At 46.5% G+C, this 72,089-nt stretch overlaps 3 protein-coding genes across 3 annotated transcripts; 2 read left to right on the top strand and 1 right to left on the bottom strand.

Moving 5' to 3' along the window:
• Positions 1-9,848: 9,848 nt before the first annotated feature.
• Positions 9,849-10,826, bottom strand: LOC119185953 (sulfotransferase ssu-1). The gene has a single exon (XM_037434758.2). The coding sequence runs from the start codon at positions 10,824-10,826 to the stop codon at positions 9,849-9,851; it is 978 nt and encodes a 325-aa protein (XP_037290655.2).
• Positions 10,827-24,560: 13,734 nt separating this feature from the next.
• Positions 24,561-41,309, top strand: LOC142804094 (sulfotransferase 2A1-like). Its single transcript, XM_075890666.1, has 3 exons — positions 24,561-24,660; positions 30,879-31,223; positions 40,529-41,309. Exons 2-3 carry the CDS (start codon positions 30,889-30,891, stop codon positions 41,154-41,156), a joined length of 963 nt encoding a protein of 320 aa, XP_075746781.1. The 5' UTR covers positions 24,561-24,660; positions 30,879-30,888; the 3' UTR covers positions 41,157-41,309.
• Positions 41,310-42,670: 1,361 nt separating this feature from the next.
• Positions 42,671-51,128, top strand: LOC119187161 (3-alpha-hydroxysteroid sulfotransferase). Its single transcript, XM_075888590.1, has 2 exons — positions 42,671-42,881; positions 50,014-51,128. The coding sequence occupies exon 2, from the start codon at positions 50,048-50,050 to the stop codon at positions 51,005-51,007; it is 960 nt and encodes a 319-aa protein (XP_075744705.1). The 5' UTR covers positions 42,671-42,881; positions 50,014-50,047; the 3' UTR covers positions 51,008-51,128.
• Positions 51,129-72,089: the final 20,961 nt, after the last annotated feature.

Consider the following 72,089-nt stretch of genomic DNA (forward strand, 5'->3'; position numbering starts at 1 on the left):
GTGCAGTTGGTACAAGTTACAAAGCTTGTAGCATGGGGAAACTTAAACAGCTCTTTCAAACGCATAAATTGGTCGAACGTGGGAGAAAAGAGAAGGCGCCAACTACGAAACAAGTAATTCGGGATTTTTGGAATTATCAACAGTGCCAGCTTTCACCGATGAAAGGTATATGTACATGTGCACTCAGGCTTGAAGATAACGTGAAATAGCCATTTAAAGTCTTTCAAAACAAGTCGCGCAGGTCAAGAGCATCAAAAAACGACAGAAATGTAAAGCTGCTGTTAGGAAGGTAATAGCCCACAATTCACAAAATTTAAGACTTTCCAAGTGTTACTTCTATAGTGAGGTTTCTTCATCGGTTACAAAGATCTTCGCGGTTAACTGTCGCCACCTATTCAATACAAGTGGCTGCTATTGCACATATTTGAGTTTCAGTCAATCACTTACATGGTGCAGCGGGTTGCACACTGGGAACAGCCATTCTTGTAAGCCTTGTGTGCCCAGGGTCCATGAAACTTTGAGCAGTAAAATGGTCGCTACAAACCATGTACGTTGCATACTATAGGCTGGCCGGCTTACTCAGGAGACCATCGCGTCCAGCATACTGCATCCATGCTTTCATCCTGCATTGGCAATGAACTATCAGCTGAAAGGGGAAGTGATTGAATAGTGATTTTTTTATTGTTACCCTCACTGAGCAAGTACGAACAGTAAGCCTAAAGACATGCGAACCATACAAAAGCTTTAACACACCTGCCGCCCCGTGGTATGCGGAAGAAACTCGTACCAGGCTTCTTGTGGGTTCTGCCATTGTTGAAGCACCACGATACACAGCAGTAGCTGCCGTAGCTTGGACCGCCGGACGGCATGGCATCAGGGCGGTATGAAAATGTTAGTAAGTGGATGCTTCGCTGTCAAATTACGAAAAAGATATGTGCACGTCATAAGTGTACCAACAAACCCCTTTGAATGATTAGCTAATCGATGCACAATACAAAACCAGTGAGACCTCTCTGACCCATAAAACTCTGACTTACAAAGATATACGTCAAGACCACGTACAAAGATCTTCAGAAGTTTCCAGGCCGCTATCCCTTGTAATGCAATAGTATCGCGGCCTGGGAACTTTAGAACACCTTCGTACGTACGCAGTATCAGCAGTACATGGGGAAGAAAAATCGTAGTTGAAATTTGTGCGGTAAAATTATATTGGAAACGTCAATAAAATTTGTGAGCAGCTTGCACTAGTGGCACAAGGCTAGCGAAGAAACGAAGATGATGGCCACTTAGCTAGTCCAGATTTGCCTCCGGCACACCAAGAATTATTCGTGTTCCGAGCCTTCGGGAAACGCGTCGTGAAGCATGCGAGGCCCAGCGATCGCTTCTCAATATTTTGCACCGTGCCACCGAGCCTATGACCTAGCTGCCTAGCTATGCTCAGCGCACAGACGCTCGCGTCCGTGGCAGACGCAGCACGCGTCGCCTCGGCTTGACGCCGTGCCGCCTTTGCTATACTGCATACGTTGCACAATGTTCCCGTCTAGCCGCCGCATAGAGCCACAAACTTTCTTTTTAGCGAACCTCCCAGTCCTTACAAGCTTTAGAAAAAGGTTACAACTGCGTGAATGAGGCGCCACGTAAGAAACAAACTCGCACACACGAAGCGCAACGTGTGTGTGCATCTTTCTATATATGTTGCATGGTGTCTTATTCGCGCAGGTGTAATCGTTTTCTGAAAAAAATTACCCAACAAGACCAACAACATGTCATTCAACAAGCTTCGCTTGAAAACGTGCCTCACCTGTTATCTCACGCACAAAAACGCCGACGCAGCCGACGTTGACGAAAGCGCCGAAAGCTTCTTGCTGTCAGTCATGCATTGGCTTGTCGCTGGGTAGATGGCGTTTATGACAGTACGGCTGAAGAAAAATAATCGCGTAAGGTGTGTTGAATAAATTGTTTTTATGTATAAAGAACATACCAAGTTTGGGCGTATAATTATTATTTTGTGAAAACAATTTCGTTGCATTGATTATAACTGTTTTTTTTGCGCTTGCGCCCTCTGACGTTTGTTGAGAGCACTAGTTGGTTACGTAGTCGTGACGCACTTCCTGAGGCCAGGTTTCGCGGAGTGTCCTCATTGTCTTCTTCTTTCTCTATGGTATAAGTCTGTCTGGTCATTGTCGCAGAGGAATTCTGTATAATGTTCCGACTTGCGAAGCCAAAAAGTTCATTGAACGGGACCTGTAGTACGTGTAGCTTGGCGTGCTGCAAACCCAAAGAGTCATATTTGTGTTCATAGAGTTAAGCCGGGCACTCAAAGGACGAGGGCATTACAGGCAGAACAGACAGAAGCGGTGAATGTTGTCACGCGCTAAGAGCTCGAATGAACGTACAGAGGGACGCGACTGTCCAAAATCTCAGAGACAAAAAAGGACGTCTCCGCTGGCACGGGTTGCTCATCTTCGTTTTCCTTGTTCACCGGCAAAGAACTGACCCACTGTTCACTGGCACAGGACACCAGGTGGCATTACTCCTTCTCCCAAGAGAGCATCGACCCGATGCTCAAACAAAAGTGTGCACAGCAATGGGTCGAAGTAGGTAACATAAAGAAACATTAAACAAATTAGTGCACGAGAGAAAATGCCTCCTGGGCCCGGCAATCGGAAATAAACCGCATTCACTGTTCACATAAAGAGTTCACTGGCACAAGAAGAAAATTCGCATCACCGCGTAAAGTATGGTTTTAGGCGGACTACGTGTACAGTCTCTGGGTGTGGTAACCTGCGCTGGGATGATGGCGAGGCTCCGTCTGGAACCACTTCGTAGTTCACGTCGCTCACACGTCTGAGTACTTTGTAAGGTCCAAAGTACTTCCTCAAGAGTTTCTCACTGAGACCTCGCCGCCTAATGGGTGTCCGAACCCAAACTTGGTCACCAGGTTCATAATTAACTTCTCGATGGTGGGTGTTGTACCGCCGTGCATCTGCGCACTGTTGAGTTCGGATGTGCACATGGGCCAGTTGACGTGCTTCCTCAGCGTGCTGAATGTACTCATTGATGTCGGGGGCTAATTGGTCGAGCTTGTCGATGTCCTCATATGAAATCATGGCGTCCAGCATAGTTCTAACATCTCGGCCATAAACAAGCCGGAATGGTGTGAAGCGTGTAGTTTTCTGTATTGCAGTGTTATACGCAAATGTTACGTACGGCAGGATGTCGTCCCACGTTTTGTGCTGCACATCCACGTACATAGAGATCATGTCAGCTAGCGTTTCGTTTAACCTTTCTGTTAAACCGTTACTCTGAGGGTGATACGCAGTGGTCTTTCGATGGGTTGTGTAACTAAACCTGAAGATATCATTCCAGAGTTTCGCTGTGAATGATGTCCCTCGATCAGTGATGACATGTGATGGGGCACCATGCCGTAGCACAATTTGATGCATAAAAAAACTGGCAACTTCAGATGCGGTCCCTCGTGGCAACGCCTTCGTCTCAGCGTAACGCGTCAAATAAACGGTTGCGACAATAATTCATTTGTTGCCAGAAGAAGACAAAGGAAACGGGCCTAGGAGGTGCATCCCCACTTGCACAAACGGTGTACGTGGTGGATCGATCGGTTGTAGATAGCCTGCAGGCTTTAAATGTGGTGTCTTGCGACACTGGCATTCACGGCATCCCTTCACGTAGCGTTTGACACAGGCAGACATTTTAGGCCAGTAGTATAGTTGTCGCACCCGATCCATAGTTGTCGAGTAGCCCAGATGGCCAGATGTGGGCTCGTCGTGGCAAGCTAATAACACGTCATCGCGGAGGGCTTCTGGCACGACGAGAAGATGAGATCTGTCACCAGCACAGGCGTTCCTTTTGTGTAAGACGCCATTTCCTAGGCAAAATGATGGCAACGTTCGCGACATCAGACGAGGAATGGGCGCACTGCCACCTTCTAAATGATCTATAATCATTCTTAGATTGGCGTCATTTTGTTGATGCGACATCAGATCCGGTCCGCTGACAGTTGCCACGGAGGCGCCGTCCCCTTCTGCGCTAGTACTGGCGGATTGAAGAGGTGCTCGTGATAGCGTGTCGGCGTCTTCGTGCTTTTTGCCTGACTTGTACACGATGGTGACATCAAATTTCTGAAGGCGCAGACTCCATCGTGCTAATCTTCCTGAAGGGTCTCGTAGATTGGTCAACCAGCACAAAGCAAGATGGTCAGTCACCACTTTAAATGGTCTTCCATATGAGATACGGCCTAAGCTTTGTAATTGCCCAAATGACCGCGAGACATTCTTTCTCTGATGTGGAATAGTTAGATTCTGCGCGAGACAGTGTGCGACTTGCGTAGGCTATCACCCGTTCAATGCCATCTTGTCTTTGTACCAAAATAGCTCCAAGACCAATATTGCTGGCATCAGTGCGTACTTCAGTGTCAGCATCTTCATCGAAGTGGCCGAGCACGGGAGGGGAAGGGAGCCGGTGCTGTAGTTCCGCAAAGGCAGTCTGCTGTTCGTCAGCCCAGACAAATGGTGTGTCATCACGCGTGAGGCGTAATAGTGGCTCCGCAATGTTAGAGAAATTTTCAATAAAGCGCCGGTCATAAGCGCACAGACCCAGAAATCGTCGAAGACTTTTCTTGTCAGTTGGAGGTGGAAAAGCAGTGACGGCAGCAGTTTTGTCAGGATCAGGCCGAACACCAACGGCGCTCAGGACGTGACCAAGAAACTTTAATTCTTCGTAACCGAAATGACATTTCTCAGGCTTGAGTGTGAGATCGGCCGATCTAATGGCTTCGAGCACATTCCGAAGGCAACGAAGATGCTCGTCAAACGTTTCTGAAAATACGACATCATTGAGGTAGACGAGACAGCTTTTCCACTTGAGGTCTGCCAGGACGGTGTCCATCATTCGCTGGAATGTGGCTGGAGCGGAACAAAGGCCGAAAGGGAGCACTTTGAATTCATAAAAGCAATCCGGCGTTACAAAAGCGATCTTTTCGCAGTCACGTTCATCAACCTCTATTTGCCAATAACCGCTCTTCAAGTCGACGCACGAAAAATACTTCGCGCGTCACAGCTTGTCCAGAGAATCATTGACTCTGGGCAACGGGTACACGTCTTTCTTTGTGACATTGTTCAACTTTCTGTAGTCGACACAAAAGCGAAGCGTGCCATCTTTCTTTTTCACAAGAACGACTGGTGATGACCAAGGGCTGCTTGAAGGCTGTATCACGCCATCCTTAAGCATTTCCTTAACCTGCGTTTGAATCGCGTGCCGTTCGGTTGGCGAAACACGGTAAGGCTGCTGCCGTATGGGATGCGCGTCGTCGTAGGTGATAATACGGTGTTTCGTTATCGGTGTTTGACGTATCTTTGAAGAACGTGCAAAGCTTGTGTGGAACTCCAGCAACAGCTCGCTCAAACACTGCTTGTTCGCTTCAGAAAGCGTTGGATTGATGTCGACGCTGCGAAAAGGCGCTTCAGCAGTGCCGATGGCCTCGGAAGCAAAACACTCTGTGACATTGGCGATTGGGTCGGCGTAGGTGATGACAGTTCCAGGAAAAAGGTGCCGGTGCTCGTAGCTGAAGTTTGTGACAAAAACGTTGCAGTGATCATCACGAAGGTCGACAAGGCTTCTCGCTACGCAGACACCCTGAGAGAGCAACAGCGAGTGATTGCTTTCTACGACTGCTTCACCATGCATCACTCCGTCCCACGCTACCTGAACCACAACAGTCGCACGGGGTGGTAACGTGGCAGCGTCGTCGACGACGTGAAGAGACACTCGGGAGTGGCTGGGGTCGGCGTAAACTGTTGTGGCGTTTGTGGTCGCGAAAGTGACTAGACGTCGTCGAATGTCAATTATAGCCCCATGCTCTCTGATAAAATCCACACCAATGATAAGGTCTCGATAATACTGCCGGAGAACGCTCAAACTGGCAACAAATGTAAAACCGCGGACTTGCAGTCTTGCCGTGCACATACCGAGTGGCGTGACGATATGCCCGCCAGCTGTACGAATTGGCGTTCGATTCCAAGGCGTCGTTACTTTTTGAGAAGAGCGGCCAGCTTTTCGCTAATTATGGAATAGTCCGCATCAGTGCCCACTAAAGCGCTGACTTCGCGACCATCTAGCAGAACAGGAATATCTAAGGAAACTCTTCCGCAATCAGCCGGTGGTGTCGTTGTCGATATATCGTCGGTATCTTCAGTCGACGTTGATAGGGGGTCTTGAGCATGACCATCCTGAGCGGCTTTGCCCCTGAAGGTCGCTGAGGCTAGTTTTCCCGACGCGGGCTAGGTGACCGGCCTGGCGCCACGCCCGCATAGGTGCGATGATTTCGCGGGAACCGCCGCGGTGATGGAGAGCGTGAGTAGTGCCGAGATGTCGATCTGCACTGCTGAGCAACGTAGTCAGTGATTTCCGGAGGCCGCTGGCCGAACCTAGGAGGTGGGGAGTTGGCCGAAAAACCACGAAGTCCCAGCTCTCGATAAGTGCACTGTCGGTAGATGTGCCCAGGTTCACTACAGTGATAGCAAAGGGAACGTCGATCGGGGGCCCGCCACACGTCTGATTTTCGCGGAATCGGTCGGCGGTCACTGAGGTAGGGCCTGCTTGGACTGCCTGAAGCATGGCTGGGGCTGTGGTATAAGGCGGAGTGAAATGTGGTGCAGGTTGGCGCAGAGTTTGATCTGCCGGAAGCATGGCAGGGGCCGTGGTGGGAAGCGGAGGCAAAGGTGGTGCAGGCTGGAGCAGAGTTTGCGCATACGACATGCGAGGGAAGTCATTTAGGGGCCGCGGCTCTGTCTGACAGAACAGTTCTCGTAGTGCCTGCTGAACTTCATCTCGGACGATGCCAGACAGAGAACTGACAGTGGACGCCGAGGGTACACATAACTTCTGCAGTTCTTCGCGAATTACAGAGCGTATGAGCTCTCGGAAGAAGTCGACGTGGGCCCCAAAACTACCCATGTAGTCCGTAGCAGAAGCAAAGTTGACTTGGACTTGTCGCTCGTACGTCTGGGTCCGTTGCCGAAGCATGCTTTCAATCAGGACGGCTTCAGCAAGAAACTCTGACGTAGTCTTGGGGGGGCTTCGTAAAAGACCACCGAACAACTGCTCCTTCACTCCACGCATCAGGTATCGCACCTTCTTCTCTTCCGGCATGGGACGGTCGGCTCATCGAAAAAAACGCGTCATGTCCTCAACATATATTGCTACGCCTTCATTTGGCATTTGCATACGGCACTGGAGTTCACGTTCAGCTCGCTCTCGGCGATCGGGACTTGCATACGTTTCGAGAAGCCGGCGTTTGAAGTCCATCCGTGACGTGAACACACCTGCCCGGTTTTCGTACCAAACACGTGCCCCGTCATTCAAACTGAAGTAGACATGTCGTAGCTTGTCTGTGTCATCCCACATGTTATGAGCGGCAACGAAGTCATAGTGAACTAGCCAATCTTCAACATCCTCATGGAAAAAGGACCATGAAAGGGATTCCGCGTTCGTGGTTTGAACAGCGTATATTGCAATGGCGTTGCGCCTTTTATACCGGCTGTGTTGGAGCCGCTTGGGACGGCGCTGCCTGCAATAGTTGGGGCCGTCATCTCTTCTGAGAGAAATCCGAACTCGGGGTCCAGTCCACGGATCCTGCGGCTAGCACGGTTAACAGGCGTAACCACCGGTATGGGGCTGGAGCTTCTTGTGCTGGGAGGGGTTCGGTGCATAGGGTACCCAGCACCTCCACCAGTTGTCACGCGCTAAGAGCTCGAACGAACGTACAAAGGGACGCGACTGTCCAAAATTTCAGAGACAAAAAAGGACGCATCGCTGGCACGGGTTGCTCGTCTTCGTCTTTCTCGTTCACCCGCACAGAACTGACCCACTGTTCACTGGCACAGAACATCAGGTGGCAATATACACGGAAACATGGTGGAGACTCAGGCATGCGCAAATGTGTAGGCATCGAATAGCGAGAATTTTTTTTCTGCATGAGAATAATGATGGTGCGCTGACACATTTCTGGCCTAGCTCACGTATTGGAGCCGATTCTACGATGAACCGCGTAGTTACATCTTTGCACATCGTTTAAAGTTAGCACCTGCGTGTGTCCTCCCTGTCCCGTCCTCAAAATTTCAGTGCCTCGCTTAACCTTACGGGCATGTTAATACAACAAAGCGAACTATTAGTCCATGTTAAGTATTTGTGTTGATTGTGTAGACGAGGAAAATTCGCAGTTTCATTGCAAGAGCGAAGCAATCGATACGACAACGATAAATTTGAATCTTATTTGTGTATTACTTTTTTACTGTTGTCTTAGTGTTTGTGCTTGATTTTCGATTACGTGCGAACCAGGGCAGGTGTTAACCTGTCTGGGTAAGCTTCAGAAAATAAAAGCGGAAAGGAAAGCCACCTCCGTAGTGAGTGATGCGGTGTCTGTGCCGTCTATAAAATAACAGCATGCTGACTTATAGAAGCATCTCTGTATTCTAAGCGACCAGAATATGCTGGGTCTTCGAGAAACAGATGTACAGTAAGTCTATCTGTAACTTGGTCAGTACCACGTAGGATATGAGCCATTTTGTCGGCAAAAACGAGACGAGTGGAAATGCAATTGGTTCAAGTGCGTCATCTTGGCCTTAGACTGCCTAGGACGTCACCATTGGGTTTAGAACTGAAGAAAAAAAACACGCTTTCACCCATGACGCCAAGAACCTTAATTACGGAAGTTCCTTTCAAGAGGCACGCGTCTGACACATAGGCAGGTGGATGTCTAGGTGCTGAAAAAATTCATAGTCATCGCATACTATGAATATTTCTCTACACGAATATATGGTTCAAGTGCGTCATCTTGGCCTTAAACTGCCTAGGACGTCACCATTGGGTTTAGAACTGAAGAAAAAAAACACGCTTTCACCCATGACGCCAAGAACCTTAATTACGGAAGTTCCTTTCAAGAGGCACGCGTCTGACACATAGGCAGGTGGATGTCTAGGTGCTGAAAAAATTCATAGTCATCGCATACTATGAATATTTCTCTACACGAATATAAACTCACAGACCAGACTACAAAGCTCACTTTACTCTGTGGGAAGCCCACACGCTTTCTGTGCATCACTCCCTCTCATATAAAAAAAAACAACCATAAATCATCGGAAGAAACCAACTGCGTCGACCAAGGCGGTGTCGTAGTGACGTGGCCAGGCCACCAACCCGAAAGTCACGAGTTTGATCCCAGCCGCAGCCGTCACATTTCGATGGAGGTGAAATACTAGAGGTCTGTGTACTCTGCGATGTCAGCGCACATTAAAGAACCACATATGAGTCCTGCAGCCGTCCACTATGGTGTGCCCTAATATTGTATTGTGATTTCGGCATGTAAAGCTTCACACAATATTATTATAAAATTCGTAATAAACGCTTAGTGGTGTGTTCTTTACTGTGACACAATTCCAAAAACAAATGAGTTAAGAAGTGAACTGCTCAAGCCCGCTGCTCTCGGTTTATTTTTCAGAGGTGCATAGGACAAGATTGATCACTTCATCTGTAAATTCAGCTCGTCCAGCAATTTAAAAAAACTGAGCGTTTCAACACAAGACTACGGTATGCCAGTGATGCGAGATTGCAGTGACAGATTTAATTAGTTTTGCGTACCAAAATAAAAACTCTCTTCTGTGGCATGTATTATATACTTTCATGAAACCTCGACTATGCGATATTTTTTTTTTAATTTGCATTCGCTGTACAATATCTAGGCATTTTTGTAACTGTTTTCACTATTAGAACTTCTCCCGCCCCGAATCAGCTCATCACGAGCGCCTTGCCTGTAATCTGGCAGAGGCTCTACATTACTGCTCACCTCGCATGGCATTCTTTGTTTCTCCCACAATGTTGGTCCATAAACACATAACGTCAGAACCTTTTGTTCTCTCGGTAATTCTGACGTTCATCTTTTGCAACTGCCATTTCGTGAAATGCTCTTTCCAGCCACCTACAATACCCTTCCGAACAAACGAATACTTGCTTCTGTCTCCCTGGTATCCAACTTTGGCATAAACTTCTCGACCTTTGAAGAGGCCATTCATCGCTGGATTTTCTTCACCCTTAAGGTCCAAAACAAGCACCTTTTTCATGTGTTCCACCGTCGACCTCTCCATCAATGTACGTAGAAGGCAGTCGTTCGTTTCCAGTGCCCTGCCATATCGTTCGTCCAAAAAATATGCAAGCTTTAGCACAACCGAGCGTGTGTCCTCCTTGATTTGCTCGTAAGTGACGAAGAGTACGTTGGGCTCATCTTTCAGCGCGTAACCAGCCAAGAGGTGATCAAAGTAGTCACCGTACCCAAAGTCGCCCCTCAAGAACGAGTCGAGAAACTCGTCGAAGGTCCCGTCTTGGAAGCGGAACGGACTCAGATTCGAGACGTGGTGGTAAAAGGAGACGCAGCAGTCCCAGGGATTGCGCGCCACGTACACGTACTTGGCGTCCGCGTCGAGGTGTTTCTTCCGCGGTGGGTCCAGGTGCGTCAACATCGCTCTGTAGGGAAGCGTCCGTTCGCCGTTGTCGGGTTTCCAGCCCTCGATGCCGGCATATTCGACAGATCGGCCACTGCTCGAAAACTCTTGGTAGTTCCTGATGGGCCGCCCTTCGTTTAAAACTAGGAGCGTCAGATACTGCATCCAATGTGTGCCACACTTTGGATAAGACATCTGGAGGATGTCGCCTTTCACTGGCGTGAAATGCAGGGCTTTTCTTAAGATATCCGGTTGGACTATAGCGGAGCGTCGGACGCCGTCGATGACTTGGTAATACGGTGATCTGGGAATCATGGCTGCCGGCATTATATATAAGTAGCAGGCTCCTATGCAACCAGAGTTTCCAATGGCAGTGCACTCTTTGCACTGCAGCCTACGAGCTCGCAGTTACACGGCAGCTCATGAAGACACGCTGATGACTAAAGGCAAGCGTACTGAGTGAAAACAAACCCATTCATACACCCTCTCAGCGGAGTTCATATATTCAAACCTGTTCGACACGTGGCGAGCTCCTAGCTCATCTGCGCGAGCGTCAGTCATTGTTTTTGGTGCTCCTATCACTGTTATCAAGCGTTTAACGGCGACCTGTCACACAAAGATGTCTCCCTTTTTCAGTGCACTGGTTGAGTTCGGCCACGTGCGAACGCACAGCTAAACAATTACATGTGCGCGATTTTTTCAGAGTGGTCAGCTTGCTGCAGCCATTCCCACACCTTTATCTTCATGGCCGGCGTACCACAACTACTAATCTCCGGCAGCATTAATGTCGTGGCCACTTTTCAGTGCCCCATTAGGCATAATTGCTGGTGGGATTTATCTTTCTACGTGTCTATCCGCAGCATCTGGCACTTGCGGGTCTAGACATCGGTTACCTAAACAACGTTAGGTATCTCCACGCTTGAAAGCTCCGGCAAAGTAATGAAACCACAAAACACAGTTTTTCAATACTTCGTTTCAGGTCTATCCCAAAATAACAACGTTCGACTACCAATAGATCCAACAGCACGATGCACTAGCATTGTAATAAGGCTTGATAACAATGATAGTTGAAAAAAGCATAGAATTTCTTGGAAATCCTGCAAGGCTAATGCTAATACGTGAATTTTAGTGTAAAAAAAGTTCGAAGGAGCAAAAGATGTTTTGCTTACACCTATATAGCCAAAAATTTTGGAATACGTGATATAACTGAGTAACAAAAACTTGAGAGAAAACGCCACTATGCTTCTTCTAGCCGCAATAAGCCAAATAAAGCAGTACAGTTCTTCAAACAGTACCGGCTGTGAATACTACATATTTATATATATATATATATATATATATATATATATATATATATATATATATATATATATATATATATATATATATATATATATATATATATATATATATATATATATATATATATATATATATATTTGAGATAGTTTTCAATGCGCTAAAAAGGTCTAGCGTGAGCAAAGGAATAGAAGTTGTAAAAAAACTTTGCGTACTTTTGCTCAGAAGACATGAAATACGAGGAGGAAGGTTAAAAGCGGCTGTGTGAAGAAACAATGGCACTTCGTCTAATTTTCCTGTCTTGGCAAGCTATGCTCTTACGTGACGCAAAATGCTAGACGCAAGTTATACATTCGTTTTTTTTTACTTCGCATGCTCGGTAAAGAAACCTACTCCCACCATGGTAAAACCGGCTAACACAGGCTCGAGAAGCTGTTTCAACGCGACTGTTGCAAAGATATATAAGTGGCAGGCACAAAAATTGAAAAAGAAGAAAGCACAGCCACTATAAGTCACGTTCAACGTGTGGCAGTTTATGCCTTCATAGTGCCAGAACCTGCTCAAAAATTTAGAGACGTGCTGCAGGATTATACGCAAGATGCCGCCGTCATCGGAAAGAATTCTGTTTAAAAACCAAAGTAATTCAACGTGACAAATCCTCTCTCTCCAAAGGTACACGCCAGGTGGCAAACGTCTCCAGATTGTGAGCATGCCCCGAATGCACACAGTGCATATTATCCCAACTGTGTAAACAGCCCACAGATGTTGACTGCTCCCACTTTCCCCTTAATAATAACGAATCACTCTTCTTCGACAATATAGTCGGTATTCGCTGCCAACATGATTTAAACTTCTGGGCCACCCAGCCGTCCCTAAACATTGAACTCTAAATGTTTGTACACAAAGTTCTAGTTAATAGGCTTTCGCGCTTCATTCTTTGCCTCTTCCTTTTGTAGTCAACGTTGATCACCTTGAACTTCTTTCCTTTGCTGACAAAGCAGGAGTGTGCAATGTTTTATCTCGCTGTGTTATCTTTTTCTTTGGCTAGGGGCAATGTTCTCTTTTAGCGGCTCGTGTGATAGGATATGCACGTGCCTACGAAAAATCATCGTTCAAGAACTCCATACAAACGGCCCATCGACAATGCATGCAGTCGTGGCCGATTGTGATGACGAAGACCAAAACTGGCACTCTGACAGACGCGCATGCTAGGCAAGCGAGGAAGAAGAAGCAGAATAAGAACAGCTGGCCCAGGATCGGCCACTAACAATAGGAGAACAACAACAACAACAACATCGGGTGTTGTCTCTTGTTCTTTGTCTCGCTCATCACAATATATATATTACACAGAGCCCCTGGTAGGTGCCAGCATCATGTCATTTTATTGAAGCATATTCATAGCGTCTCATTTCGCGCCACACGTAATAAACACAGTGGTCTTTCGGATTGCGTAATTCTCCGTTTTTCAAAGAAAGAAACGATCTACGTAATATGTACGTATTCATGCTGCACCTGAAACATACGCAACAATCTCTTTTTGAATGACAATGTTCATAAGCATGAACGCAGCCATCAGATCAAACTGGGTGGGCGTTGAGCAAGGGCTTAAACTTTCATCGGGTGGTTGGATAGTTCGAAAGACAGACCAACAGATCGACAGACAGGCGCACCGAAATTTATGTGTTGAATTATCTCAAGAACTTACTATCGTCCTTGAAATAGGCTCACGGAACCACGTCCATCGCACGCTTTCCTGTCTCCGTTTTCACACACGCACAAATGCAGCACGTCCACCTGTTCTTCGCATGCACAGTGCGTCGCCCCGCATGCTGCACAAAGGCACTGCGTGCAGTCTCAATGAAGATGTCTTAGTGTACACTATGTCCTAGTAGTAGTAGTAGTAGTAGTAGTAGTAGTAGTAGTAGTAGTAGTAGTAGTAGTAGTAGTAGTAGTAGTAGTAGTAGTAGTAGTAGTAGTAGTAGTAGTAGTAGTAGTAGTAGTAGTAGTAGTAGTAGTAGTAGTAGTAGTAGTAGTAGTAGTAGTAGTAGTAGTAGTAGTAGTAGTAGTAGTAGTAGTAGTAGTAGTAGTAGTAGTAGTAGTAGTAGTAGTAGTAGTAGTAGTAGTAGTAGTAGTAGTAGTAGTAGTAGTAGTAGTAGTAGTAGTAGTAGTAGTAGTAGTAGTAGTAGTAGTAGTAGTAGTAGTAGTAGTAGTAGTAGTAGTAGTAGTAGTAGTAGTAGTAGTAGTAGTAGTAGTAGTAGTAGTAGTAGTAGTAGTAGTAGTAGTAGTAGTAGTAGTAGTAGTAGTAGTAGTAGTAGTAGTAGTAGTAGTAGTAGTAGTAGTAGTAGTAGTAGTAGTAGTAGTAGTAGTAGTAGTAGTAGTAGTAGTAGTAGTAGTAGTAGTAGTAGTAGTAGTAGTAGTAGTAGTAGTAGTAGTAGTAGTAGTAGTAGTAGTAGTAGTAGTAGTAGTAGTAGTAGTAGTAGTAGTAGTAGTAGTAGTAGTAGTAGTAGTAGTAGTAGTAGTAGTAGTAGTAGTAGTAGTAGTAGTAGTAGTAGTAGTAGTAGTAGTAGTAGTAGTAGTAGTAGTAGTAGTAGTAGTAGTAGTAGTAGTAGTAGTAGTAGTAGTAGTAGTAGTAGTAGTAGTAGTAGTAGTAGTAGTAGTAGTAGTAGTAGTAGTAGTAGTAGTAGTAGTAGTAGTAGTAGTAGTAGTAGTAGTAGTAGTAGTAGTAGTAGTAGTAGTAGTAGTAGTAGTAGTAGTAGTAGTAGTAGTAGTAGTAGTAGTAGTAGTTGTTGTTGTTGTTGTTGTTGTTGTTGTTGTTGTTGTTGTTGTTGTTGTTGTTGTTGTTGTTGTTGTTGTAGCAGTGGTAGTAATAGTAGTAGTAGTAGTAGCATAGGCGTCACCATATTACATTAGCAGAGGGGTAGTCAATAAAGGAGTATAACAATATTATGTCAGCGTTAATGACTATCAATATAAAATTCCGGCAAAACACTGAATTGTTCTTTTAGTTCTTTTAATTACATATTTACAGTCGAACTCAATATTAGTTGCAACACGCTGGCAGTGCTTGAAAAGCCGAATATTCACACCCACAAACTTTGAGTTTGTTAAGTATACTATTAATCAGCAGTTTATTTCACCATTTCTTTTTTGTAGGTAGTTACCACTGTTGGAGCCATTCGGTTACAGACAGCGTGTTGCAACCCATATTGTGCGCGAGTGTTCAATCAGTGCAATAAACCAAGGTAAGGCCCATGAAGACAAGAATATTATAACAATATGCAAAACAAGAATATCATAACAATATGTTTAGTTCAGTTTCTGGGTGTTCAGATATAATGTGGAAAAGGCTAAATTCTCTCTTAAATCGCAATGTGTCCACGGGTTCAGTACATAGCATGAATCTTAACGGCGAGGTCATATCAGGAAAACCCTTGGCCGACACTTTCAATAAATATTTTGTAAATGTCGCAGAAAAATGTGATGTGAGTAGTAACCTTGGAAGTGTCCCATTTATCGACAGTACCATTTTTCTTGATCCGACAAGTGAGAATGAAGTGAAAGAATTAGTCTTGAATTTGAAAAACAGTACAGCACTTGATATTGACGGGATACAAGTTCAACCTATAAAGCATGTCATTATATTCCTTCTTCCTTATATAACGCATATATTCAATTTGTGCCTTGGCCGGGCTGTTTTTCCCACTAAAATGCAAGTTGCACGCGTTACCGTCCTCTTCAAGAAAGGCGATAGAAATAACATGTCGAATTACCGGCCTGTGTCCATTCTGCCAGTCCTATCGAAGGCATTAGAAAAACTAATATTAAAAAGGCTGACTAATTTTGAAAGGAAGTTTCAGTTGCTTCATGACTCGCAGTATGGTTTCCGCAAAGGCTTCAGTACAGAATATGCTCTCATGGCACAGAAAGAGTACATTTATCAGCAATTTGAACAGGGAAACGTTGTGTTGGGGTTGTTCGTAGATTTTACGAAAGCTTTTGACCACATTAATTACAAATTACTTATAGAAAAACTGGAACGGTACGGTATTCGGGGAACGGCGGGATCATTAATACAGTCTTATTTGCAACACCGTAATCAGATTGTTAGCCTGGGTGGTTGCAATTCCGATTCTTTGTCAATCGTTGCAGGAGTTCCACAGGGAAGTATTTTGGGACCTTTCCTCTTCAATATTTACATTAATGATATCGTGAACATCTCCTCTGACGTAAAATTTATAATATATGCAGATGATACGAATATATTTTTAACAGGAAAATCAGTGAACGAATTATTAACACATGCAAATCTACTGCTCATTAGATTAGAAAAATGGACAAGAGAAAACGGTCTAAAAATAAATGTTGCAAAGACTAAGGCTATGGTATTTCATGCTAAAAATAAAGCGGAAATTGTAAAACAAACGATCCTTTTAAATTCCACCCCTGTCGAGATAGTTCCTTCTCTTAAAATATTAGGAGTAATATTTCAAGAAACATTATCATGGGATCACCACATACACTTCTTAGCTACGAAGGTCTCTCAGGTAGTCGGTCTTGTGTACCGAAACAAGCACTTGCTTCCTCGGAATATTTTGTTGTTAATTTACAATACCTTATTTTTATCAAGAATCAATTACTGCCATCTAGTTTGGGCTCTAACTTCTAAATAAAACATAAACAAACTTCATATGTTGCAAAAAAGGTTTGTGCGGGCGGTAGAGAACGTGCCACGTACTTATCATACTCGTTCCTTATTTGAAAAATACAACCTGATGCCAGTAATAAAAATGTATGATTTTCTTCTGTCCAAGAAATATAAGCAAGACATAAAAAACTCTAATCCGTTTCTAAAGCAGTTGGCAGATTTAATACTTAACCAGCCTAAGTATAATACCCGGAAAAATGAAGTGTGGACTGTTCGAACCTTTAGAACCACATACGGTCTTCAATCGTTGGGAAATAAACTTCCAAGGTTACTAAATGAACTTAGGGATAACGAAATTGACTTAGAAAAAATCACCTTTAAACAACTGCGGAGTCATTTCCTCCAGATGTCATGATCACTCGTTTCTGTTACTTGTAATTTTCTAAAGAATGTATTTTTGTATTTTGTTTTTGTTGACGTGTATTTTGTATACTGCTTTGTGTTTTTTACGATATGTTTTTTGGTGTCTTGTTTGTTTTTTCTGTTTTAGGAAACGAGTATGCACTTGTGGTGTTGCCAAAGCAATAAATTAGGCATATTTCTTTTATGATGCTTTTTCTGTGTTTTGCAAGGCAAATCCGCTTGTATTTTCACATTGCGAAATTATTTGTTTATAGCATTATATGTACCAATATGTTACACCTGTACAGTGTTGATTGCTCATTTTGTCGTATACATGTTTGTATGCTTCGCTCGGATGTATTACGCAAATGCTTCCTTTTTTTTAAGGCAAATACGCCAACATTTTTTGCATCTTTTGAAATAGATTTTTTGTCGTTGTTGTTTAAGCATTACACGTTTCGTTTTATCACACATGTACAGTGATGATTTCTTTCTTGTCATAGACCTGTTTTATTTTACGCGTATGATCCCGAATGTTTTTATGAAAGTGTTACCGCTGCTGCGATGTGTTCGGGGAGGGGGAAGGGGGGCCTGCGGCCTTGTCAAGCTGGCATCACGCCAGCTTTTTCTGCAGGTCTCCTGCATCATGTATCCTTGATGCGAAATAAAGTCATTATTATAAAGCGTCGCGTTCTCTCTCACGTTTACCAATAAATTGCAAGCGTGCAAACTCGGAATCTAGTGGCGGATTAACGACACCACGTGAAGTGGTTAGCTAATCGAATGTACTCGCGCTCTTATGCCTAGTTCACACTGAAACATCCGCTTTTTAGAGCGACCGAAATTCCCCTGCCACCGAAACGCAGCGTCGTTCGCACTAGACACGCCCCGCGCCGCCGAATACGCCATCTGCTACGGGGCGAACGCGGGATGGATGCCCTGTCACCCGGTTGTTGTCGCGGCTCGCAAACGCCACTACGCCATCCGGCGGTGTATACTTCGATGATTCTCGTACGCAAGAAGCAAGAACAGACAGTACTGCTTACTTTGCTGGCAAGTGGCTGTCTTGTAATGCACGAAGAGCAGAAAATCCACCGACGCCAGCACCGTTTGGTGGGTTCGTTTCGCTCTCTAAGACCGCAACAAACTCGGTCACGCCAAGAGCAAGCTGGGTCAGCTTTTTCACGAAATACGGAGGCGAAGTAGGCACAGAGTAGGTTAAACTTCCGTTGGTTTCAACATTCAGTTACGTGCACTGCGGCATAACAAGTAAGTAGGGCTTGGCCGCCATTTATGAAAATTCCTTGACTAGTGCTCCTATTGGTCCGTGGGGACCGATTCGGCGGCAGACGCCGCAAAAATCGGTCCGAGAGCGATCGGCGCGGAGAGGGCCCTTTCGGCGGATCTCGCCGCCGCCAAACCGGATTCGGAGCACTTTCGGCAGCCGGAATGCTCATTGTGAGCGCGGCCTTACAGCTTCACTCTCTGACTACTTTCATGCCGTGGAACTCCCTGAATTTTATAAAACTTCATTCAACAACGTTGCTTAGCTCCAGATCACCGCGCAACAACACACTTAAGGCCTTCCTCCTAGTCAAGAAAAAGAATTCCATACTAAAGGCAGCTCTTTTTTTTTTTGCTTCCAACATCGGAATTAGTAGTACGCTACAGATGCTGCAGTCGTGCCAAGTAGGGAGAAAACACATAATGGCACGATTCCGGCTGAAAGTATGATCGTCAAGTTACGAAGTGCCTTCGCAAATGGTTTCTTACGTAGTAGTATCTAGATACCCCCGTGTACCTTCGCTGGCACCCAGCCCTGGGTTTCCATCGATATGCAACAATGCCGTCCAGTAGGTTTCAGCCGTTTATTGGCTTACCGCCAAACATTCCTCACCCACGTGCAGCCTTACGTCATACCGGAGGCACATACAATTATGTATTTCCAATATTTCAATTTATTCACTGATTTACTTATTTCTTAATAAAGATCCAACAGGATGGTACCACTACTGAGGAATTGTTCTCATGATATAAAACAGAGGTAAGTTCGTTTTATTTTGGCAGGCAAATTGTTAGTACCTAAGTCGCGAATGTTAAAATGCAGAATAGTAAGCGATGGTGCCGGAAAGGCCTTTTTGGGACAGCTATGAAAAATAAGGAATCTTTAGTGCGTGCAAGAGCGCCAACCAAAAAATACACATGGCCAATGCCACGAGATACAACTTGCAGGAGTGTATGCCAGTGAATAAATACAGAATATAACATTATATGCAGAGGATAAAATTTGTTCTGTTGCACTGAACTAGAAAGCAGTAGGAGGTGCGGAGCAGTGATTCGCCTGTCCTTCGGCTACAAACTCAAGGAGCGTGAGTGAAGGGCCATTTTTTAAGGCAATAAAATTGACGTTACGCGAAGCATGCGGACGAAAGATGACCGTGCTGCAACTTTTTTATTGAGCGATACGTCATGAAATGACGCCAAATATATGTACAAATCTCGCACGCACAGACGCATGTTGAAGATTTGCAGATATTCATATAATCAGTTATTTGCACATGTGCAACGGTGCCAGCGGAAGCATGCGTAATAGCAACACCACAAGCTGATATGAAGCACTGATGCTCGCGAGGACGCTGGTCCTGGACACTGCTTCACAAATCAACTTCAGCGCATGACACCTAACCTAAATTGACGGTAACCCGACGTGACAGTTGTATGAAAGGAGTACCCATGTAATGTGTATAAAATTGGGTACGCAGTACTGCAACCGCAATTGACGTTTCACGAAAATGAGCGTCTATTTGAAAAGTGATTCCACAACCTGGCGTAGCTCTGTGGTAGAATGATTCGTTGCCACGCAGAATGCTTGGGTTTGATTCCGGCTGGCACCCCGACATTTATTCTTTGCATTCGTCGTGTCGGCGCTACCGATGTCGGGTATTACTTGACGCTCGCGCGTTGAAATTGCCCATGTGTGTTCTCGTTGTTCTTGGGTAGATACCAAGTGCCAATCGCCTGTGGCACATACCTGCATACTAACGGCACATACTCGATCGCGGGTATGTGCCACTGTCTGGCGGGAAGTGTTTGACGACGTACTCGACAGTATTGTGACATTTTCCATGTCTTGACCAGCGCTTCATATTCGTCAAACCATTTGACCCTCCCATGCTAATTTTGGTTTACGCCAACTTAAGGGGGTGACCACGAAAGCACGGTAACGCAAGCGGCAAGATAGATAGATAGATAGATAGATAGATAGATAGATAGATAGATAGATAGATAGATAGATAGATAGATAGATAGATAGATAGATAGATAGATAGATAGATAGATAGATAGATAGATATATAGATAGCTAGATAGATAGATAGATAGATAGATAGATAGATAGATAGATAGATAGATAGATAGATAGATAGATAGATAGATAGATAGATAGATAGATAGATAGATAGATAGATAGATAGATAGATAGATAGATAGATAGATAGATAGATAGATAGATAGATAGATAGATAGATAGATAGATAGATAGATAGATAGATAGATAGATAGATAGATAGATAGATAGATAGATAGATAGATAGATAGATAGATAGATAGATACGCCCAAAGTTGCCGACATTCGCTAAGATATGCTTCCCGTTCAATACGTGAGCTCAATCTGCGCTCGGGATGACAAACAAGCAGAGTAGAAATACACGGGACGAACGCAGCTTCTGCAGAGCCGCAGACGAATGAGCGTACCTTCAGTGGCGTGAACGTGCTCTGGCGTTTCAAACGTTCAGCCTTCGCAACAAGGAAAACTGTGATGTAGTGGTGCCCTTTTCCCTCCTTTCACTCCTACTCTCTCGCATTCTTCCTGCCTCTCATTTCAAGGACGCTTTGGTAGTTTCACCCTGTAGCGCCACCTATAGCATGCGCAGCTTGTTTTGTTTCCCTTAGATTTTCTCTTTTTTTTTTATCCTCTCCTTTCTTGTTCTTTTTTTTCAGTTTGGTTGGGGTTTTTCTTGTTTTATTTTCCTATTTCTACTTCTCTCCCCATTTTCGGCGTTCTCTATTTCTCTTTATAGTTCTCGCTTGGATCTCCATTTTCAATTTTATTTTACGTGGTTTGTGTTACCGTGTTGCTCTAGCCACAGTAGTAAATTCTTCACACTGTCACTTCACCCGCCGTCGCAGACTAATAGACGAAGGAGAACCTAAAATTCATTTCGCTGCCAACACCACAAAATTTTATTGAATGTAGACGATGACGGCCTGACTGTTTCTGCGCTTCTTGACACTGCTTTCAATTTTGCAGCGAAAGCTTTTAGATGTCAAATCTCTGGTCACGCGCGGTGCCGTAGTTGTCCGCCGCCGCTGGTGTCCATAACGACATCACACAAAATTGAAAAAAAAGAACCTAGTCCCAACGACACAGTGGGTTTCGAACCCGAGTCCGCCGGTTGCCGCCCAGTATTCCACCACTGAGCCACGCCGGTGCTTGAGAGTTGTTCGCAAACTTGCCTTAGGCAGGTTTGATATCAATATAAAAGTGTTTTAAAACTGCAAAAGAACAGCCAGTCGTCACACAATCCGAATAGCATAACGAGTGGGTCGTCCAGTGCGCCAACCCTTTAAAAAACTTGGTCTTCATCACCTATCAATTTTGGCGCACACCCACTTCAGGCATAATTCCTCATCGTCGCCAGCCACTGCATGAACAATTGGCACACAATTCCTTGCAAGTGTTTAGCGGATACCACGCTTCTCAGAAGAACGACAGCAGATAGCTTAGCGAATGCCTGCCTACTACCCAAAAATTATTATTATTAATGTCGTAGTTGGTACCCAGCAAGCGTGCTTGTAACAGTTACCCAATGAGTGTTTACAAAAGACTCTGAAAGGCCACTCCTCTAACTTTCGCTGTGATTGTGCCGCGTTTTCCGCGCATGCAGGCCTGACGTTTTTTTAAGTGGCGAGTGCTTGACTTCGTTACCCGCGCAAGACATTGCTGACTCCGAATGCTCCTGGTATTGTTCGTGTCACTGACAGAAGAAGTCCTGCCATCATAGGAATGTGCACAGCGTGCGTCACCATGGCCGATCACGACATATCTGATTTTGGTCTCATATCTGTTTTTGGCTTCCGCCTCGGTGCATCAGTGGCTAGGGTGCTCCGCTGCTGACCCGAAGGTGGCGGGCTCGATCCTTGTCGTAGCGGTCGGATTTCGACGGAAACGAATTGGTAGAGGTCCCTGTGTTGCGGATGTCAGTCAACGTAAACAACACCCGATGATCAAATTTTTCAAAGGCCTCTACTGCGGCGTCTCTCATAGTTAAATCTTGGTTTTGGGTCCGTACCACCCCACAAAATTAATTAAATAAAAAGGGCTTTTCTCAGTGTTTTCGCGTGCTCAATTTGTTATTCGCATGTTTACCTGCGTTCCGCCAAGTGATGACGGTGGCCTGGGACCGAATACTACAGCATGCTTTTAAGTGTTACGCAGTCACAAATACCTACGCGTTCGAATGATCTAATTAAAGCACACCGCTTTGCTCTATGCACGTTACCAAAACCAAAACAGGCAAGCAAATATTGGATCAACTACGTATAGCGTACCACTTTGTGTGTAATGGGATCAGAGTTGATACACCCAGATGCATAACAGTCATGAAAACCGTCTGTTCTGCGCCCAAAACAATGCATATAAACCACCATCAGGGCAGACAGGAAAGCAGAGGCCGCGATGTAGTACATGAAGAAATTTGGCATATTCTGTGCAAATGCTCGCAGAGACAGTCACTCTGTAATATACTAGATGAACTGGACAACTAGAATCTTTTGGAAGAAAGAATCCTGCGCTACCGACAGGACATCATGTCGCAGAAGAAGGCTTTGAAAGTGCTCCTGCGTTCAGCCGACTTCAGAACGCCCTGCATGTGAGCACACGTGTATTTTTACCTAATTTATTCTATATCTCTCGATCCTCTTTCCGACCCTTATTTCTCCACCCCTGTGTGGAGTATCAAACCAATTCTTCTAGGTTAAACTCCGTGTCTCTTCCTTTTATTTATTTCTCTCTCTCTTGGTAACATCATGGACGCTGTATTTGCAGACGCACATAGATACAGACACCTGCACGCCTACACAGCCGCGGTGAGATATTATCATGAAAACTGTGGCTGCCGTCATTACAGCACACGAAAAATCCACAGAGAAAGTGTATTTCGCATTAACCACAGTGAAAACGTGACAGGACATATTGCCTTATCATTTGTCGACGGTGATACAAAATTTCACCTACGGTCGAATCCCCCTAAAGACACTCAAAATTATGAAATTTTGTAGTAATGAAGATGAGAAAGTGTTTTCTTCTTTATATCCGCTCACACACTGTCGGACAGCAGAAATAAGGGGGCCGACCATCTTGCTCGAGGACTTATACAGATCAAGCCTCGTCGCCGCAGGGAATGCCTAGCACTCTGTGTTCAACACCTCGAAACAGATGTTTAATAGTGTCTCTGTGCCGATTCAGCTCTCGGTAATAATGTCACTGTTGAAAATACTTGAAACAAACTGTTATAAATCTAAACGCAGCCTCAATTTATTGATTAATTTTGTGGTTGATAACTACGCACACCGTCATGTTCTTCGTAATTAAATCGCCATTGTGCCACACACACAAAAAGCCGGAATGTAACTATAGGCATCCAAAGCCCACAGCACTGGTGCCCTGGTTTATCGCGAGTAATATTTGTTAGTAACTATATACGGCTGCTGTTACATGACGACGATACTGAATGACGAGCAAGGCCATGCGCGGCCGCTGCCGTTCATTAGGGTGTTTGAACAGATTTACTATAGTCATCTAATGAAACCCGAATAGCGGAAAACCTTTGCGATCGTGTAGTGTGCGCCGTGCGCTTATCACCATGAACAGACGCGCATATATGCGCGTAACTTTCGATTAAGATGCGCGCGCCTGTCAATGGTGATAGCTGGATGGTGTGTATCGCGAAGCCTTGCCGCTGTTCGGCTTTCATTTGACGCCGACATTACACAACTATATGTAAACGCGGCGCCTGCGCTTAGGTGTTTATAAATATTGCAACAAACTCTTCTATTAACTGACTGCAATGTCTTATACGCAATTGTAATGAGTGCGACAGGTATACAGCACCGAAGAACGCATACCAAGTTCTGCATCATAGAAAACTACCTTGTCGTACCTTCGGTGGTCCTACAAACGGCGAAGCGTAGGAAAAGTCTCCGTGAGACCTATCTGTGCCTGAGATAAGACGCTAATATAGTATACTTGTAACGTCAACAGATTATGGCATAACTACCTTTGGACGCGCGCCATATTTGTCTGTTTTTTGTTATCAGAGTACGCAGTTCATTCATAAAACGACACGGCTAGTTCACTTATGTTTGCTTTCGTGCGTTGCCTGCTTAGAACTTGTAACTCCTTCACGCATGTCATCTACGATAACAGAAGTTGCTGCGCCTGCACTCTTGCAAGCGCGGAAGGCGGAGTTAGGCTACACTTACTGATAAAAATAGCTGTCAGAGGGAGGTTGTAAGAGAAGATAATGTGTATCTTGTGTTATCAAGAGCCGCTGGCTACGAGCGCTCGTAATTGTTTAGCGGCCTAACTGCCTTGTACACCAGCGGGCCGAAATCACCTGTGGTGCTTCCTTCTAGGCACAGAAGCCTTCGAAATAGCGCGCGTATGTAAACTGTAGTTGGAGCATCAAGTGGGATCCCAGTCGACACAACCCTTAACAAAGACACACCACGAAAGCTGAACAGGTGAGCGTTAAATTGTGCAATTCAAAGACATTTTACGTTCTTCGTTATTTTTCCTTCCCGCATCGTAGCTTTCCTTCGCTTTGCTGCGGTCGCTTTGTTCGCGTGGGCTCAGGAGTTGTGAAGTTCCGCTGGCGCGACACATGCTTCAGCAGATTTATTCCGCATGAGCGACAACGAATGCGTTCATGCCCGTGTCCGCAAAAAGCCAAGCTGGTCATGTAACAACCCTGAAATCAAAGGTCTGAAGAACTTCATGAAACTATAGTTTGTTTTGGGGGCCCCACCTTGATGGTACAGTAGTTGCGGTGCTCAGCTGCTGATCCGAAGTCGAGGTCTGGATCTGGACCTCGGTGGTCGCATTCCGGGGGAAACGAAATGATCGAGGCCCATGCACTGCCCAATGTCAGTGCCTGACCCTGCAAACTTATCAACGATTAATGGCTGAAGATTGCGAAGCCTTTGCCTACTGCTCGCCTCATAATCATATCATGGTTCTGGCACTTTCCTGTTTTTTTCGAAATTCTTTCTTTAAACTTTGCAGTGTGTCAAAAAATGCACGTGCCAGTTCGCTTCATGTGTGAACTGTAACCATGAATTACAGAACGGTCCGTGAATTCAGCTGTCGACATCAGGCTTGCTGCCAAGCTCGATGTCTGTGGCACGGAAGTTGTGGAGACGGCTTAATGTAGGTCTTCGCAAGCCCACATTAGGAGTGTCAGTCACATCGCGGGTTTTGGCGGGAACCCACTGACACTATTATTAGGTGTGTTTGTGGCGTTATTTAATGGCTCCGATCTATCAACTGTTTACTGTCTCTGCAAGATCATGTCCGACGGCGCGAACTCTTCGTATTAATGAACACACCCGCCGCAGTTGCGTCATGTCGTTCTGTGTAAAGGACGCATAGTCGCTACCACGTCACGCCGGCCACACTTCGAGATCAAGAAATTTAAAAAGTACCAATGAGGTTATTTGGGAACCCATTAGGAGCCATATCCGGCCATCTGCCACGGTGGCCTAGTAGCTAAGGCACTCGGCTGCTTGGCTGACCTGCAGGTCGCGGGATCGAATCCCGGTCATGGCAGCTCCATTTTTGATGGAGGCGAAAATGCACGAGGCCCATGTGCTTAGACTTAGGTGCCCGTTAAAGATCCCCAGGTGGTCGAAATTTCCGGAGCACTCCATGATGGCGTCTCTCGTATCAGAATAGGTGGACGTTAAACCTAAACAAGTACTATTAGCCACAGCACGCCAAAGATAATTTACATTCCTACACAGCCCAGTGTTTAATGCATAATCATATTCTGTTTTTGGTAACTAATTCATTTTTTAGCATGAGAATGGTGAAGCAGCTCGTAAATAATTAAGCATTTTAAATTGATTGAAGCCACGTTTTTACGAGTTATCCTTCGGGTTTTAAGGAAATAAACCCACAGGGTTCGTTATGAATTCTCCAAGTTGACTCGATAATGCCCCGCCGTGGTGGTATAGTGGCTAAGGTACTCGGCTGCTGACCCGCAGGTCGCGGGTTCGAATCCCGGCTGCGGCGGCTGCATTTCCGCTGGAGGCCCAAATGTTGTCGGCCCGTGTGCTCAGATTTGGGTGCACGTAAAAGAACCCCAGGTGGTCAAAATTTCCATAGTCCTCCACTACGGCGTCTCTCATAATCGTATGGTAGTTTTGGGACGTTAAACCGCGCATATCAATCAAGTTGACTCGACAAAATACATCTATCTTAATATTCTTTTCTTTCGTTCAGCCCCAACCCTCCGAAAGCTTTCTGCGCTTCCCGTGATTTCGCACTGCCTCTGTTATCGGCCCACTTTTTACCAAGAGATGATATTATGTGATGACGTCATCATGTTATGATGAACTTTTGCACCATGCGTGCTGGCGCTGCCGACGTAAACTTTTTCGTTTCATCAGCCATCCAAGGCTCTAAAACGTAGCCGAGGAAGAATTTTCTAAGACATACGCACAAGCCCCGATTTGTCGTATACAGCGTGGAACGCTTCACTGTGAAGATAGTTAATCTGTTTGTCAGTTAGTATGATAGATTTGAAGCTGATAAATGACTGACCTGCAACACGCATGGAAAAGGTTTCATACATTTCGCGGGCACGGCTGCGTCTGCTGGAAGTTCGTGATGCAGCCACAATCGGCACATTGTATTGCGAAAATACTTCCCGCCTTTTCTCTAATGTTGTCAGAATTTGAACACAAGCGATCGTTTATACAGCGACCATAGTGTATTCCACATAGATGCAGTGAGAGGATAATTCCTCATTTTTTTAGCGTATTGAATTGAAGACTAAACTGCCATACAAACAGCAGATAGAAACAGCGGAGCCAGCTGAGCATTGCTTGTGCACAAGTGTCATGCAAGGCGAGTGTGATCATGACAATAATTAGTGATAATTTACCAGGCAAAGCCACGATAGAATTGATATCAACTGTGGATCAATTTCGACAGCATGGGGAGCACCAGAACGTGTGCCTATATTTAAGTAAGCTGGTGTTTTTGCACTGTTGTGCATAATATCGAAACGCGGCCGGTTATCAAAAGTTCAAAATTATCAAAAGTATCAACGCGGGTGCCAAAGCCCGCGTTGTCCTCAAGCTTAGCAGGTCGACGCCGAAAGTGGCAATGAGTTGTGTTTCAGTGCACCGCAACGCCATAACGAGCTGTGAACAAAGCCGCCTTTATTTTTTCTCGGCCACAAAGTTGACCTGAAACAAAAAAAGCACTGTGACATCATCGTATATTTTGACGCTCTTTGACACCGACATATATCTTCTATACCACAACAATTTTCTGGCTGCGTATATATGGCTCGTACTCTGGCTTCGTTACAACCCGCGGCGCCACAATGCCCCAACTAAAACTTGACTGAGCAAAAGCTTCATAGGACAAAAGGTGCGCACTCTTCCATCGGTACTAACAATGCAGGAACATTGTATAGTGTTCCATACACAGCCAATGAAGCAGAAATTAGCAAAGGTGAAGTAGTTCGGTATTGCCCCACTGCGGTGGTCTAATGGCTAAGGTACTCGGCTGATGACCCGCAGGTTGCAAGATTGAATACCGGCTGCGGCGGCTGCATTTCCGATGAAGGCGAAACTGATGGCCCGTGTGGTCAGATTTGGGTGCACGTTAAAGAACCCCAAGTGCTTGAAATTTCCGGCGCCCTTCAATACGGCGCCTCTGATAATCATATCATGGTTTCGGGACGTTAAACCCCACAAATCAAGTATTTCGGTATTCGACGTTGTTATGGCATTTACATACTAACTGATAGGTTCTGATAATGTTTTTTTTTCATTTTTATGCCTCGTACTAGTGTCTTACAACATATTTCACAATTAGAAAGTGTTTGACGGCATAGCGCATCGATTTCACTAGGTGCAACTTCACGAATTTTTATTGATACTTTTAGTCTCTACGCAAATTCCGCGGCATATAGCAAGAGAAGTTATAAAATTTCTTCAATAGAGTGGGACGTTTCAACATTGTTTGCTAGGCAGACATTGTAGGAATCCAATTTAGTTAGGTTACCCGTCATTATTTATTGAAGCGGATTAAAACAATACCAAATAGTAGCTCTTTTACATTACGAGTAATCCTAAGTACAAGGATTGCAGCGGTTTAGCACTATTAAGTTTATTATTAGAATAATATTAATAATAATCATATTTTTATTAAGTATCATGAGTCACGGCTATTCTGTTCATATGCTATTCAGTGCTCTCAGTTATTATTGACTGTCACATTGTTAAAAACAAAACACAGAACAGAAAGAAAAGTTCTGAACAGTGTAAACGACCTGTGATTTGCTCTTCTCATAATTCACAAAAATTACGTCGTATTTTCTAGCTTCTTTCGATTCTCTTTTTGAAGTTGCGAAGCTATTCTGTCACTTTAAGTCACGTGGCTTTGTGTTCTGAGAGTGAGCGTCGAGTTTATTGAAAAAAAGCACTTGCCACAAATGAGCTGTCAACAGCACATGAGCAAATTTAGATATTCGCGCTTCCTTGAATCACTCAGGGACCTACTTGACAGATTGTCATGCAGTAGGTATTAGTGTGCATGCTACGTGGTAATAACAGAAGAACGCAGCACGACAAAAAACACCGTATGAAGTCTGATTAACTTCTTTTTTATTTGTTGTATTTAACTACACCCTTTGTACATGCGCGTATGCACCGGGTGCATACGCGCATATGCCAGCATTTGCTGTATCCTCAAAAATTCGTGGCACAGGCTTTTCAAGAACATGCGAACAGGACGGGTGCCGAATTTCCAAGTGATTCGTTTCTACAAGGCATGCGCAATTAAGAAGGTTCAAGGTAAGATAAGATAACGAGATAAGCGCAGTCGACACCAAACACCGAAAAATGCGCCTGTTCATGAAACTGGTCGTACCAATCAGACTACACCCGTAACGCCACCCGGTATAGTAGTAGCTGCTCACATAAAAGAGGCAAGTATGGCTTCAGGCTGGCACGAACATCGTTTCTAAGTAGTTGTGCATCAGTACATGATTAGCTAATACCGCAAACTTCTGTAGTTTTACCCGACTGTTGTGGGAACTAAAGAAACCCTGCTGGCGTAAATAATTAATGATGTCTAGGGTTTTCCGTCCCAAAAGCCCGATGTAATCATGAGAGACATCGCAATGGATGGCTCCGGAAATTTCAGCCATCTAGTGTTATTCAACGTGTACTGACAATGCAGAGCACATACGGGCCTCTACCATTCACATCCACCGAAATAGGACCGCCGCAGCAACCTTCACGGTGGTCTTGTTATCATGCTCCACTGCTGAGCTGCGGGTCGTGGAATCGAATCCCTGCCGCGGCAGCCATAGATTCGACGTAGGCGAACGTGCTTGACGTCCGTTTGCTTTGATTTACATGCTCGTTAAAACACCCCATATGGTCAAAATTTCTGGAGCCCTCTATTACGGTGTGTCTTAAAATCATATCACGGTTTTGTGACTTTTAACCACAGCAATTATAAATATTATGAGCACCGCAGTTGGGAAGAAATACGCGAACTTTGGGTCAGAAGTGAACGCACTGCATCCACTGATTTACTGTGGCTGAAGCAGTAAATAAAAACATCACAATTTCTTCCCATGACGTACTACGGTGTTGCTTGTGATCGCTGAATTGAAACAGCTTGATGTTCGGCACAGAAAACAATAACTCGTACATTATACTAACTCTCAAAATGAGTACGACTTCGTCAACAGCGCAATTTTAAAAGGAACAAGACTGCAAGCATGTGCGCTTCACAGAGTTGTCCGCGGCGAGATTTTACTTCCCAAGACCACAATACGATTACGAGGGGCGCCGTGATTGGGAGGTTATGGAAATTTCGGCCTTCTGGTAGTCTTGAACATGCACTGACATCTAACAGTATGCCGACCTCTTGCATTTCGCCTCATCTTCACAAAAATTAAAAAATGAAGACGTACGGTCTCATTCGCAATTGTCCATACCACAGCTCGAAGGAGCGAGTCCTGTTCTTTGATTTCTTTTCTGTCGAGTGTACCGTCTAATGGACAGCTGGAGTATCACTCCGGCCTGATTAAGTGCCTTGTCGTGGACCAATCTTTTACACTCTACGCCATTTTCTTGCAGAGGTTCTATAACTGTTCAACTGACCAGCAAAAATGACTTTCGCAGGAAGCTCGGGCGCAACAGAGAGTTGCTCCACTCCGCAGATAACAAGCACTCAGTGTTTCAGCAGCGTGCACGTATACGCAAACAAGAGAAAAATAGTCGTGCGCAGAAAGCGACGCTGAGGATGGAAACATTGAATAGTGAGGATAACGTTGACAAAGAAAACAAACAATTTCTTTCTATTGCCGTTAACGTAACACAAAACTTGCGCAGGAGCTCTAGCACACTATGCTAACGAAAAACCGTTTCCACGCGTATAATTCAACATCTCAACTACTTACATAGGAGGGCGTAAAATGGGTAGTAACTACAACGTAGCTCAAGTGCAAATTTCCGTTTAGTTTTTTTAGTATTATGCATTTTTATAGGTAGAGTACGGGTAACAGCCACTTACACCACAGGGATAAATTTGAATGTTAATTTCCTGTATTTTGTGTCCCAGAAGTTCTTATGAATAATAATACTCGTTAAACTAACGCTGTTTTTAAGCTTCAGCGGTCATGCACAAACGATGCAACTGTTTCTCTCAGGCTTGCTGCAATGACTACAGCTCGGAGACCCTACACGCAAATTATCGACGGCGTAGTGCGCAGCCCCTGGGTTGACCCGGATGTGTATCGGAAGAGCGCCTCGTTCCAAGCCTCTACGGGAGACCTGGTGCAGAGCTCGTACCCAAAGAGTGGTACGCACTGGGTTCAGTACATCACGCAGCTGATCCTCAGGAATGGCGATCCGATCGATACCTACGAAGAGTTCACCAGCAACACCCGCATCATCGAGTACATGGGGGACCGCGAGTGGACGCCAACGCTGCCAGTGCGAACGCTGCTGACGCATCAGCCTCTTCACCGGGAAACCATGAACGATGATGCTAAGTATGTGTATGTTATAGACACGTTGATTCATTTATTTCTTTATTTATTTATTAACTTACTGACTAATTGAATAATTGATTTTGGAGGACTACAAAGAATGATATAGTTAGAAGAAAGGAACAGCATCCTTCAAATGAAGCACACTCCAGATGAATGACCGTAGGGAAGAGAGAGTGCAGCCCCCAGAGGATATGCTGAGTGACAGAGAGGCATCCAAGTTTAAGGTGATCATTCAGGCATGTTTATTGTACTATCAACGTCATATAAAAACCGAACACTGTCAGGCATTCGCAGTTCTGTAGTGCACCCCATCCAGTTATTGCCATGGACATACGCACGCATCCGGTTGGGTAGGACTTTACGCACATATGCGTTCTTCTTCATGTTTACAACTAGACGGCGAGCACTATATACTACTGCAACTGCCTGCCGCTATTTGGTTTTTGTTTGACGCCGAATGTACTGTACATCCAAGAGCACTTACTGTTTCCTTGCGTTTCTCTGTGATAGAACTGCGATCAGCAGCGTAGCGGCATCTGTCTCACAGAATAGTCAATAGTTCATTTCCGAGAGCCCTGTATTGGCGATGCTGTTCAATCATGTCTTTTTACCCTTAGCATGAAAACTCGTTAACATTCCTGACAAATTATTTGCGTACGAAAACTACGTGGTTATATGGCTGGTACATTATAATTTGCATTGCTAGAAGGTCGCACTTGGGATCATTCTGGACACGTATCTCCAGTGAGCAGACTTCGGTTTTGCGCTCTCAACCACCAAGACAACATAAATTGGCACCCACCATTTCTCACGGGGGGAACTAGAGCAAATACGTCAGGAAACGTAGCGCAATTCGGCATAGTCTGGCATTGTTTCATTGCGATTTCGTAGTCGTTGTTATTATTATTATTTATTTAATGAAGGAGAAGCGAAGGTAAAGTCGCCCTTTCCGAACGCCGCTTATATGTATATACACACCGCCCACGTTCGAGGGAGACGCGTCGAGGCACGAGACGAGCCATGTCCAGTGGGGCCGAAGCCGCACATGGGCAGTGACGCCGAGGCTTCACATCGTGCGATAAAGCAATGCTCTGCATTCAAGAATGTACTGCCCATTACAAACTGAAGGGGCCTGCACCGCATCGTACAAATGCCCATAAAATCCTCTTTTTTGTCTTTTTCTTCGCAGCCGTTTCGAAAGGTGCCAGGACAACCGGTGTTGCCATATCGTAAGCCTCGAAAATCAAGAGGCGTTTTGTGACTTGTCCACTAAATACAGAGGGGAAGGGGGGGGGGCATGTGCCGTGGTATGGTGAAAGTCAGATTGAACTTGAATGATTAAACGCCAGTAAGTGCCTCTGAGATCCGCGTGCTTGGTTTCTTGGTAGAACACTCGTGTTCTGCAGCACGAAGGGTTTCCACTCTGCGTGCCACAAGGGCGCGAGCGTTCTGCACCTGAACCGTGGCCAATACTGGTTGCTCCTGTGCCCGCATCATCAGTTCATTAGTTTATTGAAATATATGCCACAGCAACGCTAGCTATTGAGCTCTTCACCTTGAACATGCCACCGGTTACCGCCTATACTTCATTTTTGCTACCTCATGCGTGAAGTTGGCTTTGAATTTTAGGCATATAACAGTAATATAAATGACATTTTGCTTTACATCACACATTGTGGAGCCGAAAGATTGCTCCTCTGAGGTATCTATATTGTGAGACGACGTCAGGTACGAAGGAGCGACCGTTTTATTGTCAACCCAGACGCGCGAGCCAGCAACCGAACAAGCAGCGAGCGGCTACGATGATGATGATCACGGTGCTTTGTATGCGCAGGTGAAAGTGAAAATGATGAGCAACACAATCAGCGCTCACACTATTTCCCCCCTACACGAAAGCGGTCTGCAAGACGTTCATTTAGTAAGTGTATGAGCGCCGGATGTAAGGTTTCAGGCGAGACACATGGACGATCTCGGTCCCGCGACGACGGCGATCAGAAGCCGAAGTAACCGGAGCGACGCGATAATTTACGGCCGATGTTCGTTCAAGCACGGTGTAAGGACCCAGGTATCTGTGAATGAATTTTTCACAGAGGCCGGGTGTGCGAACAGGTGTCCAGAGGAGCACTTCGTCGCCTGGGTAGAATGACACAACTCGACGTGTCGCATCACAACGAACTTTTCGCTGGGCCTGAATGGTAGAGGTGTTGGCGCGGGCGATTGTGCGGCAGTGGTTGACACGGGCAGCGAATTCTTCCGGAAGGGACGCAGATGGGACAGAAGGCGTGGACAAAAAGCTGGTGTCTAGAACAAAAGATGGTGCACGGCCATACACAAGAAAAAACGGGCTGTAACTTGTAGTGCGTTGTAGGGCAGTGTTATAGGCAAACGTGACGAAAGGTAGTATTGTGTCCCAGTTCTTGTGATCGGGTTGGACATACATAGAGATCATGTCTGACAAAGTTCTATGAAAACGCTCAGTAAGACCATTTGTTTGCGGATGATATGCCGAGGTGGTCTTATGGATTGTGTCAGAGGCCTGTAAAACTTCAGCGAGCACACGAGAAAGAAATGTCTTGCCACGGTCACTCAGGAGAACACGAGGGGCGCCGTGGCGCAGGATAATGGCACGCAGAACAAAGTCGGCTACTTCGCTGGCAGCTCCAGTAGGAAGAGCTGCCGTCTCAGCGTAGCGAGTAAGATGGTCTACGGCAGTAACAATCCAGCGGTGACCGGCGGCGGTAAGCGGAAGGGGTCCGTATAAGTCTATGCCGACGAACTCGAAGGGAGCGGATGGGCACGGGAGAGGTTGTAGAGGGCCGGCGGGAAGAGATGTCGAACGTTTTCGGTGCTGACATGATGAACAGGAAGTGACGTACCTGGAAACACTAGTGGAGAGGCCAGGCCAGAAGCAGCGAGTCTTAATGCGATCGTAGGTTTTATGAAAACCCAAGTGGCCAGCCGTCGGGTCGTCATGAAAGGCTTCTAAGACTTGGAGTCGAAGTGAGCGAGGTATGACCGGGACCCATCGGCTACCGAGAGGATGGTAAGTTTGTCGAAGTAGCGTTCCGTCATGAAGTTTGAAACGCGTGAGTTGTCGTCGCAAGCGGCTGTTGGGAGCACGAGATGAGCCGGTGAGCCGATCGATGATTGTACGGCAGTATGTGTCTGCACGTTGGAGCGAGGTGAGGTCTGCGGATTGAAGGAAGTCATCCGGTGCAGTGGGCTCGATGGGACTAAGACTGGTCGTCTGCTTGGTCTCTTGGCTGGGAGGTGCTGCGCAGCAGGTAGATGCGTCATGATTTTGCAACAGCGGACAGCGTGACAAAGCGTCGGCATCTTGGTGTTTGCGACCCGACCGGTATGTGACACTGTAGTCATACTCCTGCAGTCGGAGCACCCAACGACCGAGGCGTCCTGACAAGTTTTTTAATGATGACAACCAACAGAGCGCATGATGATCCGTGACGATCGTGAAGCGGCGGCCATACAAATAGGGGCGAAATTTTTGCACGGACCATACGATAGCGAGACATTCCTGTTCAGTGATGCTGTAATTGCGTTCCGCTGGGGAGAGAGTACGGCTCGCGTAAGCCACGACTTGCTCTTGTGAAGCCTGGTCACGCTGCAGCAGGACAGCGCCGATTCCGTGCCCACTTGCGTCAGTGTGTAATATAGTAGGGGCTGTGGGATCAAAATGGCGAAGAACTGGCCCTGACGTGAGGCATCGCTTCAGGGTCTGGAAAGCAGCTTCACAGTCATCTGTCCAAAGAAATGATGCACTTGTGGTCAGGAGTTTGTGAAGAGGAGCCGCGATAGTGGCAAAATCACGGACAAAACGGCGGAAGTAAGAGGCTAAGCCGAGGAAGCTGCGAAGGTCTTTGAGCGTGGTGGGCTTAGGAAAGTGCAGCACAGCGGCCACTTTGTCGGGATCAGGTTCGATGCCAAGCTTGCTGACAACGTGGCCTAACACTTTGATGCTGCGGCTCGCAAACCGACACTTCTTGGTATTTAGCTGGAGACCGGCTTTGGCTAGACATGTGAGCACCTCGTCTAGACGTTCTAGGTGTTGCGAGAAGCTGGATGAAAAGATGACGATGTCGTCCAGGTAACAAAGACAGGTCTTCCATTTTAGGCCACGCAGCACCGTATCGATCATCCGCTCAAATGTGGCTGGGGCATTGCAGAGCCCAAAAGGCATCACATTGAATTCGAAGAGACCATCAGGAGTAGCAAACGCTGTCTTCTCTTTATCAGACTCATGCATCGGGATCTGCCAATACCCAGATCGTAGGTCGAGACTTGAGAAATATTCTGCACCCTGTAAGGTGTCAAGTGCATCGTCAATTCGAGGCATAGGATATACATCCTTGCGCGTAATTTTGTTTAGTGCCCTGTAATCAACGCAAAATCGCACTGATCCGTCCCTTTTCTTAACTAGGACAACAGGAGAAGACCAAGGGCTTGTGGAAGGCCTGATAACGTTGCGTGCGAGCATGTCATTGACTTGTTCCTCGATGACCTTGCGTTCTGAAGACGACACGCGGTAAGGGCGACGGCGGATAATACGAGAACCGTCTGTGGCGATGTGATGAGAGGTCACCGTAGTTTGACCTAAGCCGTCCGAACAAACGTCAAAACAAGTCTTGTGTTTTGTTAAAAGGGCCATTAAGTCATTAGTTTGCGTTGGAGTGAGATATGGACTCAAAGTGGCTTTAAGCGCATTAGATGAGCCTCCTGGTGGCGTACACTTAGCGACTGACGGCGGAGACGATACAGTGACGACACATACCGGTGCTATGTCGATAAGGCTGGCAACAGTGGACCCCTCTGGCAGTAGTTGTGGCTCTGTTGTCGTGTTGTAGGCGGTGATACTGGCATGACCACGCGAAAACCGCACTAGACAACATGCGATGGCGATTCCTCGGAAAATGCAGCGCTGATCGGGGACAACCACTGCGTCACCGTCAATGGTATCGCTGGATCTAATGGTGAGGATACGTTCTTGGGCCGGGGGCAGTACAAAGTCTGCAGCTGCAACAAGGTGAGGCGACGAAAAATCGTAAGCACTAGAATTTTCAGTGTCCGTAATGCGAATAACGGGCGGACCACACGAAATGACAGCGGAAGCGGCTGACAGGAAGTCCCAGCCCAATATAATCGGATGAGCACATGAAGAAAGCACAGCCAATTGTATATGGTGACGAATTCCGTCGATCAGAACACGAACAGTGCATTGTCCAATAGGGTAAATTCTATTTTCATTAGCACCACATAACACCGGACCAACATATGGAGTTTGCACTTTTCGTAGACGATGACATAGTTCGCGATCAATGACCGAAATGGCTGCTCCAGTGTCCACGAGTGCGTCAACCGAAATGCCTTCTACACAAACAGTTAGTAAATTTGCAGGGCGCGCAGGAGGAATTGGGACACTTCGACGACAGGCAGTTTCTCCTCCAAAAACTGCAGCTGCTAGTTTTCCGAGTGGCTGTCGAGGGGCATCCGGGCAGAACGTAAAGGCGAAGTAGTACGGCGGAAGGGCGATGGTGAACGACGGCGGGGTGAGCGGGAAGAACGAGGTTCACCGTGGGACAAAGGAGGCGAAGGCGAACGTCGTGACGAGGGAATGTAGGTTCCTGGAACGTAGGGGTCAGACCTCGCAGCCCGGTCACTCTCGTACGAAGAATAACCTCGTCGTTCATCTTGCTGGCGCCGACGGCAAAAGCGGGAGATATGTCCTCTTATGCCACAGTAGTAACAGACGGGGCGCGTAGGGCGCCAGGCAGGGAAGTGTGGTTGTGGTGGTGCCTTGGCTGCCATCGCGGCCAAATGGTCGTATACGACGTCCGTAGTTACAGGTGGAGTAGGTGGAGGAGGCCGTGACACGACTTCGGCATACGTAGGCACATGTAAGGGCACAGGAGGCGGGGCACGTGCGACGCTCGTCATCGACGCCAATTCGTCCTTTATAATTTCCCGCAGGTTAGGAGGGGGTGAGCGGGCAGGTGAAGTCGGTGCGCTGGCAGGAACAAGGCTGTGAAGTTCCTCTCTCACTATGGTGCGAATTAGAGCTCGCAGCTCATGCTCGCCAGTAAGACGAGTGTCATAGGAGGCGTGTGGAAGGCGCATTGAGTAAAGTGCGTCCAGGCGCTGGCAGGTGGTAATAATGTCCTGAACTGTTGTCGGGCTCTGCATGACAAGAGCATTAAAGGCGACGGAGTTGATGCCTTTCATTACTTGCCGAATACGATCGGCCTCCGGCATGTCCTTTTGGGCGCGGCGGCAGAGGGCCAGAACGTCTTCAATGTACGATGTGTACGATTCGTCAGGCCCCTGGATGCGGGTAGCGAGCTTCTGTTTAGCTACCTCAGAGCGTCCTGTAGAAGTGCCGAATATTTGACGCAGCTGCACCGTGAATGCTGACCAATCAGGAAAGTCGCGTTCGTGGTTATGATACCACGTCTTAGCAACCTCCTTCAGATAAAAGGGTACATAGCGCAGCTTATGTGCCTCATCCCAGTAATTGCAAGCACTGGTACGGTCGTAACTGTCCAGCCATTCTTCTACGTCCTCACCGCGAAGGCCAGAAAACACTGGAGGGTCTCGTTGCGAGGTACTCACGGTGTGGAGAGGCCCAGCAGGCTGAGCGGGTGGTGCGAAGAAGGCGGCAGGGGGTGGGTCGTTTTGCGCCATCACTGTTGGCAAGCACAGCCGTCGACCTGATCGGAGCTCCAGAGGTGACCGGTAGTGCACGAGGACTTGGGAATCACAGCACGCTCCACCACTTGTGAGACGACGTCAGGTACGAAGGAGCGACCGTTTTATTGTCAACCCAGACGCGCGAGCCAGCAACCGAACAAGCAGCGAGCGGCTACGATGATGATGATCACGGTGCTTTGTATGCGCAGGTGAAAGTGAAAATGATGAGCAACACAATCAGCGCTCACAATATGTATCTTAGTAGCAAAAATATGCTACATTCGAGGATCTATTGGTCTTTTTGGAGCAGATTTCAAGGCTTTGCAAACGAGCCATGACTGTTGGATTTCCAAGCATTATTTAGAGACTTCATGAATATAATGTTCATTATTTATTGTATTGGACATACAGAAATCCCTTCAAATAGCAACAAACATATAATTAAGTGGATGAATGTTCGTTGAACACAAGGTAAGATGAGCTGTATATTTTAAATACCAGTACCCGTGGCAGAAATGATATAAAATTGGTAAAGTTGAGCACCAAATTAAATAAATAAGCACCATCACATATAATTGTCTCCGAGTAAGCTACTTATAATCGGTACAAGATGAAAGCAGTATGTTACTTTTAACTTAAATAAGAGAGCTTGCAGTGAAAATTTCGCAAAAAAAAAACGGCCAAATGAGCTATATACCCGTAGAAATGCCATTCTTTTTGTGGTGTTACTCAGATAACAGTCGATGAAGGGATAAATGTAGTTAGTCATACTCTCTCATTCACTCCAGTCATCACAGGAGCATTTGTTTATTGATATGATTCGAACGCATTTCTCCAAAATAGTCCGCTTGTAAGGTATATGTATAGCAAACCATAAAAATTTACGGACTACGCGAACGCGTGGCCAAGAACCTTTTCGGGGCGGTTCTGTTACATCAGCGGTGATCAATAGCACTGCGCCGAAGACGCAGCAATTCCGAAAGGTGCGTTCAAACCAAGCGCAGATCTGGAAGACTAAAATGGATTATTCAAAAACACAGAAAATCCGCAGCCAATTACTCAAATCGCGCAAGGATCAATTTTCTCCGCGCGGAAAAGTTCGCCGCTTTGACCTTGGCCACAGCCAATATGGTGTGCGAGACGCGCACGCAGTATCGCGTAGTGCCGCAAGGTGGCGATATGGTCACCATTTATTAGTACATTCCACAGTCCTCTGTGGCAGAGTGAGCAAAAGGTAATGCGATCGGTGTGAACAGCTCTGCTCAGCAGCCGAGGCTTCATATACTTCCATTTCGAGAGTGGTCAATCGGCATAACTCTTATTAGGCGCAATCGTACTCACAAAGTTATCTACTTAACGGCACACAGTTCGAAGCATGCCGCGGCAGCTTTGATTGTGCTGTCATAATGGAAGTGTGGCTCTCATATGGCAGAGCGTTTATGAAAACTGCGAATTGGTGTCATGCTGCACAGCAAAACAAAATTAACATACCACTGAATAACAAGGCCCGTCTCCAGCCTAGTGCTACGGTCTATGGTAGGTGGCGTGGACTGGCAGTTTAACAAGCGCTTGCGCGATAAGTAAACTTTTGTGGTCGATAGAACATATCAATGATGACTGCTGTTGTAGTATTGCCAATGATACGCTAGGAAATAGTAAAGAGATATTGCATACGCAGTCCAAACGTCACGATGCTCTTTCTATAGCAATTTTTACGTGGTGCTGTGAAGGCGTCTGCCACAAAATAATACACAATTGATTGATATGTGGGGTTTAACGGCCCAAATCTACCATATGATTATTAGAGACGCCGTAGAGGAGGGCTCCGGAAATTTTGACCACCTGGAGTTCTTTAAGGTTCACCCAAATCTGAGAACACAGGTCTAATAATACACAAACCACCGACACATGTAATCTCCGTAGCTGTTTCTGCGCTCAGCACAAGTATTGTCATAATGACAATTCATTACGTCCGATCACCAATCAATTAGACTCATTCGCAAAAAGTAAGCTATAGCTTGAAAGCGCTTAAAAATAGTCTACCCATTTCACAAAATTTAAAGTCCTCAGCCAGTTCACGAGCCACGTTATGTCTGATTCTTTGCGGCATACTAAATAAAGCGCACGCCAACTGTCTTCCAAACGTTTAAGCTTACGGTGACATGGTAGAGGTAGGCTGACCGATCTATGATTGACCGCGTAAGTGGGGAGTGATTGCAGTTCTTTCCTGCTGACAAGAGCGTTACGGCTTTAATACTGACCTCTGCGAGATCATTTCAATGGAAGCAGAAAGGTCCGTGCATTGTGCAATGTGAATGTATTATTACAGAACACCATATGGTCGAATTTTTCCGAACCCTCTACAAAAGCATGCCTCAAAACCATATCGTGGTAACGGGATACATTATTATTACAACCTGTGCCTAACACTTCGTGCTTTTGAAAGCGATATTTTCTATACAGGTAGCACGCTTTATTCAGATTGAATGTTTGTCTCGCGAGACTATATTTGTTTTAGTGTCTGGCTCGGACATATAGTGCTTGGTAACCGGTAAAGTATTGAGTTTCTCATGTTTGTTTCTTTTCTTTTCTATCGATTTAAGGTACGTGTACGTGGCTCGGAACCCCTGGGACGTGTGCGTCTCTATTTTCTATAACATGACCAACATAAGCATATACCGATTCCAGGATGGCACGTTCGAAGACATCGTCGACCCTTTCTTACGAGGAGAGCTTGGTTACGGCAGTTACTTCGATCACGTCGCCTCGGGTTACGCCCTAAGAAACGAGCTGAACGTGTTCTTCCTCACCTACGAAGAACTCCAGCGGGACACGCCCGGAACCATTCTCAAGCTCGCTCACTTTGTGGGCGAGAGCTACGGCCGGGCGTTGAAAGAGCAAGAAGGACTGCTGCGGAAGATCATCGAGCGTTCTCAGCCCGAGCACATGCGGAAAGTGATCGTGTTTGACTTGAAGGGAAACGAGAATCCTGGCTGGCGCGAATTGTTCGGCCGAAGGGAAGTGTTTTGCAAGCACGGCTATGGTGGAGACAGCACCAAGTACGGACTCGTCAGGAGAGCCAAGGTGGGAGGCTGGAAGGAACACTTCACGTCGGACCACCTGGCCCGTTTTGAAAAAAAGATGCGAGAGCTGGGTGACAAGGCATCTTTCATGCAGCTGTGGTCGGATATTCGAGAAGAAGCACGGGAACTGTCCGGACTTCCAGCGTGATTTAGGAATGCCCTTCTCTGTTGATGTTATGTGCGTGTTCGTATAATGATTGTTATGGCGTTTATTTATTCACTCCACCATCCTTGTGCGTCTTCAAGTGAGTAGTGATGCGAAAATAATCACTCGTATTTTCCCTTCGGGATGCTCTGTAAACACCGTTCTTGCGTAGTGTTATTTGATGTATCAAGGCGGACCTTATACGCCTCATCTAACTGGAAGTGCGACAGTCGGCGGCTACCGTCCAGTGACGCAAATCACCACGTGATTAGGTCGTCGTATCACGTGACAGACCACAAAAATTTGTGTCATTGTCACGGCGTCACACATTTTGACGTGGCGTCATGTGACGAAACACCACCCGCACTTCACAGCGACCCGTGAAGACAGTGTTCATGTTTCCTGTTTCCTTATACATCGACTGCAAAGGAAAAGATGGCTTTCGCCTTCGAGTTGCCCTAAGCGATTGTACAGGGGACCCAGTGAGATTTTTTTAATACTCCTAGCCAACTATTTGGCTTAAGTATACTAGCAGCTTCACGTATAGATAAAAACCGAGTACAAAATACGCGAAAGATGAACAGCAAAAACTCAACATATGCTAAATTAAAAGCCACACCACGACAACTTTTTTTACACATAATGGCAGTAAAATATAGGAACACAAGGCATATGCGGTATCTTGTTTGCACAGCACAAAGCTACACACTCCAAATAATCACTCAAAGTTACAATAGAGGACCCGGAAGGCCTAAGTATATTATCTTGTCGTTGGGGAATAAGCATTGTGATTACGCATTATGATTTGGATAGACGATTGAAAAGATAATAAATTTAAAAAACGCTGAACAAGCGCTCTTTCTATAAGCGTTAACAGTTAACAGGTGCAACAGAAAACCGTATTGGCCACCCCTCCGACACAAAAATCCCACGAGGTGCTGTAGGCAGTTTTTACTACTGGCCCAGCACGATCCACCAAAGCTCACGTGCTCGGTTTTTACTTTCTGGGGCATCTGTACATCGAGGGAGGTAAGTGTTGACGTTGAAAGCAGAGCTCATTGTTTACTGTTGTTGTGAAACATGGATACAGTGCCCCAAGGCGCATGTGCCGCACTGCAGGGGTGTAGCCAGGGTGTAACACACTGGACATGTGCCCTTTCCCCTGAAACTTTTTCGGCATGACAAATAGAGCGAAAATGGCCAATTCAAGAGAGTGTCCCCCTCCCCCCGCTAAAAAAATGTCTCGCTAAGCCCCTGCTCTAGTGGTACACTGCGCTTGCCGACCCTCGTACACCTCCCGCCCCTCGCTCAGAAGAAAGTAATCAGGCAACCCCCCCCCCACCTTTTTTTTAAATACGCAGCTTTCGTATCAACAGGGTCATTGTAGGACTCTGCTATCACAAAGACACAAAGCCCTTCTTCTTGTTTTCCTCTGGTACGTTATCTAGAATCACAAGTGCTGCCACAGTGGTCTTTGTCGCCGCAATCTACGGCATCCTGCTGCGGAGTACCGACGATTTCTCAAGTTCGTGCGACACGCTCATTTCAAATATTAATCTCGTATGGCACATACGACAGCATGAGAAGAACAATAAGGTTTCATTCAGATGGAGGCTCTAAGTTTCACGCACGTGCAGTCCAGGCTTGTCCGCTGAAAAAATAGATTCACGGCTCTTGAGGAACCTAGCCCGCAAGATCTGTGGCCGCTCCGGTGAACGTCTCGGAAAGGTATTTACTTTCTCGTGGAAACAAAATGGGCTTTTCAATACCTGTCATTTGCTGTCCGCCTTCGCAAGCTTGTATACATGAACTCGAGCATTGCCACGCGAGTTCCCAAGTTCGAGGCGTCGCGTCGTAGTGGTGACACACCCCCTCGCGTTTCCTGCGTCGCGTATCCCGTGAGCTTACCGACATCTTGCGGAGAAGAAAACAGGCACCCGTTGCCGGTCTCTAAGGCTGCGCAGTGACTTTCAAACCTGCCCTATATTAGCGAGTTCTCATAGATATTGTGCCTCACACAAACGGAGAACCCGCGTGTCATGCAGGCGACTCGACCCCCGCTTTCGCACGTGGTAACTAATAGACACTTTTAGTTGGGCGTACGTAACGAGGCTACCTACGTACGCAACCCTGGCGTAGGGGAGAACTGCGCATGTGAAGGACGCAGCGTATCGATTCCAGAGATGCGCGCGTACGCCCGTAACAAGACGCTGCGTACGTAACGCAACACTTACTACATTACGTTCTCGCCAAACCTCGAAGAATTTATTGATGAATATGTGGGGTTTAACGTCCCAAAACCACCAGACCACAAAGAAAAACGAGAGTATATGGTGGCTGCACACGCTGATACATCTACCAAATTAAGTGATCATTAGTCCTGGTGACTATGCTGGTTATTTTTCAAATAGAGAGATACGCCCACAGTCCCTGCAATGCGCACCAGATGTGAAAGCGTGTGTACAGGCTATTTCACACTTACGGGAAATCTCGCACCGCCTGACATCGTGATGCGGCCAGAGCCGCAATCATGCACCGCCAGCCGCTTGCGCGTGCGCAGATGATTCACGAATGTAGTTTTCAATCGCGTCGTCTGCTATGCGGCAGCTTTTGCTTGCCGTATTGCTGGCCAGTGCACATATATACTTGTCAGGGCAGAAACTGGCCTGATAATCAGCCCTAAACGTTGTGAGACGCCCACCTCTTAGCCTGTATATGTGATAGGGGGGGGGGGTGCAAAAGCAGAATTTCACAGCATACCTTGTTTGCTCTCTCGAAACGCCATGGTGATTTGTTCGTTCATGAGTATTTCTTCACTGTATGTGCACCGCAGTACGGTGGGACGAGAAAGGCACGATAATTAGCGCGCACTGTGTGTCGTCTTGATTTGAATTTGAATAAACAGAACGCAGTCAACAGTAGGAATGGCACCGCTGCGTTGACTTAACACGATGAAAAAAAAATTGCCTGCAGCTTCCCTCGGGGGAACACTGAGGAGGATGCGGAGCATATAATTGGTTAACGGGGTGTTAAAGTGCGACTTACTTGGGTCGATGGCTAAATTGGTTAACGTGGTTGTGAAATGGGGTGTTAAATTGCGACTTACTTGGGTCGATGGCTAAATTGGTTAACGTGGTTGTAAGAGGGGGTGTTAAATGAGTGAACACGTACACACGTATGCGAAAGGACGGCACTGGTCGAAGGGACGTCGATCATTGTGTTTGTGGATTCGTTGGAATTCATTTCACCGCGACCTTGGACGTCGACGCGCCGTACAAACCAACCGACGAGCGGCAACTGAGCGAGCGAGCGCCGACCTTGAGTATATATAGAGCGCGACGGCGCATGCAGTGTCAGCTGTTGAATGTTCTCGAAGGAGAAGCGCGCGCGCGGCACAGATGGCGACGGCGCGACGGCGCATGCGCTGTCAGCTGTCGAATGTTCTCGAAGGAGAAGCGCGCGCGGCACAGATGGTGGGCGACGGCGCGACGGCGCATGCGCGCGCGTCAGCTGTCGAATGTTCGAGAAGCGGTGCGGACGGCGCGGACGGTGCACTACAAGGCGCGAGTATAAGATGCTTCCGCATCAAAAAATGGGAACAAATTCCGGAATGTTTTAGGGGAAGGCAGAGCCTGAACGTGTCTCTTTACGATGACATTTCATTCCCCCAAGGCTCGCTAGCCAGCTCCAAGATGTATAATGTAGTTTTCACAACAGAGTTGAATAATCTTAAGTCACTCTTTTTCTCGTATATAGAACACAGTAAGCCCGGCAAACAACAAAGTACTGTTTTTGTCAGACAAGAAAAAAAAGAAAAAAAAAACGTACGCCAGATGACGCTTTCTTTTATTCAACTCTAACTGGATCTTGCGATGCCACGCTCTCATGCATCGCCAACGAATGGGGAATGCTGCGGCGGAACACATCGCTGACACCATACATTTGGCAACAATACTGATCGTTGGCCTAGTTGGTACTTTGTGTGTGTGTGTGTGTGTTATTTGCGGCCAAACCATGTCAGATAACCATACATTTATTGCCGTCTAGAATGAGCGCCATCATCGCTACCGTTGGGGTCACAAACTTGGAAGCGTCACGGGTGCATTTTAGTGCCGGAAGCGAGTCATTTCTGTTGTACTGAAATATGATCGAGAATAAGCACGTTCGGGTTGTTATTCCACTCTAAACATTCTTGAATTCATTCCAATTTTTGTGTGTGTGTGTTAACCCATTCAGCTGCTCACCTGTCTCCACTGAGTGATATGTTTAGTTAAAACTAAAATAGATACCCCGAACGATGCTTGCTCGTTATCGTGTCTTCCTAATCCAAACTTGCTATGGCGCGCGCACAATGACGAAATATTCGTAAACGCACACAGTGTAACAAGGTTTCGATAGAGCAAACAAGCTAGGCTGTCAAAAGCTCCCCATTGATACGAGTAAAGTCCGAGAGGTCGGCGTGGCACAACGTTTAGCGCAGACAAGCGTTGAGAGTTGGGAAAGTTGTTACGGGAGCATCTGAAGAAACAGCGCGCAAGACGCGACACGAAGAAAGAAAATGCGCAAGCGTTTGTCGCTCCTTGTTTCTTCGTATCCCATCGCGCAGATTTTTCTGAAAATGATTAGTGCAGAATATCTGGGCTTAGTTCTCGCACTAACAAGTGACATCTGTGCGCTGGCCCACAATGCGGCACACGCCTTGCCATAGCAGACGGCGCGGTTCAACTCTACACCTTTGAAGCTTCTGCGCACGCGCGAGCTGCTGCCGGCGCGCGATTGCAGCGCTAGTCACATCGCGATGCCATGGAGGAGCTCCGAGATTTCCCCTAAGTATGAAACAACCTGTAATTATGTATAAAAATTTAAACTATCAGTTTGCAACAAAACGAAATATCTTCTTTGAGTAGGAATTCATTTCAAAACCTTGCGTTTTGTATCGCCTGTTTTTTTTTTATGTGTGTGGGGGGGTCACGTTTTTCTATATAAAAAGATGTATATTTATTCAATACAGCAATACAATACGATGCAAGGGGGGAATGCGAATAATACAGAAGGAGCGAGTGGACGTGAATAAAAATTAGTTGCGAGTCTGGCACCCGTCCTCATCTTTTGCTTCACTTTGTGTTCCGGGTTTTTTCCGCCATTCATACCTATGACACATTACAACCTGGTTACTTGGCTTTACGTGCACCAGCAATCATGAATGGTGTATATCTCTCACGTGTATATGTTACAAAATGCTGTAGCACATTATTGTAACTCACAGTTTTAAATCATTTAGGATATAATAAGTTTTTTACCATAATAGGCTTGGCTTCAGAAAGAATCACTCCTGCGAAACACAGCTACTGTGTTTCGCAGGAGTGAAACACCACGGATAATAACTTACAGACAGCCTGCGTATTTCTGAACTCCACCAAATTCTTTGATCGTGTAGCTCGTTGCCAATTCATATATATAAATTGTCATCGCTTCATTTGGACTCATTAACGCCATCATAGACACGTAACTTCATTTCCAACTGCAAGCAACTCATACTTGTTAACAATCTCTCCGCTAATCATTCCCCAGTTACCTCAAGCATACAGCCGGCCAGTGTACTGGGTCCATTATTATTTTTATTTTTATGAAAATGATTTACCTAATAACATTTCTTTAAGCATGTGAATCTTTGCGGGTGATTGTATTCAATACCGCCCCATTACGTCAGCTACAGCCACTTGGCACTCTAGCCCCGCCGCGGTGGTCTAGTGGCTAAGGTACTCGGCTGCTGACCCGCAGGGCGCGGGTTCGAATCCCGGCTGCGGGGGCTGCATTTCCGATGGAGGCGGAAATGTTGTAGGCCCGTGTGCTCAGATTTGGGTGCACGTTAAAGAACCCCAGGTGGTCGAAATTTCCGGAGCCCTCCACTACGGCGTCTCTCATAATCATAGAGTGGTTTTGGGACGTTAAACCCCACATATCAATCAATCACTTGGCACTCTAGTGTGATCTCAATCTTATTAACGAGTGGTGGAACACATGGCTAATGACCCTTAACGCATCAAAATGGTAAGTAGTAACATTCAGTCGTAAACACCACAATTCTAATAATACATACCGCATTCAAGACGACTTACTATCACGTGCACGTGTCTTATTACAAGTACCTTGGTGTTCACATTTCTTCAGATCTGTCATGGTCCTTCCATATTTCATTGGTATGCTCTAATGCTTCAAAGTCATTAGGTTACATACGGCGCAACCTCAGAAACCCACCCGCTAATATTCGTAAGCTTGCTTACCTCACATTTGGTCACCCACAACTTAAGTTCGTATCCTCCATTTGGACTCCATATCACAATAACATGGTCAACGCACTAGAATCCATCTAAAATAGTCCAGCACGGTTCATATCACGAAACTATAGTTACCACAGTGACACGAAAGAAAACTAATCTTGGCCTACAGTCCTTAGCAATGCACTGTGACATAGCCCTACTAACACTGCGCCGCAAGTATGTCCACTCTGACAGGTCACATCCACTTCATCTCGATGTCCCATACCGAACACTCAGAAGGTCACATAATAACTTGAGCTTTACACGCATATATGGTCACACATTAACATTCAACTCCTCAACACTCCCGCGAGCCATGACATTAAGAAATAACCTTCTAGACAAAATAGCTTCATTGTCTAAGCCTGACCCATTCCACCTCCCGCTAATTGCGAATTTGCAGTGAAGTCATTCATTGCATGTCTATTAATAAAGAGCACAATTTCTGTGTACATGTGTATGTATAGTTATATATGTGTATTGTACCACTATTTTGTATACATCATGTATTTATTCACTATGTTATATGCATTAGGTCCGTCTTAATTATGAAGTGTTTAATTTTTGTGTTGTTTCCTAGTGGTGTTTGATTCCTTTACATTTTTTCCCGCATTGATGTTATTTCAGAGCCCCCCTTACACAATGTCCAAGAGTTCTGTAAGAAATTTCAAATAAATAAATGATAAACTTGAACGTAAATGAGGTCGTGAATTATTCTACGCAGTAGCAATAATCGCGCAATCACATTTGAGATGAGAAAAAAAAAAGCTACAAGCGAGAAAGCTAGAGTGGCCGGAAAACCACGTTCGCGCACGTGCCGCTAAGGTTATTTCACTTTTGTTCTGCTGTCTCGCAAGTAGACTTGTACTCCGGTACCACAATTGCCGACGGCGGTGCGCCGGTGTTTCTACCTTCAGCAGCAGCGCGCAACCGGCGCGGTGTCCATCGGAGCGGCGGTGCCGCGGCGCGGAGGGGATAGGGATTATCAAATTATCAAGATTGAAGAGTTGATGAGCATAGAAACTTGAGTGTAAAAAATTGTTCCCCGGAAAGACGAAGCAGTTATCATGGTAGCAGCATGTTTTAATGTTATCTATTTACGTAGAAGTCTGTCTCTGTTTTTGAGACATAGCTTCTGTAAATACAAATGTTAAGTTCCCTACAAAATACAATTTTACAAATTACATGATTACGCAAATTTTTTCCAACTTCTCTGCACCAAGTGTGTGCAGATGCCCATCAAGGTCCTTCCAAAAATGCACGTTCTTGTAGAAAAGCGACAAACAAACATAAGAAAATGAAAACAACTCTCAATTGATCCCACGGGCACAGTATTTAGAAGATCAAATCGCCGTGTATGGTGTGAAGAAGATGCAACAAAAGACATGGGTGCTAGAATACTCGTACCGGTGTGAACTCTTCTTTATGCAGGAGGATGACACGATTGCAAGGGTGAATATGTATATATATATATATATATATATATATATATATATATATGTATATATATATATATAGTGTGTGTGTGTGTGCGTGTGCGTGCGTGCGTGCGTGTGTGTGTGTGTGTGTGTGTGTGTGTGTGTGTGTGTGTGTGTGTGTGTGTGTGTGTGTGTGTGTGTGTGTGTGTGTGTGTGTGTGTTGAATGGGAGCTACAGCGATAGAACACGCGTGCGAAGTAGGCGAGGAACGCTAGTGATAGCGACAAAGTATGAGCACTATTGATTTTTTAACAGATTCTAACATAGTTATATCACGTTGTGCTGAGGCCACCAAACAATCAACGCATATTTGAGCTTGACCAAAGCCTTGAGTGCTGTCAGTCAGCATTCTCTTGCTGAGTTGTTTAACGTGCGTTGATTGATTGATTGATATGTAGGGTTTAACGTGCCTAAACGACAATACGATTATGAGAGACGCTGTTGTGGAGGGCTCCGGCAATTTTGACCACCTGGGGTTCTTTAACGTGCACCCAAATCTGAGCACACGGGCATACAGCATTTCTGCCTCCATCGAAAATGCAGCCACCGAAGCCGGGATTTGGTCCCGCGACCTGCGGGTCAGCAGCCGAGTACCTTAGCCACTAGACCACCGCAGTGGGGCTGCCGATAAAATCTTGAGAACGTAATTCTAACCAGCGGGGCGACCTCAAGAAAGTTCATTCAACATACATTAAAGAGTTGACCTCATTTCAAGGGCACAGCTCGTTAGTATTCAATCCAGTAAAACCAGAACGTTTGTTCTGCTAAACGCGTGAAATATTTGTTATATGAGGCCTAATCATGGTGCCGATAAGCAGAACGATGACGTTGCGTGTTATCTAATAAACACGAGCTTCTATGAGGTCGTGAATTCTAATGTGGTCTTTGCCACAGAAGTGGAAGATACTGTGCAGTGTTTTATGGGCCTCGATTGTAGCCTAGTGTTGGAAGGTAGACCCAACCAAACTTTGCTTTGATATTGCTTATGCGTGAACTATTTTACTATGTAAAAGTGACATTATTGTCGGTTGTCAATACTGAAACAAGCTGCTTGTTTTCCAGGGTACATACCTTATACGCTAGGAACATAACGACCATGTCAGCTCGGAGGCCCTACCGGCAAATCATCGATGGTGTGCCCAGGTGTCCGGTGGTCATACCAGAAATCTTTCGAAAAAGCCTCTCTTTTCGCGCTGCCAAGGGGGACGTTGTGCAGAGCAGCTATCCCAAAAGCGGCACCCACTGGGTTCAGTACCTCACGCAGCTTATTCTGAACGGAGGACAACCCATCAACTCCTACGACGATTTCACCCGCAACCACAGGGCGATCGAGTACGTGGACATCGAAGGTTGGGTGTCGTCGATGCCAGTCAGACTGTTCACGACGCACCTGCCGTTGAGTCGAGACACAATGAACAAGGAGGCCAAGTATGTCTACGTCGCCCGAAACCCGTGGGATGTTTGTGTGTCACAGTTCCGCATGACCAAAGATCTCAATGTCGCGAAGTTCGACGACGGAACCTTCGAAGAGTTTTTCGAACCGTTCGTCGAGGGCGATTTGGGTTACGGGAGCTACTTCGACCACGTGGCGTCAGGTTACGCCCTCAAGGATGAACAGAACGTGTTCTTCGTGACCTACGAGGAGCTCAAGAAGGACACTAGAGGCACAGTCTTGAGACTGGCTAGCTTTCTGGGTGAGAGCTATCATACAGCTCTTCTGAAAGACTCGCAAATGCTCCAGAACATCCTCGAGTTGTCAAAACCAGAGCGTATGAGAAATGTTATCGTGCTTAATCTCAGCGGGAATGAGACTCAGGAATGGAACGAGCTTTTTGACAACCGGAAGATTACGAGCAAGGACGGCTACGCTGGAGACAAATCAAAGTACGCTGTGGTCAAAGAAGCCAAGGTGGGAGGATGGAAAACATATTTTACGCCCGAACTACTCGCCCGTTTTGAGAAGAAAGTACTGCAAGAAGGGGACAGGGCCTCATTTATGAAACTTTGGGATGACATTCGCAAGGAAGCTTTCAAATTATCCCGCGAGTCTACATAACACCTGTTGTCTTCTATAGTTAAGTTGTAAGCTGCTAGTGAGCAATGCAAGTGATAAAATAGGGAGCACCGAAATGCTTTTGACATAAATTTTTTTCTGGAATAAATTGAATTAAATTGAACTTCAGTGGATGTATTCAGCAATGTAAGCATAACAAACTCTGTTTAATCCTCAGCAATAATTTCTCCAGAATTGTACAGCACCTTTTTGTGGCTTTCAATTGAGTGCAGCGAAAAATAAGAGCACGCAAGCGGTGTCATTACGCATAAAGGTTTACCAATTTGGTTTTGCTTCGCACTGAAGCAAGTTGTCACACTAACTACACATGGTGAATACTCACTACTTCTTGTTAATCATTTACTTACATGTCTCTGCTGGACTTCAAATTTTTCACGTTTCAACCCATGGAAGGAACTATATAATATCACACAACGTGTTATTGCGTGCTTAAAATTTCAATAATCAGCACATCACCATTAACGGAAGCACGCTTCCGGCTCATTACCTATGAGCTTCGTCAATTTAAGTGCATGAAAGTGTGCAAAAATGATCTAGTTAGCCCCTCAGTTTACGCGTACGAGCTCCGACTAGAGGTTGAGGCTTGTTGGCGAGCTGTCCTATAATAAACGTACATTTGTTGTTCTCAAAGGGCACTGCATTCCATATTATATAGATTTTCACATGATATTCATTTATTACAGTAATATATTTACCTACGTGCCACAAGAATCACAAGAATTGTGTAAATTAGGACACTTTCGCTCGTGTGTGTGTGTGCCAAGGGTTGCAGCCGTAAGGCCTGGCACAGAACACATTCACTTCTTCATTTTCTACCCCACTTCAACGAAACTCCCGTATCGTTTCCCCCGCTGCAGACGATGCCCACTGGGCGAGTTAGTGTCGCGCGTGGTATGGCTTCAACTGGGCGACATGTACGACGTCAGTTTTCCTGGAGCGTTGGCAAGAAGATGTGAGGCGTGATATCACGTACGTAACGTCGCTAAGGCGCTGCAAAACGACAAGGGGACCTGTATGGCGGGCCAGAAACTTTTGATACAAACCGCTCTTGCGATTCGGAGTCCACAGCCACACGATATCACCTTCGCTGTACGACACATTTCAATGTCGCTTATCGTAGCGAGCCTTTGAACGGCATTGGGCTGCGAAAGTCCGGAGACGCGCGATGCACCGTGCCTCCTCTGCGCGACTGAGTGTCTCTGCGAGGGATGAGTTTTCTTGCTCTGAAAACGGGAGAATTGTGTCGAGGGTAGGACGTAGTTGACGAATGTAGAGAAGGTAAAACGGGCTAAAGCCGGTGGTCTCTTGTAGCACAGTGTTGTAGGCGTAGGTCATAAACGGTAAAACTTCGTCCCAATTTTTATGCTTCGGATCAACGTACATAGCGAGCATGTCAATGAGCGTCCTGTTGACACGCTCAGTCAAAACGTTGGTCTGTGGATGGTATGAAGTGGCGTGACAAAAGTGGGAAGCAGACCGGCGAATCAACTCTTCCACAACGTCGGCCACAAACTGCCGGCCACGGTCACTGATGATGGCACGAGGGGACCCATGCCGGAGAGTGATGTAGCTTAGGAGGAAGTCACAAACGTGATCGGCTGTTGCGGCTGAGATCACTGCGGTTTCAGCATACCAAGTGAGGTGGTCTACACAGACTATAATCCAGCGGTTTCTAGTGATAGGTCGTGGAAAAGGGCCCATCAAATCAATACCGACGACCTCAAAAGGAAAACATGGAGGCGGTATGGATGAAAAACTTTTATTGGGGTCCTGAAGGATTCCACCCCAGTTTTACAGGGGTAGGATCGCGGGCCGCTCCCATGTTGGGACGGGGAGGCCCAGCTTCACCGCCGCATCGTGGGCCTTCTGGACAGCCTTGAGTTGTTGTATGAGAACCGGACTCGTGAGCATTAAATGAAAGGAGTTCTCCGAAAATTCATTTTTTCTTTGTAAAGAGGAGCACCTCCAGAGCATGTGGTTAAAATCAATGCGATTCTGGCAGTCCAGACAAAGTTCTGAAATATCGAAGTAATGGCTATAGGTTACGAAGCTAGGGTATTTTCCCGTCTGAAGCATGCGAAGAGAGATTGCCTGTGGCCTAGACAACTTTTCGTGTGGCAATGGAAAGGACCTACGGCCTAGTTGATAATGCTTCGTGATTTCGTTGAAGGTAGTCAAAATGTCCCTAAAATGAAGGCTGGTGGCTGACTCCTCTGTCTGAGAAGCACAAGTCCCGGCGCGGTAAGTGAGGCCTCGCGCCTTGGAGTGGGCTAGCTCGTTGACATTAGCAAGGCCTCCGACCCTCAAGCCAAGGTGAGCAGGGAACCAAATAATTGTGTGGTGGGTGAGTTCCTTGTGAGCGAGAATTCTCAAAACTTCCTTGCACACGGAACCAGAAGCGAAGGCCCTAGCAGCGGATTTAGAGTCCGTATAAATATCAGTCCTTTGTGTATCAAGGAGTGTAAGTGCAATGGCCATCTGTTCTGCTTTGTAAGAAGAAGTGGTTCGAACCGACGCCGAGGATAAAATCTGACCTTAGTATCTACGGATACTACCGCAAAGCGAGCGGAAACGCCATACTGGGCGGCATCAACAAAGCATGAAACAGACGAGTGTTTGTGAGCTTGAGCTAAAAGATAGAAGGCTCGAGTGACACGCCTGCTCGCGTTGTACTGTGGATGCATATTTCCTGGAAGGGGGCATACTTTGATGCGAGAGCGTATATAATCATCGAGTGGCGTATTTTGCACTTCAAGCGTCAGGGGGTTGACTCCAGTGTCAACCAGAATCTTTCTCCCCACTGGTGTGATCGAAAGCCTGGCAACCTGTGCCGTTTGTTGACCCTCGATAACTTCTTCAAGCGTGTTGTGGACTCCAAGTTTCATAAGGTTCTCAGTGCTTGTGCGCATAGGAATGCCAAGAACTTTCTTGATGCTTTTCCTTATGAGGATGTTCAATTTATTTCTTTCATGGAGTTGCCACCTGTGCATAGATGCGACATAGCTTATGTGGCTCATCAAGAATGCATGGAATAATCTGAGGAGGTTGTGCTCTCGAAGACCACCCCGACTGTTGGAAATGCGTGTGATTAGTCGGATGACCCCTTCCGCCTTAGAAGTCAGACGGTCGATCGTGCGGCCGTTCTGTCCATTAACCTCGATAATCATGCCCAGAACACGTATGAAGTCCACCCTTGGAATACGCTGCCCCGATGCCGTGTGCAGCCTAATGTCGATGTCAGCCAGTGGTTGCCAGTTTTTGGGTTTGGGTTCCCGTCTCGTGGGTCGATATAAGAGAAGTTCGGACTTTGCTGGCGAGAGCTTCAGGCCCATTTCATTTATGTAGACTTCAACACAGTCTACCGCCCCTTGAATAGAGCTCTCCACAGAGCCCTCCGAGCCACCGACACTCCATATGGTGATGTCGTCCGCGTAGATGGCGAACTTGATGCCCTCTTGGTTTGAGAGCTTTGCAGCAAGGCCGCACATTGGAATGTTAAAAAGCAGTGGGGAGAAGCCTGGGCCCTGCGGGGTGCCGAAGGAACCGAGATCGTAGGGCTCAGACTTGAGATCCCCAAGCTGTATAGTGGCTTTTCTATTCCTGAGGAACGAGCTGGTGAACTTGTGAAAGTTGGCTCCTAAGTTGAGAGAAGAGGTGGAGGCAAGTATGTGGGAGTGCGAGACATTGTCAAAGACCGTTTCAAGATCCAGACCGAGAATAGCTCTAACGTTTTTTGTCTCCTGATCTATGATGTGATGCTTCAGCATTTTCATGACGTCCTGAGTTGATAGGTGTGGTCTAAAACCTACCATGTTGTACGGAAACAATTTAGTCTTCTCTATGTGCTTTGATATTCGATCGTTGATGATAGGCTCGGCGACCTTGCCTATACAGGACGTCAGTGAAATGAGTTGTAAGTTGCTAAAACTGGGACTCCGGCCAGGTTTAGGTATGAGAATAATCGACGCCCTTTTCCATTGCTCCGGGAAAGTCCCCGTCTCCCAAATACGATTTATTTCTTTGGTGAGGTAGGTGACAGAGTCATCGTCTAAATTGCGTAGTGTCTTGTTTGTAATGCCATCCGGGCCCGGGCTGGAGTTCCCATTTTAAGATGGTGCGGACCTCTAAGGCTGGTGACCCCGTATATTGCGCGTAGCCAAAAGGAGGCCGGGTTGTGTCCAAAGGGAGGTATCTCTGTGCCAGACACTTCGTTATTTCCGTGTCCGATTGAACCTTCCTTTCTGAGTGCGGTATTCGGTCTACCAAGCGCGTCTGGTTGGATTTAGATTTGGTCTCCTGCAGCAGGTGTTTGAAAAGGTTCCATTTTCCCCCAACTGTCATCTGACCATCCACCTTGTTGCAAATCTCGTCCCTATGCTGTTTTTCAGCGTTTGACAGTAAGTCGTTATTTCTTGGTTAAGACTTGCGATGCGTTTTCGCAGTCTTCGATTCATACGGTGTGCTTTCCACCTGGCTAGGAGGGCGCTTTTAGCCTCAAGAAGATGAGCAAACCTACTATCTATTTTATTGACCGGAAGATCAGTCTATCGTTTTGTTGGCCGACTTGACGTCTTCGACCAGCCGCCAACAGCCACTTGTCGAAATTCGGTGAGTCATTAATCTCTTCTGCACTCTTCGCTCTGATCTTACGGAAGAGGTCCCAATCTGTAAATTTGAAAGCTTTAGGGGGCTTTGCTTGAATTTGTAATGTCATACTCAAAATAGAATGGTCACTCCCCAAGCTTTCTCCTAAGTTTAACCATGATACCTCCCCCGTGGTTGTGACAGAGGTGAGGTCTGGGGTAGTATCCCTAGAGCAAGAATTTCTAGTGTGGGTAGGAAACGTGGGGTCAGTGAACAAAGTAAGATTCAGATCCGATACCGCTTGCCAGAGCTCGTCTCCCTTGGCAGTGGTGCGAGGGTAGCCCCAAGCTTGATGGGGTGCGTTGAAATCTCCCTCTATAACTATGGGTGCGTCCACTTTCCTAGCGATCGCAACGGCTTTTGATAACAATGAGGTGAAGCGATGGTGCCTGTCTTTTGGTATGAAAATGCTATTTTTAAGGTTGCTGCCAGGTATAATTTCTAAAAGAGGGTGTTCAATTTTGCTATTGGCCATGTGCAAATTGTTCTCAATGTAAGAGTACTTCTTGAACACAAACGTGCAGATACCGCGGCCATCTGGAGGTTTCGTGATGTGATGGGTGTAGCCTGGCAGGCTCATTGTTTTCGTAAGCGTCTCTTGTAGCATAATAACATGTGGTCGAATTGGCTGGGATTTAATATACTGCTGGAGAGCTGCCTTCTTTGATTGGAAGCCCCAGCAGTTCCACTGCCAAGTTACGAAATTGTTAAGGTGTCCCGCCATTGTTGGGACCCTCAAAAGCTCTCTCCTGAGAGACGCTATGGGTTGCCCCCTTCTGCACGATCCTGACCATAGGTATTACTTGGGCCAGAGTAGCCTCAGCTGATTGTAAAACTTTAACTTGGACAGTCTCGATCTTTGTGACTCTGCTGTCCAATACCGCAATCGACTCGACCACCGCCCTGAGAGTATTTTTGATATCATTGAAGGTTTTCTTGACCTGTGATTTGAAATCTCTGTCCTCGTTATTGGCCGGTTGTGCTAGCGCTCTCCTTTTTGTTGGTTTTGCCCCTGGATGGACGTCCATGGGTACCTCATCGTGACTCGCATCCGATGTGACCTCTGTACAGGGAACAGCGTTTGAAGGAGACGGAGACGAAACCTGCTGTGATTTCCTTAAGTTGGCTATTTCAGCCCTGAGTTGCTCGACAATGGCCCTCACGTTAGCATTTCCCTTTGCATCTGCGCATATATATCTGAGTGTTGCTTTAGATTGGTACCCCCCTTTACCTGTGGTTGGGAGCCCTTGATCTTGGATGCCCAGGTCTGGTGCTGATTTCCTTGCTGCACACCATTGCGGACGGTAGGCACCCGTGAGTTAGAACGGCCCTTGGATCTAGAATGTCCTCTGGATCTCGAACGGCCCCTTGCTCGGCCTCTGGAACGGGATCGCCTTCGCGGTGGTTGTAGCTGTTGGCTGACGTCACGCGGGCGCCAGCTGCTGCTCGGGCGCTCAGTCGTAGCGCGGCCGCCTGCAGCGGCTGGTAGCGATAGGAAGTCTCCTCCACTATCTGTGAACTTCATCTGGTCGGCGTCTTGTTCCGCGAATTCCATCGTATATTGCATCCGTCGCTCTCGTCTTCGTCGACGGACTATGTAGGGCACTTGAAAACGATGCTAACACGTCTTGTCTGCCGTGAGATGTGGACCCCCACACAACTTGCATTCTGGAGTGCAGACGTGATCCTCCGACGGAGATGACATACCACACCCTCTACAGACGGCCTCCTCTGGATGGGGACAAACATCGGCTCGATGACCTAGCTTTCCACAGGTACAACAGACATCCGTCTGTCGACGATACAGGGTGCAGCGAAGCAAACTATTTTCACATATATGACGTAATTTGGCACTTTTAGTCCGTCAAATACGATGATCACCGTGGTGGAATTCTCGATTCATTTCACTTGGAGTGCAGTCGGGTTCCTTGGGTGTACAATAAGTGAATACAGTTGTTCTTGACCGATGTCCGCGTCAACACCTCTGAGGATGATGCCTTTGCAGGTGTCATCGGGGACAGCTCGGTAGACACTAACATCAAAACTGGAGGTACCGAGAGTAATGGCGGGGATCTTGGAATACGCTCTGGCGTTCCTCTCCGCTGGAGTGCTTATAACTGCAATGTTCTGCATCATATTCGGGCATACCACGTCTTCCGTGACTTCTTCCTCACTGAGCGCTGCAACCACTGCGAGTGCCTTCGCGAACTTAATTTCAATCAGAGTTCTCATGTCCAGGCCATTTCTAGGTCTCAAGATGACTCGATGTTGATCTCTTGGAAGGTAAGGAAGTCTATAAGCAGCGATAACACGCTTCTTCACCGCAGCCCGGAAGCGCTGAAGCGACCATGCGTCGCCGTGCATGGAGACGCTTGCTTGCGTCTCGGTCCTGGGGGTATCCGTTCCACGACGTTTACGTTAATGGTAGCCACAGACCATCCAGAATCTTGAAGATCACCAGGAGTGATATCCTCCCCATCGACAGAGACTTACATAGACATTCCGTGTGTAGAGTGCTGAAACACCCTTCTGAGAAGGGCCGGCGGCCGCTCCGCCGTAGCCTCCGCCCAGCGCGCTCAGCTGAGCAGATGGGCAAACAGAAGAGTCTCGGAAAAGGGTCAAAAAGCTCACCCACAGTGAAATACTTGGTATCGATGTAGTCCGTGTGGTTTTATGCGTCGACTGGCACCAAAGGACGCTCACAAATGCACGAAAAACTGTCCAAAAACATTTTCAAACGCGGAGCCGATGTTTTCACATCCACACGAGACGGCGTCCCCCTGGTGGTCTACCATGGAGGTGGTATGGAATGAAAAAATCCTGGCGGCACACTTGTTGGACTCTTGTACCGTTTACAATGCTCAAAGATGGTCACGCATTTAGCTGTAGCTTGACGCATGCGGGGCCAGTAGAAACGTTTCAGTCTGCGGTGATAGGTCTTGGCAAACCCCATATGCCAAGATGTTGGATCGTCGTGCATAGCTTGCAGCACGTTGTGTTGCATTTATTTGGGGAGAACCAAAAGTAGGCGGGCCCCCTTTGTAGCGAAATTTCGCTTGTTAAAGAATTATATCCTGCATGACTAATGGGCTTTTATGCGGTTTATCGACGGTGGATAAGAAAAAGGAAGCCAGACTACGGTCTTGACGTTCTTGTGTACGGAACTCTTTCAAATCTGAAAAACGTGAGTCATAAACGGCCAGACAGTCGTCTAAACTGTCGGCGTCACATTCAGTCGTGGAAAGGAGAAGTCGCGATAGACAGTCAGCGTCCGCGTGACGGCGACAACTCTTGAAGCAAGAATCAAAGTCATATTCTTGCAAACGGAGGGCCCATCGTGCAAGAGAACCGGTTGGATCTCGTAGACCAGTGAGCCAACAAAGTGAGTGGTGGTCTGTCACGATAGAGAATCGGCCGCCATAGACGTGCGGGCGAAAATTGTGCATGGCGAAGACAGCTGCCAGGCATTCTTGCTCTGTAACAGTGTAATTGCGCTCAGTTTTACTCAAAGAACGGCTCACGTAGGCAATGACATGTTCGGCGGCGCCATGACGCTGAACTAATACTGCGGCGATACCGATTCCGCTTGCGTCACTGCAAACCTCAGTTGGGGCTGACGCGTCGTAATGACGAAGAATAGGCCCAGAAGTGAGTAGAAGCTTCAGCTGCGAAAATGATGACTTGCACTCTTTCGTCCACTTGAAGGGTACTTCTTTGTTGAGCAGATGAGTAAGAGGCTCAGCAACATCGGCGAAGCTAGAAACAAAGCGCCGGAAATACGAACACAAGCCCAGGAAGCTTCTCAGTTCTCGTAGTAAGCATGGTTGAGGGAAAGTGCTGACCGCGGTGACATTGTGGGGATGAGGCCGAGCGCCATGTTTGTTTATGAGATGGCCAAGAACAACTTTCACGATCCCCAAACGGCACTTTTTGGAATTCTAGGTAAATGCTGCTTTTTCAAGGCACGTGAGAACGACATCAAGTCAACAATTGTGTTCTTCAAACGTGCGGCCAAAGATTACAACGTCATCAAGATAGCAAAGACTTACTTCTCATTTTTAGTCCCGGAGAAATGTGTCCATAAAGCACTCAAACGTGGCTGGAGCGTCACACAGACCAAATGGCATGACGTTAAATTCAAATAAACCATCTGGAGTTCTAAAAGCCATTTTTTTCTTTATCGGCAGAGTACATAGGGATTTGCCAATATCCAGATCTTAAGTCTACGGAAGAAAAGTACGAAGCAGAGTGCAAACAATCGATAACGTCGTCGTTGCTGGGCAACGGATATACGTCTTTTTTTGTAACTGACTTGAGCCGCCGGCAATCTACACAGAATCTCCAAGACCCATCCTTCTTTTTTACAGGTAGAACTGGTGCTGCCCAGATGCTAGGCGACTCTTGTATAACTTTCTTAGATAGCATTTCTTCCACCTGCTCAGCAATAATTTTTCGCTCCAATGGAGATACTCTGTATTGTCTCTGACGAATGGGATGGGCAGAACCAGTATCAATCGCATGACGAGTGCGTGAAGGTGGTACAGAAAATCTACGGCTATTGAGTACAAAATCAAAACCGGGTGCATGGTTGGAGAGGATCCGAACTAACGCTTGCCTCTTCTCTGGTGATAGCGTCTTATTCACCATATTCATTAGTATGTCATTACTAGGACAAGCCACATCAGACGCATTTTCTTTTTTCCTGTCGTCGCTAATCACTGCATTGTTAGCGTTGCTCCTGACGTCGAACTCAAACACAGCCAGCCTCATTCCACCAGGCAGTACAATCAGCTCGAAAAAGGAGTTGACTACCCATACCAAGGCTTTGCCACTACTTGCAGAAATCACGCAGAGCGGCACAACCACATCCTTCTTCGCACAGTTCAGCTGAATTGGGTAGACTATAAGGTCAACGTTATCTGCTGTGATACCACAAACATCCACAGGCACTTGAACTATCGATTGGGTCGGTAAAACTATGTCATCAACGACTGCGATAGTCTGTTGGCATCGCGTGGGCTCTTCACGAAAACCAGACAGTAAAACTTCGCCAGCTGCGCAATCCACAGTGGCTCCACATTCTTTCAAAAAGTCTATCTCCAGGATAACGTTATGAGTAGAATTAGAAAGAACTGCAAAATCTGCATGACACAATTCAGCGCCGAAACTAACAGTTGCAGTACAAACTCTTACTGGGCGCAATGGTTCTCCACTAACTGCACGAAACGTTGTCTGGCTTCCCCAAGAGAACATCACTTTCTTGCCAAGACGAGTCTTAAAATTGCTGCTCATGACGGAAACAGTTGCTCCTGTGTCGACTAACGCGGACGTGGAGACACCATCTATAAGAACACTGACCTTATTTTGTAGCACGGAAACTGGCGGAGGCATATCTGTACGCAGTGAAAAATGTCCGGCGACCTCACCTCCATCGGCCGCGGCGTCTAGTTTCCCGGCGGAGGAGGAGAAGTCAGACGCCGACGACCTGGTGATGGTGACCGATGCTGGTGGGAGGAGGCTGGTGGCGTCACACTCCGCCCAGAAGCCGGAGAATCGCTGCGGAAGGTCTGTTGGAAGTCTGTTTGGTAGTAGCCGTTGGGTGGTCAGTGATAGTTCCTCCGAGAACTTGCGTCTGTGAAGATGCCAAGGTCGTTGATACTACAGCAGCGGTGACCGATGCCGCTCTGAGCAGAAGCGGGTTATATGTCCACGAACGCCGCAGTAAAAGCACACAAATGCTTCCCGCCCCAGTTGCTGCTGAAGATGGTCCGCGGGATAATCTTGCCACGCTGCCCTATCGGGGGGTGACCTTTGCACGGAGTCGTTTCGCGGATCAGACATGTAGGCATGACGACGCAACTGTACCGGCGTCCTTGAGTCGACGAAGCCCGCAGCGTTTATGAACGCAGGCGGGGGCCGCATGGCATGTAAGAACCGTGGCCATGTGCTATCGACGGCACAGCAGGGTCCCGCCGATCAAGTTCTTCACGCACTATCTCTCGTATTGTTGACGCCAGATCGCTGGGTGGGGGACTACGTCGATGCTTGCGACCGTTGTGACGTTGGGGAGTCTACCACATTTTGCTAAATTGCACCGAGCTTTAAGGGCCTCAAATGTTCGACAATGTCGGATGATGTCATTGGCCGACTGCAAGTCATCCTTTCCTATAAGGTAGTGATAGATATCCTCCGCAATGCCCTTGACGGACCTTATTCTCATCAGTCATTAGTGGGTCCACAGTCTTGCAAAGCTTGAGAGCTTCTTCAATATACATCGTACATGTCTCCCCAGAGTCTTGAGCACGTTGGCTCAGGGTCTGCTCAGCACGCTTCCTTATCGTGGTCGGATCTCCAAAACACTTCTTTGTTTCGTCCACAAAATTCGCCCACGTTGTCCAATTCTCCTCATGATTCTCGTAACACATCAACGCGGTTCCCTCAAGAAAAAGTGGTACGTAGTGGCGCTGGCCGGTAGTGTCCCAGTGGTTATACAGACTCACACGCCGATAATGCTTGAGCCATTCATCGACGTCCTCTCCAGGTTTCCCAGAGAACGGGCGCGGTTCACTGAAGTGGTGTTCATAGGTGTCAAACGCAGCTGGTTGGATTTCGCCGTCAGGGTTCATGATGATTGGTAGCGGCGGTAGTCCTGCAAGTCTACGGCTCCGGCGAAGCTCCAAGCTCCAGGGGTGTGTCTTCCGCCGTACTTGTCCGGTGCTCCAAGGTGTTACCCAGAAATATATATAAGGGAAAGAAGTATATACCTAAGGGCTCGTTTTTTCGTGTTTTGACGCAATATTAATGAGATCTAAAAGACAATAATGCCAAGGAATGTATAGTGGAAGTTATTAGAATCAATGTAATGTAAATAAGAAGAAAAAAAAGTGGGTGAAAAAATAACTTGCCGTGAGCAGGAATCGAACCTACGACCTTCGAATAGAACATCGAACTCGTTAGAAATTATATATTTATCTTGCAGTCAACCGAATTTCACTTACGCTCTAGATAAGTATTTGCCGTGATCATGCCAATTATTATTGTGAAAAATAATTTTTGATAAATTATTGTGAAAAGCTACTACTAGCCGACCACGCTTACTTCCCACGTCCTTCACAGTGAAAGTGTTTCGGTTATCATCGTCCCCTTTTTTCGTCGTCTGCCTTTTGATTATGTTTTGGTAGCACAATGGCCATATCTATTACAGTAATCTCAACTGCATCCAAATCAAAGGGTCGCAGATGCGGCTAAACGGCGTCTTTCAGCAAACCAAGTATTCGTCGAGGTAGACTACTGAACAGTAAAAAGTGTGAAGTGTGACTGCTATGTAACGCGCAGTGTTCCATACCAGATACACAAAACTCTGAATGCGTACGGCGTTCTTACAAGCAAAACGTCTCGATGTTAGTTCTTACATTCCCAACATATCGGCTGAACACTGTAGAACTAACAGTGCGAATGGGCAACCGGATAGAACCAAAGCGCACCTGTAACCTGTCCGTGGACGTCGAAGAGCCGATGACGTTCAGTGTAGACGTTGTCCAGACCTCCTTAATGTCTCCTGCAGACCTCCTTCATGTCTCCTGCTTCTGCGGCGTGACGGGAAGTAGTTGGAAACAGAAACTGGGGAAGCCTCGCGCCGCGGGCAAGTTCTCAGCGTTGTACGCTTTGAGAGCGTGATTTTCGCGCCAAACTTGACGGCGTCGGCACATTGCGAGGAGTGCCGAGTTTGCTAAGTGCCGAGTTTGGTCGCCTCAGCGACCGTTCCTCGCCAGCGGGTGTTATTTCTTTGTTACGTGCTCATGCTGCGGCGTTCGCGTGGTTACCTTGCGCAGGCACTGCGCCGTGCTCCCGACCAGGTTGCAGAAATTAGGTGCCTTTCCCATCTTCTAACCACTACCACCGCCGCCACCACCACCTTGCGTGCATGCATCGTGGCATTCTGCATAGAGGAGAGAAAATTTTGGAGTGGAAGTCAAAATGAATGTTTGATTCAATTGTAGCAATTTATTATTTAGGGTTGCTGACCGGTTACGGTTTACACAATTGATGCTATGTCAGTGCTGTAGGTTTTCCCTTTAGAGAAAGTGACGTCAGGTCTTGTTTCTACCGCTTTCAGGAATATATCACACTGATGCGTGCCCTACTGCACATTAGATAGGAAAGAAAACTTAGAAACGAGACGCCAGCATGCACAGTGGCGGCGTCAACGGCGTCGCCGACGCCTGATATGCGAGTAGGTGTGATTTTAAAATGCTCCACATTTAATAAAAACACACAGCCCAATACACAAGCAAAATCAGAATGTCGCATTCTGCGCTCACGGGTTACACGCAAATAAATGGGTCACTTTCTTGTTCCTTTCATGGAAATGACCCTGGTTTAATTTGGAGAATGTTAGGAGAATTATTACAGGCTCGCTGACATAATCACTGCTGCGACGTGGTTTTATTGCTTTTAACAACGAAGCTTTTTATAGCATCACTTGGTCGGTCGTCCACTTCTATCCAGCGTACCCAGCATATCCACGGAGTGACTGATATGATGAGTGAAGCGAAGCGTCTGTCCATCCTTTGCGTGCTGTAGCGTGATAGGTAGGAGTCGACCGACGCATGAACGAACGAATGCACGGATGGACTTACGCTTCACCCCACTAACCATTCACTCCGTGCATAGGCTCTAACTTTGTTTATTCATCCCTCAAGTGCCGAACAGCGTTTTGCTTGCCATCCATGTCCCACTGAACGTTCCTCATATATAGGGAAAACTAGTTGTGGCGAGCACGGCTGGACAGCAGACGTGGTAGCCTTAGAAGCGAAGAACGCTTCTAAGAAGCAATAAAACCACATCGTGGCGCTGCTGTGATCACGTTAGGGCGTCTACAAGAATTCTCAAAACAGCGTTACAATGAAAAACAACGCTAGTTCAATGAGAGCAAGAAATATTTATTGATTGCTTGATGGGTTTAACGTTCCGAAACCACTTAATGATTATGAGAGACGCCGTAGTGGAGGGCTCCGGAAAATTCGGCCACCTGGGGTTCTTTCACATGTACCCAAATCTGAGAACACGGGCCTAAAGCATTTCCGCCTCCATCACTAATGCAGCCGCCACAGCCGGGATTCGATCCCGCGACCCGCGGGTCAGCAGCCGAGTACTTTAGCCACTACACCACCGTGGCGGTGCAGAATTCATTCAATCGAGTGTAAAAAGTAATTCATGTAGGTAGAACGCTGCAGTCGCCTGACCTTGCTTGCGGATTGGGCTGCTATTTTTTTTCTTTCTTCTTTGCCGGTGCCCCCCCCCTCCCTTTTACACAGTCCGTGAATTTGAAGTATAGTTTCGAGCAGCAATTCTAACTGCTGTAATATGAGCGGCGCCAAACTACAGCAAAATAAAAACTTCATTCGGAAATAAAACGCCCCCGCATTGACTTTGCCTCTCGTACTCCTTGACCTCACATTTTCAAACGAACACAAAGCTATATAGAATCGCAAAACCATTTTTTTTTTCGTCGCATATAAGCTTCGCCAACTGCGCGGCAGCCTATTGGGCCATAGAGTTACTGTATATGCTACCTTTAGGTACCTAAAGGTATAATATACAGTAACCCTATTCGACCGAAAAAAAGAGCACCGCGGTACGAAGGCGGGCCACGCCCACTTCTGCAAACACGCGCTCTCCGTGCTATTGGATCGGCCGGAGAGAACCACGCAGAGCACCCGCAATCTCGGATTACATGTCCACACTTCACCTCTTCGGCGAGTTCCCGCCAGGCGTCGACTCTGCTCGATCTCACGACTAATACTATAGTGCCTAGAATATACTGGCTAGTGTGCCATCCACGGCCTTCTAGGTGGCTCCAGATTGAATGAATCCCGGTGCATGACGCGTGGGGCGCTGAAGCGCGGGTGGGTTCACGGGGAGGGGGGGGGGGGCTCAGTTCGGGCTGTCACGTTGGATGGACGTGTTTTTTGAGCGCTCCGGGTCGACTGCGCAGATAAGTGTTTTTGCATGTTTTGGGCTTGTCTTTATAATTATAAGGCAGCGGTTGAAATCTTTGTAGCACTTATTTTATGGTACGGCTTTTTCGGGGGCTAGTCACCAGGTATTTATTAGTTAGTGCGGGTGTGTGAGTTGGAATTTTTAATGGCGAAGCTCCTTAGGGCGTGGGCTGTGCGTCCCTTGTATGTAGCCACCTCTAGTTTAGTTCTTGCAGTGTTCACTAGATGGCGGTACCGTCCCCTGTATGTAGCCACCTCTAGTTTAGTTCTTGCAGTGTTCACTAGATGGCGGTACCGTGTCCTGTATGTAGCCACCTCTCGTTTAGTTCTTGTAGTGTTTACTAGATGGTGGTACTTGTAGCTGATGATGAAAAGATGCAAGATGTTATAAACTAGAAAGCGATACTTGTAGTTGATGAAAGACGCGAGATCTTATAAAATAGGAATGATGTCACATATGGCGCGTGTCATTGGTTGAAGGCAATCGTTCGATTTAGTGCGGCGACGTACGCTAGGGGGAGCGATGTAATAAAGTCGAGTGGGCAAAATGTACAGAGGATTCATGGTTTACCAGGTTTACCTCCGGAGCTTCGCCCACTCATCATCAATCACTTCGTGGATATGGCGGAATTTTTTTGTGTTTTTTTGCCACCCCGTGGGGGAGGTGCGCGTACATTGAACACGCAAATTCTTGTAGTAGAGCTTAGACTTTCCTTTTTTTCGTAGTGCAGCACTCGAGTTTAGTAATTATCGAGTATAGGGACCATTCGTCTCAGAAAGACATGGTTAAAAAGAGTGTAAAGTCTTCAGGATGTGGAGTGGGTTTAAAGGTTGACCCAAGCGTAGAAGCGGATGGAGAAGAGGCTGACGCGAAGTGTAGGCAATGTGAGGTCGAGGAAAAAATGGAGAAAATGATGGTTGCCCAGAGCGAACTGCTGATGAGAATCACCGAGCTCGAGACTGCGTTGGCGACAGAGCAAGAGAAAACGAGGGCAATGGAAGAAAGACTGAAGTTCGCCGAGGAAGCACTAGCGAAGCTGAACAAAGAAGCGGCCTACGGAGAGAACAGTAGGGAACCGGCAACCAGAACGGCGGGGAAGGAAGAGCAAGCAAGTTTGGAAAAAACAGGTTCAGTCGGTTCAATTGTCGCAAGGCCCAGCTTCAGCGAGGTAGTGGTGGGGCTGGGAGGGGACAAAGCAGCTGGTGTCACAGGTGCAAGTAGCCCCCAGGTGCAGGACGCTCCAGCTAAAAAGTCACCGCATGTGATAATCGCCGGGGACACGAATTTAAATCGATGCACAGAAACCATCAAAGAGATGGTAAGAGGAGCAAGAGGGTTGCAGTAGGGGCGTTCTCAGGACGCACGCTTGAAGCAATCATGAGGCAAGTGAGCGCAAAACTCAAAACTACAACCGTTATACGAAACCTCGTGATAAATTCAGGCGGTTTAAACGATATCTTAAATGAAGATACAGCAGGACTAGCAACCACACTGGCGAAAGGCGTCGATGACATGCGCGCCACTTCTCCTAAGGTGCAGGTAGTGATATGCACAATACCGGAGGTACCGGTACGTGATAGCAACCTGCACAGAGCGGTTGTCAACGCAAACCAAGAGATATGGCGGATGAGTCGAGAGAAAGGCTTTGAGGTGGTGGAAATAAACAGAGACGTGCATAGGTGGGGTGGTTTTCAACGAGACAGAATTCACTTCGATGGGCGGCTAGGTCATAAGGTGGGTTGGCGACTTGCAGGACGCGCAGTAGCTTTTTTGGGGGGCAAGCGAGCTCTTCGGGGTGCAGTATAGCTAGTAACGAGGAAAACAACCAGGGAGACTCTTCGACAGGTGGTATGGACAGATGCGATTCCAAAGTGGCACCAATATCTAAGATAGGTAGAGTCCGGGGCATAAATAGACGTAGACACGAGCGCCAAGCCAATTCAGACATAGGGTATATTAACATGCAGGGTGATCTGAACAGGCTGAAGTGGGAAGAGATAAAAGAACAGCTAAGGGAAGAGAGGCCGATGGTATGTGGTTTTGAAGAAACACATCTAAGTGACATGGAACAACCTCCGAACAATCCGGACTACGCGTGAGAATATTGTAATAGAACAGAAGGCAGCAGAAAGGAAGGTGGTACTGGGGCATTCATTCATAGAAGTACAGACTGGCAAAGGGTCAAGCAGGAGTGCAAGGAACATTTATGGCTAAAAGGGAAAGTGGCAGGTCAAATGACACTTCTTGGTTTCGTGTACATGTGGACGGGAGCAAAGGCCAGGAAGGAAAAACAGGCAATGGTAGAGTGTATATCAAAGGACATTCAGGAGTTAGGAAGAGAGTGCGAGATAATTATACTAGGAGACATGAATGCGCACATAGATGATATAGATGGGTATACCAACCCGACAGGCAAAATGATCATGGATATGTGTGAAAGGCGTGATTTGATCGTTTGCAACAGTACCGAGAAGTGTGAAGGGCAGTAACGTGGGAGGTAGGAAGGCTGCAGTCAACAATAGATTATGCACTGATGTCACATAGGATATATGATAAGCTCAGGGGAATGCACACAGATGAAGGTGGCTCCAGAAGTCTGGGTAGTGATCACAAACGTATCAAGCTAAGTTTTGGAAGAGCAGTGAAAGTGGGAAGGAGACAAGATGAGCAACTACAGAAAAATTTTTATCCAGAAAGGCAAATTGAAATAGCCGCTAAACAAATTGAGAAAGTAATCACGGAGGATAATAAGACAGTGTGGACATACACGCATCTAATTAGACTCTTTGAACTAGAGCTTGCTAAGACGCGTGACAAGTCACCCCGGAAAAGAAGACACAAACCCAAAAGTTGGTGGAATGAGGAAGTTAAGAGAGCCATAGCAAAACGTCAGGAAGCCTCTAGGGAACACAGACATGCTAAGCAGCGGGGTGAACCGATAAATGATGTTGAAAGAAAATGGGAAACCTTTCTAAGCTGTAGAAGGGATGCATCCCTTCTGATCAATGAAAAGATTAGAAGAAAGGGAGCTCAGTGGCTGGCAGAAGTACAAAAAAAAAGATAGAAAGGCAGCTGCAAAAATTTGGAACCATCTAAACTCCCTAAGAAATGAGACGTGCCTAGAGCAGAGTTTTATATCTACAGCCCAAGGTGCTAGGCTAGGAAGGGACGAAGCTATTGAATATATAAGAACAAGGGTGACAGAAAAATTTCAACAAAGAAGTACTTTATGCACCACAATAGACAAGGGCGAATCAAGTGGTGCAATGGCTCCATTTTCACGAGAGTGGGAAAGGGCTGAGAAAAGGGTTCCTAGTAGTACATCAACAGGTCCAGATGGCATTCCAATTACGCTGATAAAGACATTAGGTCCGAAGTCTAAGCAGGCTTTGAGAGAGGCAGTGATCAAAATAATAACCGATGGTGAAGTTCCCGATGGATGGAAACTTAGCAGGATGAGCATGATCTATAAAGGAAAGGGGGACAAAGCTGACATAAACAACTACCGTCCAGTAACGGTGACATCAGTGGTCTACAGGCTGGCGATGCAGATTATAAAGGAAAGACTGCAGGCATGAATAGAGGATGAGGGGTGCTGGAGGAACTGCAGAATGGGTTTCAGAAACACAGGAGGTTAGAAGACAACCTGTTCTTTCTGACGCAGTGCATCTAAATAGTAGAAAAGGAACGCAGGCTTCTGTGGCTAGCATTTTTGGATATCAAGGGAGCGTACGATAGCGTGGTTCAAGAGGAATTGTGGGGAATACTGAACACACTAGGCGTGGAACATCTAGTCACTAATCTTTTAAAGGATATCTATAAAGGTAACAAGGTAGTTATAAAGTGGGAAAAACAGGTATCCAAGCCGGCAGAGATAAAACGGGGGCTTAGGCAGGGGTGTCCCCAGTCACCCTTATTATTCATGATGTGCCTACAAGGATCAGAGGCCAAATTAGAGGGAAGTGGACTGGGCTTCAACCTCTCTTTACTCAAACAAGGAAAACTTATTGATCAGGCACTACCAGCATTAATGTACGCAGATGATATAGTGCTAATGGCCAACAACAAGGAAGATTTGCAGAGATTGACGGACATCTGCGGTAATGAAGGAGTTAGGTTATATTTTAGATTCAGTAAGGAAAAATCAGCAGTCATGATTTTCAATGACAACGAAGGTAGTGAGCTTAGAATACAAGAAGTCACGCTAGAGATAACAGATAAGTACAAATATCTGGGCGTATGGATAAGCAATTGGACCGATGATGATGATGATGATATATGGTGTTTTTTGGCGCAAGGGCCATTTGATGGCCAAAGAGCGCCAGTTCATGGGACATGGATTGTGGACGATGATTGTGATTAGCGGCTGTATAAGGGCCATAAAATTCCTCGCGGTAAGGCGGATAAAAACATACAAGTAATAAAATCATGACCATGCCGTGAAAGGTGTGTGTGGTGCGAATAGATGAACAAAGTTGGTGATAATAAAAGACGATGGTGGATATGTATGGCATTAGCACAGGTGCTTCTCTCGTTCATACCCTTGCGTCCAAGGGCCGTGAGTCAAGTGCTTTCTTGTGTAGCCACCGCAGCGAAAACCTCTCGGGAGAGGTCGTGCTACGGAATGCCAGGGTATATGATATTAAAACTATGAATTTCTTTTAAAAACGCTACCAATGATTTATAACTAAAAAGCAGTTCCCTACCGACGAACATTGCAGGGTGTAAAGGTATATGTTGTCGGCAGGGTAATGGAAAGTGCTGTTTTCTTATAGTGTCCAATTGTTTACATTGAATTAAAACGTGAAGAACTGTTAATGCCTCACCACATTTATCACACAATGGTGGATCACCACCGGACAAAAGATGTGTGTGTGTCGTGTATGTGTGTACTATCCTGAGTCTTGTTAGTGTTACCTCTGTTAGACGTGATTTTGATACTGGTGGTCAATGGCCAAGGTGTGGCTTGATAACGTGTAGTTTGTTTTGTGTGTGTGTATCCCACTTGCTCTGCCAGTAGTCCCTGAGGTTTCGTTTGAGAGACGGCTTAAGGTCAAGGGCCGGGATTGATATGGATGTAATGGCGGTGCTCTCATGGACGGATGCAGCGAGCAGATCCGCCTCACGTTGCCTTGGATCTCACGGTGCCCTGGCACCCAGCACACTACTACATGTTGTTTGAGTGTGTAGAGTGTGCACAAAATAGAGTAAAGTGAGACAAGGACTGGGTTTTTTTGTTTTTTAAGACTGTGCAGCGCCGTGACCACACTGAGGGAGTATGTATAAATTACTGCTTTTTGTATTTGTAATTGCTTGATGTGTTTAGCCACCACAAGTATCGCGTAAGCTTCCACTGTGAAGATACTTGTGCGTGGATGTAGAGGGCCAGCATCCAAAAAGGATGGGCCGACAGCAGCGTAGGACACAGAGGAGTTAGTCTTGGAGGCATCTGTGAAGAACTCAGGACGTGTGTATTTGTGCTGAAGTTCCAGAAAGTATGTTCGGATATGGGCAATAGGTGCATGTTTTGTAACTTCTAGGAAAGACACATCGCAGTCTATAGTCTGCCACTGCCATGGTGGCGGGTATGCTACAGGAGCCATTAAACTGTGTTCAAGTGACACTTCAGTTTCTTCAGATAGACACTTCAGGCGAACTGAGAAGGGCTGCCTCATCGAAGGCCTGTTTTGAAACAGAGTTGAGCTCGACAAATCATTAATTGTAGAGTATGAGGGGTGCTTCTTGTCTGCTTTCACCTTAAGGAAATAAACAAAGGACATGTAAGTTCTCTGCAGATGAAGCGACAACTCATTTGGCTCAACATAAAGGTTTTCTACGGGGCTGGTGCGAAAAGCACCCGTAGAAAGGCGGATGCCTAAATGGTGCACGGGGTCCAGCATCTTCAAGGCACTTTGAGTAGCAGACTGATAGACAACGGCCCCATAATCTAAGCGGGTGCGAATGAGGCTTCTATAGAGGTTCATGAGGCATTGCCTATCACTACCCCACGTAGTACGTGACAACACTTTTATAACATTCATGGCTTTTAAACATTTTCTTTTTAAATATTTGATGTGTTGTACGAAGGTCAACTTGTTGACCAAGATTAAGCCTAGGAATTTATGCTCGGCTTTGACGGACAGACGTTGCCCGTTCAATCGAATGTCAGGTTCCGAGTGCATGCCTCTCTTTCGAGAGAACAAGACACACGTGCTTTTTTGTGGGTCAAGTCGAAATCCGTTTTCATCTGCCCATTTGGAGACCTTATTTAAACCTAGCTGAACCTGCCGCTCACACATGGCCAAGTTGCATGACTTGAAGCCAAGCTGAACGTCGTCGACATATGTACAATAGAGCATATTGCAGGGAATGGACAAGTGCAAAGAATTCATTTTGATAATAAAATGTTTGCAACTAA

This window comes from Rhipicephalus microplus, chromosome 3, assembly GCF_043290135.1.
Source record: "Rhipicephalus microplus isolate Deutch F79 chromosome 3, USDA_Rmic, whole genome shotgun sequence".
Taxonomy (NCBI): Eukaryota; Metazoa; Arthropoda; class Arachnida; order Ixodida; family Ixodidae; genus Rhipicephalus; species Rhipicephalus microplus.

Coding starts and splice junctions, on each gene's coding strand:
- LOC119185953 (XM_037434758.2), bottom strand. CDS start 10,826: ATGATTCCCAGATCACCGTATTACCAAGTCATCGACGGCGTCCGACGC.
- LOC142804094 (XM_075890666.1), top strand. CDS start 30,889: ATGACTACAGCTCGGAGACCCTACACGCAAATTATCGACGGCGTAGTG. Junction 31,224..40,528: donor ACCATGAACGATGATGCTAA/GTATGTGTATGT, acceptor TATCGATTTAAG/GTACGTGTACGTGGCTCGGA.
- LOC119187161 (XM_075888590.1), top strand. CDS start 50,048: ATGTCAGCTCGGAGGCCCTACCGGCAAATCATCGATGGTGTGCCCAGG.